This window comes from Lissotriton vulgaris, unplaced genomic scaffold (assembly GCF_964263255.1).
Source record: "Lissotriton vulgaris unplaced genomic scaffold, aLisVul1.2 SCAFFOLD_5105, whole genome shotgun sequence".
Lineage (NCBI taxonomy): Eukaryota > Metazoa > Chordata > Amphibia > Caudata > Salamandridae > Lissotriton > Lissotriton vulgaris.
In genome coordinates, this window is record NW_028250508.1 from 20,439 (window position 1) to 92,527 (window position 72,089).

At 45.0% G+C, this 72,089-nt stretch overlaps 1 protein-coding gene across 2 annotated transcripts; it reads left to right on the forward strand.

Moving 5' to 3' along the window:
• Nucleotides 1-11,008: 11,008 nt before the first annotated feature.
• On the forward strand, nt 11,009-59,522 carry LOC147663250 (keratin, type II cytoskeletal 8-like). 2 transcript variants are annotated; one of them, XR_015305364.1, is made up of 9 exons: nt 11,009-11,213; nt 20,130-20,190; nt 32,616-32,711; nt 34,847-35,011; nt 39,746-39,871; nt 44,928-45,148; nt 46,060-46,115; nt 56,771-58,596; nt 58,820-59,522. XR_015305364.1 is itself a non-coding variant. In XM_086950585.1 (8 exons), the coding sequence occupies exons 1-8, from the start codon at nt 11,098-11,100 to the stop codon at nt 56,962-56,964; spliced, it is 1,035 nt and encodes a 344-aa protein (XP_086806711.1). In that variant the 5' UTR covers nt 11,009-11,097; the 3' UTR covers nt 56,965-59,522. The 2 variants fall into 2 exon arrangements, 1 of the variants encoding a protein (XP_086806711.1); XM_086950585.1 differs by having other exon boundaries at nt 56,771-59,522.
• Nucleotides 59,523-72,089: the final 12,567 nt, after the last annotated feature.

The window sequence follows — 72,089 nt, forward strand, 5'->3', positions numbered from 1 at the left end:
TTCTGTTTTTAGCAGTCATCTACTCCTGTGATCTGCCCGCTTCCCGGTGGCAGAGCTGTGATTTCTGGGTCAGCGGTCTACTTGTTAACAGGAGACTTCTGTAATTCCATAGTTGTGTAATGGCTCTGTGCTGGGTAGTTATGTAATCGACGGAGCCCCGATGTAGGCCAAGTAGGTTTGAGTTGCGGGCCTCGAGCTGTGATGAATGTGTGACTAAAAGCCGGACCCCCTCCCGGGACTCATGAAGTTTCTCTCTAACAGACCAGAGTACGAAACTAGATGAAATCATCCTCTTTCATAGTGCGTCACTTGGCTGGTTACACATACTTTGTACACCACCTTTTAATTCACCCTGTACACCACCTTTTAATTCACCCTTCACATAAGGTCCTGATGAAAGCCAGATTTAATGAAAGGCCTGGCTGAAACATGTTGACCACACAGGATGTCGGAGCTCATAGTCACCTCCACACACATCCGTTGCCTTGCTTTTAACACTTCCAAGGGCCCATTATTAAAATTACCCTTGAGGACACTGGGATCCTTAGAACAGTTTTTAAACCTACACTCTTAACACCATCAATACACACTCACTTAACAAAATCCGCTCTGCTGTAAGCAGACGTCGCAGCACACCCAAGGCACAGTTGTTACCCTGGTTGGGGCCCGATGATGAAGCATGCCACCAACTAGGTTGGTGGGGGAGGGCCTTCATAAAAAACAAATATGTTTTCCTTATTTCTGAAACACAGACTTTGAACTTCTAACCAATAGCTAGCTCTTTTTGATTTCCACATAGTTTATGTGAAGTCCAGCTGGCTGGTGGGTGGAAACTCATTACGTACACAAAAAAGACATTCCGTAGAGCAGAGAAGAGCACAGTAGAGCAGAGCAGAGTATTGTAGAGTAGGGTAGGATAGGGTAGAGTAGAGTAGCTTACAGTACACGAGCAGAGTAGAGCAAAGTAGAGTAGAGTAGAGCAGAGCAGAGCAGAATAGAGTAGAGTAGACAAGAGTAGAGTAGAGTAGAGTAGAGTAGAGTAGAGTAGAGTAGAGTAGAGTAGAGTAGAGTAGAGTAGGATAGGGTAGAGTAGCGCACAGTAGAGTAGACCAGAGCAGAGTAGAGTAGAGTAGGGTAGGATAGGGTAGAGTAGAGTAGCACACAGCAGAGTAGAGTGGAGTAGAGTAGAGTAGAGCAAGGCAGAATAGAGTAGAGTAGAGTAGGATAGGATAGGATAGGATAGGGTAGAGTAGAGTAGAGTAGAGTAGAGCTAGGCAGGGTAGAGTAGAGTAGGATAGGATAGGATAGAGTAGAGTAGAGTAGAGTAGAGCTAGGCAGGGTAGAGTAGAGTAGGATAGGATAGGATAGAGTAGAGTAGAGTAGAGTAGAGCTAGGCAGGGCAGGGTAGAGTAGAGTAGAGCAGAGCAGTTTAGAAAAGGGTAGAGCAGAGCACAGTAGAGTAGAGCAGAGTGGAGTAGAGTAGAGCAGAGTGGAGTAGAGTAGAGTAGAGTAGAGTAGAGTAGAGTAGAGTAGAGTAGAGTAGAGTAGAGTAGAGTAGAGTAGAGTAGAGTAGAGTAGAGTAGAGTAGAGTAGAGTGGAGTGGAGTGGAGTGGAGTAGAGTAGGATAGGGTAGAGTAGCGCACAGTAGAGTAGACCAGAGCAGAGTAGAGTAGAGTAGGGTAGGATAGGGTGGAGTAGAGTGGAGTAGAGTAGAGTGGAGTAGGGTAGGGTGGAGTAGAGTAGAGTAGAGCAGAGTAGATGGCCTCTCTGTTAGTGTGTGCGGACATAGAGGTAGACATTGGCACACTGACATATGTATGTTCTATTCCGGTTTATATAACACAATCCAAGCTACAAAGCACTGCACAAGGCAGGCAATAGAAAGCAATGGGCAGTCATCGTTGTGAAGGGGGTTCTGCTGAGGGAACAGGTGCAATCACTACTTCTCCCACCTCATAGCGTGCATTGCAGAATGTAGGACAAGGTGCTGTTGGCGACATACTGTCACATCAGAAGTAGGCCCTGTTATGGACAGTAGGGTGCTAAGGGTCAGGCCACAACAGTCTGTGGGGAAAACACACTTGTATATATTAAGGTGCTTTTCTGTAGGGTTTGTGAAACCTGGCAAATAACCCCATACTTCTCTGCAGAAATGCTCTCCATTGGACGGACCACAGCTGCGTTCACTTTATCTACAATAAGACCATAACCCACAACCATCCTCAACCTACTCTGCGAAGAAACTGGAACAAAATCACCATCGACCAGATCTACTCAGCGCTTCTTCAAAACCCCCCTGCCCACCCCTCAAACCCCGACCAAGCAGCCATTAACCTCACCCAATGGCTATCCAACAGCGCCGACATCCTAGCACCGCTGAAAAAACGTCAAACCAAACCAGGCAGCAAAAACGCCTCCTGGTTCAACGATGATCTTAAGAAATCGAAGAAACTGTGTCGCTCCCTCGAGCAGGCCTGGAAAAAAGACCCAAACACCAGCACCAGGGACGCCTTCAAAAACGCCACCCGCATACACCACCAACTAATCCGGTCTGCCAAGAAAGCCGCTTTCAAAGACCGACTAGATAACAACGCCCACAACAGCAAGGAATTATTCAACATCGTCAAAGAATTTACCAACCCTTCAGCCAACTCCAACGACATCACCCCCTCTCAAGCCCTCTGCAACTCCCTAGCCTCATTCTTCCACAACAAAATCGCAGACATCCACAACAGCTTCGACAACCGACCCGGAGACCAACCCACCCAACCTTCTGCAGGACCTTCACCCCCCTCAAACATCCTTAATGACTGGAACACAATCTCCACTGAGGACACCATCCCCCTGATGAACTCCATCCACTCAGGATCCCCCACAGACCCATGCCCTCACCACATCTTCAACAAAGCAGACTCCATCATAGCACCACACCTCCGAGACGTCATCAACTGCTCCCTCAACTCCGCCACCTTCCCGGAAAGCTGGAAACACGCAGAACTCAGCGCCCTTCTGAAAAAACCCACAGCTGACCCCACCGAACTCAAAAACTACCGCCCCATCTCGCTCCTTCCATTCCCGGCCAAAGTCATCGAGAAAGCTGTCAACAACCAGCTCGCCGCCTTCCTCGAAACCAACAAATCCCTCGACTCCTCACAGTCCGGCTTCCGAGCCAAACACAGCACTGAGACCGCCCTCATCGCAGCCACAGACGACATTCGAACTCTACTGGACAATGGAGACACAGTCGCCCTCATCCTCCTCGACCTCTCCGCAGCCTTCGACACAGTCTGTCATAACACCCTTCTACAGCGCCTCAAACATCGGAATCCAAGGAAATGCACTGGAATGGATCACCTCGTTCCTCACCGGAAGAACCCAGAGAGTCCGCCTCCCACCATTCAAGTCTGAGGCCACTGAAGTCATCTGCGGTGTTCCGCAAGGATCTTCACTCAGTCCCACCCTCTTCAACGTATACATGAGCCCCCTCGCGGCCATCGCACGCCAACACAACCTCAACATCATCTCCTACGCTGATGACTCTCAACTGATCCTATCACTCACCAGAGACCCTAACACTGCCAAAACCAACCTACATGAAGGAATGAAAGAAGTAGCCGAGTGGATGAAGCACAGCCGTCTGAAACTGAACTCAGACAAAACAGAAGTCCTTATCTTAGGTACCTCCCCCTCCGCCTGGGATGACTCTTGGTGGCCAGAGGCCCTTGGAAAAGCACCCATCCCGACGGACCACGCACGGAACCTGGGCGTCATCCTGGACTCCTCACTCTCTATGAACAGACAAGTCAACGCCGTTTCATCATCTTGCTTCAACATTCTTCGCATGCTCAAAAAAACATTTCGCTGGATCCCCACCGAAACTAGAAAAACAGTCACCCACGCACTGGTCACGAGCCGCCTGGACTACGGAAACACCCTATACGCCAGTACCACCGCAAAACTCCAGAAAAAACTTCAACGCATCCAGAACGCTTTAGCCAGACTCATACTAGATATCCCGCGTAAAGACCACATCTCTGGTCACCTGAAAAACCTCCACTGGCTCCCCGTCAATAAGAGGATCACTTTCCGCCTCCTAACTCACGCACACAAAGCACTTTACGAACTGGGACCCGAATGCCTCAACGCACGACTTCCCTTCTACACCCCCTCTCGCCAGCTACGATCCTCCAACCAAGCCCTTGCTACTGTACCCCGCATCAACAAAACCACCATGGGAGGTAGATCCTTCTCCTACCTGGCAGCTAAAACCTGGAACTCACTTCCTACTCACCTTCGCCTCACTCAGAACCACCTAGCATTCAGAAAGCAACTTAAAACTTGGATATTTGACAAGTAATTCCCCACCCTTCTTCAAGCGCCTTGAGACCCTCTGGGTATGTAGCGCGCTATATAAATAGTTTGACTTGATTTGACTTGACTAGGTGTATGTCACACACCACTGACAAAGAAATAAGTATTAACGTCTGCGTACACGTGTGCGACAGTTACTTGCGTAAATGCAAGTTTAGGGTGAAGGTCTAGATGAATTGAGGTATAGGGGTTATGGGTTTAGCGTTCAAGGCCAATTCGTTATAGGGGACATGCCTGTAGTATTAGTATTTTGCACCTTACGTTGTGCACGTATATCAACCGGTCCAAGGGTTTCTGAGAGTCCTACCTTGCAGCATCCAATGAAAACCTAGCATGATGATGTGCACGTGCGTGTGTCGTGATGCTGTGAGGGCCCAAATGGTAGACTCCACTTGGAACGTGGGTAAAAAGTCAGCAACGAAAGGAGCACGAGGGAAGAATGGAGGAGTTTGGGGTAGGGAGAGAATGAGAAAAAGCAAAAAGAGCAGGAATGGTGGAAGGCATGGACGAGATAAAAGCGCACCGGGCATATGGGGTGGGTATTTAAGCAGAAAACGAGGAAGAAAGCAAGAAAATAGATGCACTCTTATGAAGTGTTGATTGATAATGAAGTAGTTCTCTGAATGTGAACAACAGTAGGATAGAAGTCATCCAATGAAAACGAGGGTAGAGAAGCCTTCCTCCAGGGACCGACAAACAAAAGAAGAGGAAAGAAAGCCATGGAATAGCAAACAAGCACATGAGTGACAAGAAAGTTAACCAATCTTGAGAAGTGGGCCAGCTCTAAACTCACTGTAAGTTTCTGATGCGGTACACAAGAGGTATTTCATTAGCAGAGACCTAAAAGTTGTCTGAAGGAAAGGCAGAACAATGCACCATTTGAGAATCTGGATAAGACAGAGACTATGGGGCAGATTTACAAGAAAGTGACACATCTGTAGAGATATATCACTTTCCCTTCGCCACCATGGATGCGCCATATTTCCAATACAGTGAACCATGGTGCAAGGATTGACAGATGCTTCAGAGATTCTGACACATCTGTTGGGGCAAAAGTCACGCATTGCTTGAGCCATGTCACAAGCACGACGAAACTCCAGCAATGCATTTTGGGGCCTATTCCCACTACACTGTGTCACTCCTTCTGCCTGCTTCAAGCAGGCGTAAGGTTTTGATGTAGTGGCATCCTAGAAGCAGTGGCGTCACTAGGGTTGGTGTCACCCGGTGCGGGCAACTCATGGTGTCACCCCCTCACGACATACCGCATGGACCTCCTCCGCTCCGAGTCCGCCAGTGGACACAACAGATGGCAAATAACGGGAACATACAGAATCCTTAGTAACGTAATTTAGTTCCTATATTTACAAAGGCCATAGAAGAAAAATGTAATTCAACAAGGTCGGAGGTAAAAGATGGTAAGAAGTTAAGAACTAAGAATAAAAGCTGCGAGGATGGACAATAAGGCAGCAGGATGAAGACCGGCCAGCAAAGCAGGCATATTTCAGCCAAAGCAATTCACTACATAGTATACGTATGAAGAGAACTGTGAAGTGAACCACCTGCAAGTGACGAGTTCAATGAAAGGCCTGCTCCCTGCCTTGAGCAATGAATCATGCATGTTTTGTGATGCATTTTATTCAGCTTGAATAAAATGGAGCTAATCCGTTTTGCATTTGAATAGTAATGTTTGATGTAGCTCTAGTAAGTTGGAGGTAAGTATTTCCTAATCTGCTGACATGGTCTGGTGTCAATTGTTGTATTGCTGGACTGTTCTAGTGTTTGATTGTTGTGTTGTGTCAATTTTTTAGTATGCATCTACTAGAGGAGGTCATCTTTGTGTTTAGAGATCGTCTCAACTTTTTCTTGTAAAGTTTCCAGAGGATGCAGTACTGAGTACAGCTTAAGCGCATTTGACGTCCTGACACTTGGTCATGTTGGTTTGGCCAGCTAGAGTGACTGGGTGCTGGGACTGTTGGAGTATTAGGCTGCACATTGTGGGTCCATATGTGGTGCAGTGTGGTGTCTTTGTAGCGATGGAAGATGGAGAAGGTGTGAGAGTTTGTTGCGCTGTGTAGCTTAGTGAGGCGGATGTTTGGGGACATTGTGTAAGAATGTAGTTGTGTTGACTGGTTTTGTGTTCGAGTCTGGTCAAGGACATTTTTTAGCGGAGGTGATATATGGTTAAACTTTCCATTTATGTTTTGGGCATTGAGTGTGTAGACTCAGGGATGACAGGGAAATCATTTGTCGAAGGAAGCCAGTCGATTCTGTACCCTGGCTGTCGTGTGACTGGGTGTCTGTGACTACATATTCTCCATGCATAACTGATGTAGGCATTATTACCAATATGCAGACAAGTGGCGGTAGCGCAGCATGTCACAAGACTGTGTAAGCTAATCATGTTGAAGATTGAGTGATTGTTGTTGATTGTTCATATTCTTTATATACAAAGGAATAGACCTTCTTTGGTTGGTTCTTTGTAAGAAAAGGAAGTGCGTATTATCCTATGTGTCCCCATTTAGTGTATGTCTGACCTGGTGTTTGGAATTCTGATGGTAAAGGATCTAATAAAATGTTGGTGTATGGTATGATGTGGAGTGGTAACTAGAAGATAGGGGCACTTTGAGGGAGGAATAGGCCTGACGTACTTGCTTGTGCTGTAAGAGCCAGAATGGAATTGCCACTAGATGGGAGTCTGCCTAAACATGAATTGAATTTGGCAAGTGCTACGGAGGTCTTAAGCAGACAAGATGCATTATATTTGTGTGTGATCATTGAGAAAGGCTTTGCACTTGTTTTCCCATCATGGAAAAGCCTCGCTGCGATTGATAATCAGCCAAGAAGTTGCTGGTATTGGTGAAGCATCAGCACCAAATCAAGCTGAACTTGGTTGGTTGCTATGGCCGGCGCCGGCCGTGTCCAACTGCAAGCACATGCACGCTCGGGTCAGGACTAGCCTAGGAGGCTGGAAGGGCGGGCAGGACAGGGCCTTAATTTAACCATTACTGCAGTCCTCAGGCCTATCGTAACTGCCCAAGGAAGAAAGCTCTAGGTGCACCAGACCCCGAGAGGGGCATGTTTTCGTTTGTGCGCCCGCTGCGCACCACAGAGTAGACCAGGCTGTAAAAATCCATGGGACACACAGATGACCGTTGACGTTTTTTTCTTTTGCATTAGTGTGCCACTGCACTGCCACATTCATTCCTAACCTAGTTCATTCATTATATTTAATTTATACAGGATTATGATATTTCTCTCTCACCGACTGCCTGCCTCCGCAGTCCTGACCCAAGAAGTCAGTCCCAAATTTGATGGGGAGAGGGAGACGACGGCGCTCGCAAATCGCGATATCCAAGATGATGGTGGTGTGTCTGTGATCATGTATAAATTAAATATAATGAATGAACTAAGTTAGAAATTAATGTGGCAGTGCAGTGGCACACTAATGCAAAAGAAAAAAACGACACGAAAACATGACGTGGCGGCTGCAGTGCACACACTCACTGCACTGACTGCAGTAGTAGCAGACGCAGTATTTTAATTTGTAAGCAGCAACTGCGCACCATGGTGGCGTGCGCTAGATGCGGCTTGCACACACTATAGTATAAATTAAAAAAAGCAGCACTAGCACTGGCAGCAGGTGAGGACGAGGCTGAGCCGAGACTCAGGCTGCACACCAGTGTGCAGTGCAGAGTGAGAGCGAGCGAGCCAGGCCAGCCAGCGCGAAACTAACCAGATTGGTGTCACCCCAGATGGGGTGACACCCGGTGCGGTCCGCACCCCCCGCACCCCCCTAGTGACGCCGCTGCCTAGAAGTAATGCAGTAAAATGTTGTAGATTTCACCATGTCACTTTTATGAGGCTTTCCTGCGTGGGAATGCCCAGCCTGCATACATTATACCATACAGAGGTAAAATGTGACGCAGGGCTTTACAATGTGACGCCGCCGCTGCGTCACAAAAGCGGCACACAAGTGTTGCAAGGGGCTTGTAAATATGCCCAATACTGTCTTATTACCGTTAATAAATGTGAGCTTCGATATGTAGAATACCTGCGGGATGCAGTTGTGTGTACAAATATAGAGGCATCTAAACAAACATTATGTTCAGTACCTAGCACAGACACACAATTCCGGTGTGTCACACATTGTGGGATATTGGTATACTGGAGCAGAGAAGCAACAAAGAATGCATTTTTTTCACATATCAGGCAAAATGGATTATTGGTTTTGAGACAAAAACTCCATTAGATCTGAAAGTAGAGGAAGTATTTCACACCAGTCTTTGTGATTACTCCAGTAGATGACTTTTAAATGTTATTACTTAGAAAAGATATTACAGTTATTTTGTCAACTTTACAGAAAAGTTACCCAGGGGATCTAAAACTGTCATATGGAGGCAATCTGGGTACATTCTACGACAATTGAACTGTTTAAGCTTTACCAATTGTTTGATAACTGTATAAAGTTGTGATCCTACTTTTTATAATATGTGCACATTTTTCCCAAGTGGAGTTGGTTTTGAAGGCATGCATTTTACATGGGCATGATTTCACTGCTTAATTCACTTGGAAAATACCAATGTAATATATTGTGATTTATTTATTTACTTAATTTATTGGGTAGAGTTATTTTGATGAAGTGTTTAATTTTTTACTTTGCTTTGCCAGTGTACCATGGAGGCACCAGAAGCATTTTCTGAAAGAAGTACAAAATTATCCGGTATGCGCTTGAGAGTGACTGTCGGCATGGATGCCAATTGTGTCTCTTGCTGGAATGGAACTGATGTGTGCAACCTGGACACTCAGATCCCAAGCGCATCCGTCCTCGTGGCATCCCATGGCTCCGTTCAGTCTTTGGATAAATTAAGTAGAATTATTCCCACTTGTGGCTGGGCACACTGCTTTCGCTTCTTTCAGATTGCTGTAACTCCCACTAGGTGCCTACAGACACTCCAGGCAGCCAGACTGTCACTGCGGCATCCTTGGAGTGGATGCAAACAAGGAGGAGTCAACCGAGGGACAGGAAAGTAAAATGGCCGCTCAAGTGGACCACAACCATGAACTCAACAAGTTCAATGTGTGTTTACAGAGCGGCCATCAAAATAAAGACATCAGCAGCGATCAGTAAAACCTGCAACTTCGGTTTTGGCAGATTGGAGACCTGGGGCTGTATTGCACATAGAACGCACTTTCCCTGTTTGAGCCACGGCGCACCTTTAAACAGGCATCCTGGATGCAAACAGGGACAATGCACCCTGTTATGATTAATGCGCTGCCCTCAGGGTACCAGTCAGCTCGACATGTTGGTGCTAGCGTATTCAATTGCAATACGGACCAGCTGCTGTAAAGTTGGTCTGTGTTTCACCAGGAGGACGGCAACCCACCTACACTTTGAAGAGGGGAGAAAGAGCCCCTTGCAGGCGGGTGCAGTGAGTGACTGCACACCCTAGCAGGGGGATGTCTGTGGGGGGTGGTCCATGGGACCCTTTGTAACCCGCAGAGGTCTGCCATCAGGGGGTGAACTGACAGAGTGCCACAATAGCGTGCATGTTTGCCTCTGTGCCTGTGATACAGGATAGAGGCAAAGATTAAGGAACGCCCATGGAAGAGGGCGTTGGCGCTACATGTGCTATCAGTATTATAGAAGGGGATGCACAAGTGGCTCCTTCAGTAATACCAAAGTGCCCCAGCGGTGTACAGAAGGTGCATGTGCCTTTGCACCACAACGGTTACTTTCTATTAAACGGCCTCAGGAGAAGCAAAAAATATAAAACTAAGATGCCAAATTTTTCCTTGTAATGTTCCAAGTGGAAATCCACGATTGCAATTCAGAAAACAGCTCCAGACCCTTCTCTTCTTGAAGTACCCCATCACAGTGTAACATGGTTCACTCTTCCCCAACACATTTAATTCATTTCCCCTACCAGGGGCGGCTCTAGGCTCATGGTGGCCCTGGGCAGGGAGCGTAGGTAGGGGGCCCCGGAAGTGGGGGTCCGGGCAGGACGGAACTCCTGCCACCCCCCACCCCTTTCCCTCTCCCCTCAACCCCCCGGAGCTCCGGGAGGTGTTTTGAAGTGGAACAGAGCCGGAGGCCGCCAAATCCCTGCCAGGGGCCGCCATGCAAATATGTATCCATCCTCAGAGGATTATTATATTAAGGATATATATTGGCGTGGTGGCCACCGGGGTTTGGTAGCCCTGTGCCGGTGCACAGCTTGCACATGCCAAAGGCCGCCCCTGCCCCTTCCCTCGTCCACCCAGGAGTCCCTGCCCTCCTTCTCCACTTCCCCATTGCATCCCCTTTCTACCTCTTCCTTCCTGTGCTTCAAAAGTCCACGGCTACTAGCACAGTACCAGCATCACAATCCCTTCTATCAGTTTGGCCTACATCAGGCAGGGATGTTGATGTGAGTGATGCAAAGGACATAGGCATGGAAGGGGAGTGCCAATGGCATCCAGTGGTCACCTTTTCCGCCCTGTATGTGTTTGTTCTATGCTATATGGTAGTTTCTCTGATAGGTGGCTACTCATCCCATCAAATTCAATTTATATATGATTGGAGCCAGTAAGTTGTTATTGATTTATTGAGGAGGTGTGTTTTTGAATTTTTTTGAATTTTGTTCTACTTTTTAGGTGCGTGATCTCGAGCGTCAGAATAAAATCCTAGAAGCTCAGTTGAGTCTACTGAAGGACCGGGACTCCTACAAGGGGAACATTGACCAGATCATGTACGTGTCCAGCAATAACCTGAAGCAACAGATCGACATGCTGCTGCACGAGAAGGAGAAGCTGGAGACGGAGCTCGCCAACATGGAGGCCCTCCTCAAAGACCTGAAGAACAGGTGTGTGGACCAGCATCTCCTGCCTTCATCCCCCTCCCATCTCTGAATGCACGCCACCAATCATGCAAAGAGCCTGCCACAAACAGACATTGCAACACAGCCCCACACCACCAACCCATGCAGTGGGATTGGTCCATCATATGGCAAAAATGCTCAATCTTCAGAATCAATGCTGTCTCTACTGTAAATGTAACCCATCATAAGATTAATGGCGCCATAACAGCAGCCAGAGATACTGGCCCCAAAAAGAATTAAAGTTCAAGGCTAGAAACAAGAGTTCTGCAGAACTTCAAGGTTTGGCTACAGTGCCTTCTGTCAAATGCTAAGGAAATCTTTGCAAACTTCACTAAACTTTCACTGTTTCATTTTTGAAGTGTTGGAGAAAAAGGCTGCAAAAACACATTGCAGGGGACGTTTTTTTTTAACAGAATAAGTGAAATAGCCAAACGAGATGTTTCCCTAGTTACACTGAATATAATCTTACAGACTGATTTTTCCTGTAGAAATGGAAAACTTTCACTGCTGGCATAATTTAAAAAGTACAATTTCCAGAAATACCAAAATAATTAATTTCCCTACCAATTACACTAGTGGAACTATATCTCAAACTCCCACTACACTCTATCCCATAGCCACAGAAATGTTACAATAGTACTGGGGGTAGGCGGAACTCACAGACTTTCATGAAAATACTGCAACATTCCGCAGAGGTCTGCGTGCAGAATCGACATGGCACGCTGATTTTTAAATAGGGGAGCTTGTTCCGCACTGAAAAATCTGCATAAATGGCACCCTGCGGCATTCCAGAGAGCGATGCTTCTTTGTTGCAGCCTGAGTAAATTTTCTGCTCGAGCTGCAGCTTTCTCACCACGAACGGTCGCGACTGCTAACGTTGAGAAAATCTCTCTGGGTGCCGTCCCAGTGCCCAAAAATGGCGGTAGTGGACGCCAATTCGCACTCGCGCTCACCTACTTAACATTGGCGAGCCACGCAAGAGAAAAAACTCGGCCCCAAAAATGGCGGTAGTGGACGCCAATTCGCACTCGCGCTCACCTACTTAACATTGGCGAGCCACGCAGGAGAAAAAACTCGGCCCCAAAAATGGCGTTAGTGTACGCCAATTCGCACTCGCGCTCACCTACTTAACATTGGCGAGCCACGCAGGAGAAAAAACTCGGCCCCAAAAATGGCGTTAGTGTACCCAATTCGCACTCGCGCTCACCTACTTAACATTGGTGAGCCACGCAGGAGAAAAAACTCGGCCACACGCCAGTTAGCAAAGTTTTGCAGGAACTCTGCATTACAATCATATCGCAGAGTGTCAAAACTCCACAAACACTGACCATGGAGCAGAATTTATCTCCCTCCCATTATAATACACTATCCCATCACAAACAGGGCATAACATTACCATGATATAAATTAAGAATGAAGTTCATTCACATCATGGTACGTCGGCAGAAACTTACCCAAAATGGAGACACTAGAGAAAATAAAAAAACTTTGAAAAGATGGTTGCACCAGTGCATGTTGGGAAAACAGTGCGCAGATCTTTTCACTCCCTCTGGCCCCTCTACACCTGCCTGTGGTCACATGAAATGCACCTGTGTAAGTCAGGATATGGAGAACTCTGGCAGGATCAGAAGCAGCCACAAGGTAACATGGACGAAACAACAAAATGTAGGAGGTATAAACAAAAAGCAAGGTGTCCTCCTGGCTTACGCTTATAGCAAACATTAATCAGATCGCAGGATTCACACCATGTGAAGTGATTGTCACAAGGTCTAGTCCTGCTGGCCATTGGAAGGGGGGAACAGTTTTATGCGTCAGGAATCCTGAAGCACCTACAAGGGATCAATGTTTACATGAGGCAGTTTTCAATTCAATTCAAAATAGCTTTATTCGATTTTTGCACAAAAAATATTAAAGCACAATTTAATACAACATAAAAATTTAGTTCAAAACTCAGGTATAAAAAGTAAAGAAGATAAATTACAAGGGTGTTTATGCTGATCGAGGGTAACTATCGGAAATAAATCAGTTCATAGACGCTCTGCACCTTACTACAAATTTCAAGAAACTGGCAGCTGCGGTAATCGTGAGTTCATCCTCAAGCATGTATAGTTTGAGTAAGGCTGGCCTGCATTGTCTTAGGCCCCATAACTTCAGAAGTGGGAGTAGATGTTTCTTTCTTCCCCAATCATAAAATTTACAGAACAAAACAACTTGTATGTTGGACTGCTTAGAAACGTAGTCTCAGGGACACACCACCAGGTCGGCAGACCAATCATTTATGGTGGCGAATGTTAACAAATGGTATAAGCAGTCCGTCCTCATCCTTGTTAACAGCATTCTCGTGTAGGCCGAAAGAGTCGGGGAGAGATAGAGGGGAATGCCTGCGTCATGGAGTAAAAGGTTATGGTGGACAATCGTTGGTTTTTTTCCTTCGAGGTAGGAACGCCTGTCCTCGAGCAGGCCTAGACAACGGGCCTTGAGATCCTTTTTCGAGATTGTTAGACACGAAGTAGGATTATCATACAGATCAACTAGACCCAGTGAAGTTAGAAATTTCTTGACATAGACAAGCCAGGGTATTTTCCTTGAGTCTGTTAGAGCCATACAGTCCTTAATCACATCTCGATTGAGGACTGTCTTTTCCGAGGACCATATTTTGTGCCATAGCAGAATTGGTGTGGTCTTGATTATGTCAGAAATGTGTACCCGGGCAAGCTCATTGTGGCAGACTGTAGTAGAGATGGAACGAGGGACAGCCAGCAGATATCTCAAGAATGCGTTCTCGCTGGTTTGTATCTCTCGGCAGTCCGCCATGCCCCAGATTCCAGCACCGTATATTGCTGTGGAAACGCATTTGGCTGCATAAATGTTCAGCAAGATCCCAACCGGTTTCCCACCTAATTTTGTTGCAAATTTCTTTAGGGCTCCAATTTGTCTGATGAAAGCCAGATTGCGAGTGTGAATGGCTGCGTTCCATGTCCCTTTCTTGTTAAAATATACACCCAGGTAGCTAAAGGTTTTCGTAAGGCTTATCTTTGTTGCATTTATGAAAGTGTTACATGAAATGTTCTTTTTGTTGCTGCAGCACATAGTGAAAGTTTTACTCACGTTGATCTTAAGGCCTCTCGAGCCCATAAATGTGGAAAAGGCTGACAACGCTTTTTGTAAGCCTAGTTGAGTCCTGGACATAATGACAGCATCGTCTACAAAGGTCATATATATATTGCTCTTCTTCGCCATTAGATATTTGTCAGTAATCAGGGCTAAATTAAGACATTGCTCCACTGTCGCAAGGCCAGAAACAAAACCATATTGAAATTTAGACAAAACGTCATTTTCCTGGGCCCATGCTTGTAGTTGATTCAACAAGACTCTCCCAGCCACCTTCATCATGGAATCCAGTAAAGAAATCGGTCTATAGCATTTTGGGTCCATTCTTTCACCTTTTTTAAAGATAGGTATTATTATTGCTTCTTGCCATGTTACAGGGAAACCTTCGAGAGCATAAGAATTAAGAACGTTTGTGATAATTGGTGCCCAGAGTTGAATGTTGTCTTTGAATAAATCAATGGGAATTCCGTCCGGACCTTGTGCTTTAGCATTCGAACTTTCAAGTATGGCCAATTCCACCTCTGGATAGTTAAAATGGGTGAGAAGCGGAAAAGACTCTGTCTGGCTTCTAAACGAGTCATTTCCCTCCACTGGCAGTATTCCAAGGTTGAGTGGTTAAATCTGCTCATCTAGTTTATACAGTTCGGTAAAATAGTTTGTCCAGGCTTCCTCGATGATGACGATTTCTATGAGGTCAGGCGTCCTATCCTGAAAAAAGGGGGCGTTGACCTCCCTCCAAAAGGCCGTATTGTCCCTTAGGGTGCTTGCTTTTATCAATGCCTCCCAGGCGGCATCTTTCAGTTCCCTTTTCCTGTTTTTGATTGCCTGCCTGTAAGCAGCACATGCAGATCTAATTTCCAGTAAGTTTTTAGGAGATTTTTTAAGTATGTCCTTTAGAATGTTATGTGTTTTTGAACATTCATGGTTAAACCAGCCTGGGCTCTTGGTCACAGTACTTTCTTTATGTTTTCTGGTTAGATTTTTCCTAATTTGTATTGCAATTTGATCAAAGGCAGATATGATTGCTCGTGGATTAGGAGGGTGTTCAAGACAAGTCTGAAAGAGATCAGGGTCAGACATTCTCAGTTTTTCCAGGAACTTAATTGTGTCAACTTTAGCCCATTTTATGGTGTAGCCATTTCTGGATGATAAAGATATGGAATGTGAATAAAGATTTTCTATTATGCCCCCGGATTTATTCCCGCTGTAGGGAGTGTATATTTTGGCACTAATCGGATAGTGATCGCTCATAACTAAATCTTCTCTCCTAGCTTCTAGGGCATCACCATGGTGACTGTTGGACATCAAAATGAAGTCTATTGTCGGGAATGACCCCCTTCCGTGAAATGTAGGTAAAAAGTCAGTCGAGTGCACAGTTAGATCATTGAAGAAGCCCAAATCCCACTCATGTAATAGGTTGTTCAATTGATTCCCAACAGTTGTGTGCTCGAAGTGGGTAATATAGTCGCCATTAGGGGCTCTTAAATCACAGACCCTTGTTCCGCTGTATGGACATAGATGACAATTAAAGTCTCCTAGAATCACTATACGACTATCCGATCTGACCCCTCCCACTCCCTTCTTTAAAAGTTTAAACAAATGCTCTATAAATTGGAGTTGGTCATCCCTCGATACATTGTTATATAGGTTGATAATGAGGGAACTAACAACCTCTTTCCCAGTCAGTCGAAAAGCCTGTAGGGAGAGACCAATTTTGTTGGTGCTGGGATCAGATGAAGAGAGGTCTACACTTTCTAGAGAGATATTGAACCTATTTGAGACATATAGACAAAGTCCTCCCGAAGGTCTGCCTTTACTGGACTGAATGGCTGGAGTAAAGTGTGTGCTAAAGCCATCTAAATTGGTAGATGTCAGATCCCAACATTCCAGCAGCGCTATTATGTCAAAGGGGTTTATAAAATTCAGGAAGATTGGGTCGCTTGCTTTTTTTGAGAGTCCAGCGATGTTCCAAGTTAAGAGGGACATGTTTTGATTAGAATCAGGATTGTTCGATGGAAAGTTGGACTGTGTTGGACCAGGGACTGAGTTCGGAGGGAGGGCTGAAGTTCCATCAGATAGAACATTTGTGCACCCAGAAATAAGCATGTTAGGAAGGCCCACAGTGGTGGATTCCGTAGAAGGTTCACTGCCTTGACTTTGGGATAACCCTGGGCTTGCAGATGGCAGAGGAATTTTTGGCTCGTGCTTAGGAGATGTTTGGTTACGTGATGGTCAATCCACCATTTCTAGGGCTGAAAAGTGATTGCTGGTCGGTGCCCCTCTCCAACCCTCTGTATATGGTTGCTCTCTTCTAGGATTCCATGGGTAAGGTTCCCATTCCCGTCTTCTACTGCGTGTATCTACTTGGGACCAGCTCCACCCAGGGGATTGATTCCAGCTAAAAGGGTGATCTTGTTCATAAGGAAACCTTGGAGGGTAAAAGAAGGACAGACGATTAGCATCTATGCCTCCCTTTTTCTCCAAGGTTGTCCAAGAACATATATATCTTACTGTATCTGGATCATTAAAGTTAATGATGATACAGTCCCCCTGTGTTCTTTTTCTTGTGTCCCCAATCCAAGGGACCCTACGTACCATGGAGAATCTACTGTTACAGTTTGATGGAAGGGGTCTATTGATGTTAAGCCATTGCATTACTTTGTTCGTTAAAGACCAGGTACATTCTCTCATGTTTTCCTCTAATTCTGGGACCCCCGTGAGGATCACAGTATAGGGGCTTGTCTCTGGGGGGAGGTGGATAGGCCTCTTAGGTCTTGCTGGTTTTTTGGTGATATCTCCACCCTGCTGAAGATCTAGGGTTTTGGGGGGGAAAGACTTGGGTTTGGTTTTTTGAAGGTCAGCGGGTATTCCCGTCTTCCCCTGTACTTGCTGAGTAGTACCCTTGGTCTCTTTTGGATTCGCTTGCAAGTTGGTAGGAGTTGTGGGAGTTTTAGAAGTTAATGATGGAACTGCAGATTTCTGTGTGGTAGCTGCCTTGGTGATGTTTACATTAGTGGAAGCTGGAGGAGCTAAAGTACTGCTAATAGGTTTTTGGTGACTTGAGAGGTTAATAAGCCTAGCAATTTGTTTCTCGATGTTGATTAAGGATCGTTCAATTGGTATTAATTGGGTCTTTATGAGATCCTTAATAGTGGCTAACAATTGCGCATTTAGTTCAAAGTTGTTTTTATGACTAGCAGAGGACCCCCTCTCAACAGCGTCCGTAAATGCAGCTGCTGCAGAGAGTTCATCCATATTTACAGGTAGGTAATTTAAGGAATTGTTTTTTGGAGAGGCACGGGGAGATTTTCTAGATCTTTTATGCTTTGGAGGGCAGTGTTGTTTATTTTTATCTGTTGGCCTGGCGCCATTTTGTTTAGGGATTTCTCCCTCCCTTATCCCCTTATCTGTTATAATCGTGGGATCTACTAAGGTTTGCGGATCTACTAAGGTTTGCGGAACCATTTGAGTGGGGCTTATCACCATGATCGGTGTTTTCTCCAGGTCTTCCATGGTATCTTCGCCCAAAGAGAGACATGTAGCAGATAGGTCAACACTCATTGGAATGGTATGTATATCTACACGAGCTTCATGCAATAATGGGGCATTTGTACCTGTCTGAATAGGTGTTGTAGCTAGAGCCAGAAGGCCCATTGAAGATCTTCCCGCCGCAGCAAGGTCCTGCGAAACGCGTCTTTCTAGAAGTACAATCCCCTGGTTGATTGCATCATTAGCTTTGGTGATAAATTGGTCAATTGGATCGGTGACCTGGCCCAAGCCCTGAGCCGTCTTGCTCCTACTACCCCTTGTGGACATGATATCGCTGTAGTAGCACGTTAACAGGCGCAGATAAAAATATTATCTGAAGAACAGCTACCAGGATGTAAAAGGGATATCGAAGAACAAAATGTAAAAGGATAGGCCCAGTCCAGACTTGCACAGGCTTGAACGGGCTTAAACAGGCCCGCCCTTGGCCCGGGCTTCGCCCCGGGCTACGACCCGCGCGCGTCCCGCGATGCGTGTTAGTGGACTTACTTAAGTTCCTGTTAGGTAAGAGGGGGCGTGGCACTGGGAGGGGGCGCGGCTCACGCGGGAAGAGGACACAGCTGTTGGTGTAGAGTGCTGGTCCTCGCAGTCCCGGGGCCGCGCCTCTCGCCTCCTCTGCGGCCTCGCTGGTGGTTACCTCCTCACGCCGGAGACAGAAAGGGCAGGAACATTGAAAGTCTACTCCTGTAGCAACGGGCAAAGTTCATACAGTGAAATCCTCAGAACGAGCGGCACCCGCGAAGCGGGGGCCGCGAGAGGTGAAGAGCGCTTTGGTGGGGGCGTGGCACTGGGAGGGGGCGCGGCTCACGCGGGAAGAGGACACAGCTGTAGGTGTAGAGTGCTGGTCCTCGCAGTCCCGGGGCCGCGCCTCTCGCCTCCTCTGCGGCCTCGCTGGTGGTTACCTCCTCACGCCGGAGACAGAAAGGGCAGGAACACTGAAAGGCTACTCCTGTAGCAACGGGCAAGGTTCACACAGTGAAATCCTCAGAACGAGCGGCACCCCTGAGGCAGTTACTTTGGTGGTCCACCAAAAATGATGTTCTAGATGTGTGCAGTTTAGCATGAAGCACATATATCTAAAGACAGTTCACATATTTCCTCCCTTTACTTTTAGTAAAATTTGAATTGGGACATTTTATATTTATAGATATAGTTTGCCTGAAAAGGCCCCTGAAAGGTTACATCTGGCACAAGCTGCTCTCTCAGTGAGGAAAATTGGCCGCATTTTTCACACCGCCGCTGTGTCACAAAAGTGTGACATCGGCAGCGCAATACTGTTGCAAGGGGCTTGAAAATCCGCCCCGAAAAGAGGAAGCTGACCCTGCCTGCAGCATGGAGACACATGATCAGCTCATAACAGCAAACCGCGGCACAGAAGGATTGAATACCTGTTCCAAGACCTAATTTAAAAATTATGTGAGGAAGGACAGAGGGGCCTGTGGTCGCTGAGATCTGTTGTTTGCCTGCTGTGGAACTTGATACATGTGATAGATCCTGTGCCAGAGAAAGCTGGCAGGTGGGAGAGCAACTAATTGGCAGCTAATTGGAATGTTGAGAGCTCCATTGAAAACAATAGAGTGCCCCGGGCTTCTAATGGCTGGTAGAAGCCCGGAGCATCAAAATTCCAATACTATAAAAGGCTTTGCAGAGCTCGAGGGTATTTCAACCTCCTCGTGCTCCATGAGACAAATTACAGCATTCTGCCCTCTAGGAGTGGAATGTTCTAACTGCCTTAGACCCCTCCGTAGCAAGCTCTACCGGCCATTAAAGGGCTGCTCCCTTGTTGGCCTAAGTGGGCCATAAATGGCTGGTAGACCCCTCTACAGCAGGCTCTATGGCTATAGTGGGTTACTGAGAAGACCTAGGAGGCACGTACTAGGTTGTGTTGAAGACACAGCAACTGACAGACAGACAGACATGAGCTCTGCTGGCCGAAACAGGGATGTTAGGAAGCCACAGGTCCCTTAGCTGGAGCTTCCGTTTTGGCTTCAGAACAACAGTGAAAGGGGTCGGTCTATTCTGACGATTACATACTCCCCCCCCCCCCCAACTCTGCCCTTCCTGCTGCAATCCTCTCTTCTGCCTCCTGATGTCCTTTTGTGCTCTCCTATTCTGTAGCATCAAGCGATATGCCATGAACAACGACAATGAGCAGTCAGACTCTAGTGAAAGATTATATTTCAGGTCCTTTGCATCTGCTCTAAATGTCAAAGAGATTCAAACACCCTCTTCTGTCCCCGACAGGTATGAAGATGAAATCAACCGGCGCAACCAGCTGGAGAATGACTTTGTTCTAACCAAAAAGGTAGGTCAAGTTAATAATTCTACTCTCACTCATCAGAAAAGCTTGTGTCTTTCTTTCTCCCTCTATAAATAAATGTATTCCCTTTCTACATACAGCATGTTTATTATAACCATTGTATTTCTTTACTCTTTTATAATCTCTATGTTAGCTGAGGTATATTATACTTATTATAATGCTGTTCTTTTTCTCCTGGTTTTCAAAAATCTCAAACTTAAAGAAAATCTTGGGTCGTTGTGGCCAATAGTCTTCTATTTCTAGAGAGCTGTGGAGGGCAGGTTCTAGTCAGTTCAGTTCAGTAAATATTTATTTCGAAGAATAAAAATTCCTCATAAAAGCACATTACATAAAATTTCATTACATTTCATTCCTGAACTTTTCATGTTAAAAACAACAATAGAGAAGAGAGGATATGATTCACGGGGCAGGTATCATTTTACAACACTAATTAATTTCTTGTATTCCTCAATCTTACTGCTACTTTAAAAAAACTTAAAATGGCACATAGGGTGTGGGGATCAGTGGCTTTCTGTAAAAACAACAATGCAGTTCTTGCTTGGCGGAATTTCTGTTTCTTTAAAATGTCTACCAAAAACAATCGTCTGGGGTTACTATAAAATGAACATAAAAGTACAAAATGAAGGGTGTCCTGCGGACACCTATTGTCGCAGCCGCAGGCACCCTTCTGCTCAATTGATACGGTGAAACCAGCAGGGTAAGCTAAATATTTGGTAACCAATTGAGCCTAAAATGGCACATTAAAAACCGATCATTTTGGCTATACATAAGAAACAGATATTAATCCATTCCCCCTCCATTTCTTACAAGGTCATAGGCTGCTAGTGATTTCTTTGCCAAGCCACAACTTCTTCTGTCAGCGACAAATTTTTCTAAAAGCAATTTTTTTACCTTCATTTTACAACTATTTACAATCAAGGAGGGATCATTAAAAAGCTGGCCCTGGTCAATACTTGTTAAAGAGTCTTTCACATATTTCAACCAGGGGATTTGTAGGGCCTTGTCTCTTTGTAAGCAGTCTGTAATTATTTCCCTGGTCAGAGCTGCCTCCGGGTTAGTCCAAGTTCTCATCCATGCCATAACTGGCCTTAGTTTAACAATATGAGAAATATATGGCATCCCCAATTCATCATGGGCAATTTCAGCAGGGATGGCTTTCGGGACTTTTTAGATTCTCCGAAAGAATTTATCTTCATGCTGTTGAAGTTGCTTACAGTCCCTAAAGCCCCATATCTCAGCACCATACAGGGCCTTAGCTGTACTGATTGAGGCATATAATGCCATTATCTGTTCTGGGCACCAGCGTCCCAATCTACGGGCAAAGCTCAAAATAGCCCCATTTGAGGACACAAGCTTGGTGCAATGGGCCTCAAGCAGGTGATTAAATAGCATGTCCCCGTCCATTAGCAGCCCTAAGTAGGGGAAGGTCTTTACTTTGCCCAGAGTCTGTGACCCAATTTTGAACACGCTCTTGTTAGTAGGTTTTTTACCGGCCACCATGACAAAGGATTTTGTTAGGTTGACAGACAAGTCCAAGTCCCCCATGAACTTAACGAATCCGTCCACCAGAAGTTGCAAAGCCCTTGGGGTCCTGGCCAGCAGGACCGCGTCATCCGCGTACAATAGTACTGGGACATGACACGGTCCTACTTTGGGGGAATCAACTTCTAGGGCGATGAGGGCACTCTCTAGGGCATTAATGTAAAGGGAGAAAAGAAAAGGGGCTAATATGCACCCTTGTCTTACTCCCCCTAAACATAAAACTTGATCAGTTCGTCCCCCCTCTGGACTGAAACGAACCTTGGCCGTGGTGTTCCAGTGCAGCTCTTTCAGGATATTGATCAGCCCCTCTTCTATCCCTAGGTTATGCATCATGGTCCATAGTTTAGACCTATTGACATTGTCAAAGGCCGCGGCTAGGTCCATGAATGTCATATAGACCGTGCCGCTACCTGCTTTCGTGTACTTGGCTGTCAAAAGAGACAAATATAGGCACTGGTCACTTGTCGATCTATCCTCCCTAAACCTGTATTGTATTTCTGCCAAGATATGATGTTCCGCCGTCCACTCCATAAACCTGTTCAAAATCACTCGCCCCATAATTTTAGCAGAAACATCAATGAGCGAGATCGGCCTATAGCACTTAGGGTCATCCCTGGACCCTTTTTTAAATATGGGTACAATCAGTGCCGTGGACCAAGAGCGTGGTAGGCCATATTTGATGGCTGCATTTAGCACCCTTGCTAAAATTGGTGCCCATAGATCTATATTACTTCTATACAGATCCGGTGGGGTACCATCCGGACCAGGGGCCTTGTTTGGGGTCAACCCACTAATTGCATTTGTTATCTCCCCTAGCGAGAAGGTTATTTTATCACTCCGCGTACCCTGCCATTCGCCCTCCTGAATTGCTAGGTGTGATTTGTTGTATAACCCTTGGAAGTGGTTGACCCATTCCTCTGGGAGGATGTTATTACAAATCACCGGGGCAGAATTCTCGTTAAAACAGGGCCGATTTACAATTTTCCAGAATTCTGCAAAATCCCTGTTTTCTCCCGCCTCTCTCAGATCTGCCCACACTTCTGCTTGAAGCAGCTTCTTCCGCTCTTTTACTTTGGTTCTGTATTTTAATCTACAAGTGGCCACGTCTGTCTTATTCCTTGGTTTAACTTTAAGACAGGCTTTTCGATCCCTTAATGCTCTGGAGCAGCTCTCATCGAACCAGCGTGGGTTCTTCTGCTCTTTCCTCAGGCCTTTGACTTCCAGCATTTTATCCACTATGCTTGTAAGGGTTATGAAGAATTCCGTTAATTCTAGACCTTCTTTTAGGGGGTCCAGACAGTCTCCTATCTATTTTCTTCCATTTTGGACAAGAGATTTATAAAACTCTTGAGAGTCTACCCTTGCCCACTTAAGTCGCCTTCCCTGATCTGTTGTTTGGAGGCTAATTTCCCCCCCCTTTGGGTTTGCCCGCCCCACAGGTGTGTCTTATTTCCAGAACGAGAGGGTTATGGTCACTAAAGGGGCTCCATTTAGTTTTAGCCATCACAATTCTATTTTTGGCAAAGGAGGATATTAGTATGTAGTCTATTATGGTAGAACTCCCTCTGAAGGTTGGTACGTATGTCCCCTCTACCTCTGGGGTTATTAGGTCCATCGTATGTGCTAATGAGTGGGCTTCTATCATTGCGTTTAATTGTGTGACCTCCTGATTATGTTCCCAATGAGGCCCCTCATTAAAGGGGCAAGCGTCCCAATATGGATGGTCCTGAAGCAGAAATGGGCAGAGGTGGCAATTAAAGTCGCCCAGTACTATTGACATTGGAACCCCCCCCCCCCCATCTTTAGCTCAGCCTCATGTGTAAGGTTTTCGTCTAATTCACTGAGAGCGCCATTTTTTCCATCTATGGGTCCAGGATTATAAAAGTTGAAAAACTGCACCCTCAACGCTCTACTCTGGAATATAGCGGATTGCAGGGTGAATGATGTCCAGGATGGTACAGTCCATTTACCTTCTAATGTTAGATCGACATAGAGCGCCAACCCTCCTCTTGCTCTACCCGGCCTGTATTTTTGTGCGGGCACAAAAAAGCACTTATAGCCCTCTATTTGGTATGAAGCCGCACTGACTGCCCATGTCTCCTGAAATGCCAGGATATGAAATCCCTGGATCTCATTCCTCCATTCAGGGTTATCAAATTTACCTGCTAAACCCACTACATTCTAGTCAGACCTCCCCCAGCACTTGTCTCTGGTGCTAGGAATCAGGACTGATACGGGTGAGACCAGACTACGGGTGGGACCAGACTCTTGTTTTCCTGACCGTGGCATCCGAAACCACCTCAGCGCAGTGTGACAAGGATCCTGGCTTGGAAGTTGTCTAGTACTAAGAAGGACTCGATGGTATAGGTTTAAAGGTAGCACAGGTCTTCTAGATGTTAACCCCTTCTCTGTGGGGCGTTTTCACCTGCTGTGCGGAGGGGAAGGGGGACCTCGCGCGGCGCCGCTGTGCTTGCGACGAGCTCGGCTCGTCGTAAGGCACAGTGGAGCTGCACTCATGACGAGCAGAGCTCGTCACGACCACACCCGTTTTGGAACGTTCAGCACAGCAGGGAAATTATCCCCGCGTGTGAACGTTCCAACGGTCAAGACGAGCTCAGCTCGTCATGAGTGCAGCTCAACCGTGCCTCATGAAGAGCTGAGCTCGTCACGAGCACACAACGGGTAAATAATATGAACATCTCTAGATACTAAAACACCAGCATGTGTGAGAATAGTAATAAGGAGTGTGGGGGGAAGAGCAGAACTCTGGGGACTCCACACTGCTGACTAGTGAATGATGATATGAGTGAATGAAGGACAGATAGATGCCAACTAAGCAATCATCACAAAATATTGCCAGTGAGTTCTCAGTTAGCCCTGGCAGTGCCAGGTGGGGGGTGAGATGCAGCCAAAGTGGTCAACCAATGCCGAGAACCATGGTCAGAATACTGTCCTGGTCATTCTACAGATGCAGATCCCCCAAAATACATATGATGCTGAGATAGAGCTCTCGTTGAGCCTGAAGCCAGCCTGAGGATCATCCACCTAACTGACAAATTCCACAAATGATTGCAAGTGTGATGGCACCACCTCCTCTAACAGTTTTCTCATGTAACGACCATTTGAAATTGGCCTGAAAATGTCAATATATCTTTGAGGTCAAAGAAGGTGGGTGCACTTTGCATAGATTCTCATCACAATAAAGTTGCACACAGCAATTCACAGAAGCTTCCAACAGGGGGCGGAAGAGGCAGGTGCTTCAAGCTCCCTCTTGGATGCGAGAGTGCCCCCTCTCTCCTCTCGTGTCCCTTTTAATTCCCCGATACCTGTTTTTAGGCCAGACAAGAGGTAAAAGTAAAGTAACAAGCATGCAAACAAAAGCGGATCCCCTGGAACTCCTGATTTGATCACAAGCCTCATAACATCATGACTCGAGCGATGTACCAAAGAGAGGAGCCCAGCATGTCACCTGATTCCTTCCTCGCTCTGCATTGGTCTACAGCCCCGGTCACGCGGATGGTAAAAAGGAAGGAACGCACCTGCGGAATCTGTGTGTCATATAACATCTTTTGCAAAGTAGTGACATCATTAGAACGAAAATATTTGGATTTTTTTTCAGCAATTGTTAAGTTAAAAATAGGTTCAGCTGAGAATGGACACAAAATAACTTGATCAATGCAAAGTGAAACCTCCGAACATACATTTGAATAAAGAGCAAACACACACAGAAAATCGATAATGCTACATTACTTACCGGTAATCCTCATTACTCCTGGTCCCGTTGTCCTCGGCCCATTCATTACTAATGGAGATTACTATCTCCTGACAGAAAATAAAAACAAGAGGAATGCTGGGATATACCTACTGCCCCTCCCCCCGGGAGTATAAAGGTAGGACCTACCCAGCAGACCTCCTGTACTAACAAGCCCAGACAGGAAGGCCGGCCGCCCGGGAGGGAGGGAGGGGCGTATGAATGGGCCGAGGACAACGGGACCAGGAGTAATGAGGATTACCGGTAAGTAATGTAGCATTACCCCCAGGTCCCTTATGTCCTCGGCCCATTCATTACTAATGGAGAAATACCAAAGCAGTAAAAAGCCGGCCTTCCCAACCCAACAGAAGTCAACCCAGGAAACCACACCAAGGCAGCAACCGCAGAAGGAAAAAGGAAGAACCGGGGAAACCCCAGGCAGAGCCCCCGACAAGAGGGACCCCACCAGACCAGCAGACACCCAACAAGAGCAAGGGCGCACAGCCAGACGACCAGACCGGCCACCACAGAGGCCAACCAGCCCACCGCAGGACACCCGACAGCCAACCAGCGACAGGGTGAACATAGACACCCAAGACACCACCGGCAAGGGGACAACAGCAGAAGAGAGGCCAAACGAAGAGAAAGGCCACGAACCACCAGGCCAAAAAGCCAGAAACGGGCAGGAGAAGACAACCCACGCCAGAACCGGCAGGAGACAAGTGGGCTAGAGGAACCAAAGGCCCAACCAAGAAAAACAGCGGAAGCCCACCAGCACCCGACCCGAAAGGCGAGACCGAGCCCAAGGCCAGGGAAAGAGAGAAACCCCAGACACCAGGGAACGAAGAGCAAACCCGAGGAAGCCAAGCCACCAGGCCCGTAAGACGAGGACACAAGGCAAAGGGAACCCGCACCTCCAGGAAACCCGAGCAGGAATAACCAACAAGGGAAACCCACCGGGACAAGAGACCCGGAAAAAGAGGAAAGGGAACCGAAGGAACCCCAGGAACCCCAAAACAGAACTCCAGCCAAAGCGGAGGAAACGGGAGCAGTAAACAACAGCCCGAAGAAGGCAAACCTGAACACCAAAGCAGGAGAGCAACCGGACGGGCCAAGGACCCGGAGGACCCAAGACAACAGCAAGGGAACCACGAAGGACACAACAACCACAGCCAAGCCAAGCCAAACCAAAAAAAAGGCCAGGCACAAAGACCCCAAACAGCCCAAGCAAAGGGCCGGGGCAGAAACCCAGAGGCCAGAGAGACAGAGGCAAAACCACCCCAGAGGACCTCACAGAAGCAACCGCAGCCAGGGAGGAAAGCACAAGCAAACCACAACCCACAGCCCGGCAAGACCCAAGGCAGGGCCAGCACAGGGGACGAACCCCGCACGGCGAAAGCCGCAACCAGGGACACAGGCAGGAATCTCAAGCCGAAGCCAAAGCAACCCGCAGAACCAACCCAAAACAAGGGAAGGACAAAGAGGGCAAGACCCCAACAGAGCACAGGCCCGAGAGCCAACAGCCCCGCCGAAGCCCCAACGAACCCCAGAAGAGGCAAGAAGGGCAAACAAGAAGGCAACAGGGTGACGGCCAGAAACAAGAACCAGACCGGAACACACCACAACCATAAGCAACCGGAACCCCACGACGCAGGGACCAGACACCCCACAGGCAAACAGGGCACCCGCAAAGAAGCGCCAAGCCACCCATGAAACTCCCAGAAGACACTCCACCCGGCAGTCCAGAACCGCAGAAAGAGCACAACCAGGCAACCCAGAGCAGGACGCACAAACAGAAGGCAGACCAGCCCAGAACAGGAGCCAACAGGGAGGAAGCCCAAGGCAACAGGCCACCACAGAAAGCCACGGCCGAAAGCCAAGCAGAAGCAAACGCAGGCCACAGCAACCAGCGCAGCGCGCCTCCCACACGGCCAAGCAACGGGGAGACGCGCAGAGCGACCCCGAAGAAACGGGGAGACGGTGCCCCCGCCCCAAAGGGCCGAGAACCCGGAACACCGGCCAGGAGGAAGCCATGCCACCCAGCAAGCCCGGCAGGCCGGGAGGCAGACCCAGCAGACATCCAGTGAGAGAAGAATCCACAGGCCCAGGAGAGGCAACAACAATGGCCACCCCGCACCACCACCAAAACCAGAAGAGGCAGTGGAGAAACCCACAGGAAGAAGCCAAACGCACCCCACCGCTCCCGGCGGCCAGGCAGAAAAAACCACCAGGCCAGACCAAGCGACCGAGGAGACAGCGGAGCGCGGGGACCACACACCAACCCCGAGACAAGGAGGCAGGACAGGACCCCGCAGCCGCCAGGAGACCCCAGGCAGCCAATACAGCCGACACAGGAGGGGATGCCAGGAAACAGCCAGCAAAGGGAAGGCCACAGCACCAGAAGGACCAAGCAGGCCCCCACAACGTACCACGCCCGACAACAGGAGCAGGCCTGGAGGAGCAGAACCGCCGCACCCAAGGCAGCCAAAAAGCCACCCAAGCAGAGGCAGAGGGGAGAGAGCACCCCAAAGAACCAACGGCACCCACGAGAGGAACCAGGCGCAGCCAAGGCAAAGGAGGGACAGGACCAGGAACCCGGAAGGGCAGGATCCCCAAGCAGGGCAGAGGCCACAACAGCCAGCCAGCAGAGGAGGCAAGACCACCGAGGAAGTACAGGACGGCAGGCCAACCGGTACGAGGGGAGCCCACAGGACCCACCGTGCAGCGGCCCAAGAAGCAGGAACAACGACCCAGCACCAGACGGGGCAGAGAGCCGGATCAGAAGGCAACCCAAACAGGCCGCCGAAAAGAAGAGACACCGGCACCAGAGCACCAGAGGGCAAGGCTCAAACCAGCAGGCAGGGAAACCCCAACCACACAGGGAACCCACGAGCAAGCAAAGGCAGGAGCAGGAAAAAGAACCAGCCACCACAGAGGCGACCGGAACCCCAGCCCGAAACAGAAAGGGCAAACACCCCCAGAGCGCCAAGATCAGGGGAACCCTCGAAGAAGAGAACCAAGGGAACAAACCCACGGAACGACCACCACCGGAGAACCAGGGCAGCCGAAGGCAGCGCGGACCCCGAAACAGCAGCAGCAGGAAACCCCCAAAAGGGAAGAAACCGCAAACCCCGAAGGGAAGAGGTCCACAGAGCCACCCGACAGGAGGCATGAACCAAGGGCGACAGCACCAAGATGGGAGGGGCAGCCGACAGAACACAACCACCCCCAACACCGAGGAACCCTGCCAAGGCGGAAGAAACCGCGAGAGGCGAGAGCCGCCCAGAAATACCGGAGGAAGAGCGCCCCCGCCGAGACAAGAACCAGGACCACCCACCGCCAAGGCGTCCGCTCAAGTTGAAAGGGCGCGACAGGCAGAGTCATAGGGACAGAGCAGCCCCACCACAGAGGCAGGCAGCACACCCCCTCCCCCCCCCCAGACCCGGGCCCAAGAGAGAGAGGGGCAGAGCAGCGGCCAAGCTGAAAAGCAACCAGCAAACAGCCGAGGCCAAACAAACCCCGTCGCACACCCCCACCTTAGACCCACCAAGAGGAGGCGACCAGAGTGGGCGCAGGGCAGCATGGAAAGACCCACACACAAACGCAGCCCCGGGAACAGGTCCAGCAGCCAAGAGGGGGCATGCAAAGGAATAGACCCCCCCCGCAATAGCAGAACCCCAAGTCCAAGCACAACAACAACAGCGCAACGGACAACGAAAACCAACAGCAGAACCAGGCGAGGCACGGAACACCCAACCCCGGCCCGGCCAGGCCCAGCGTAAGAACTGCAACCGAACGTGCCACAGGAGCCCACATGCAACACACAAACACAGGATGTGGAGCCCAATGCCGAGGACCGAACACGAGACACCAGCATCAAGACGGCAGCATCAGAAGGAACGCCCCAAGCACTGGCACCACCTGGAACAGCACAGGAACAGGAAACCTTCACCCTAGCACCCTCAGGGGGAAGGCAGGGCACAGCAGCCGGAGAACGAGCATAACGCACCCAGGCAGGCCACAGCGGCAGCCTCGCACCTGCACACCAAACACCGCACACAGCATCCCGAGCGTTGGGTGTGGGGGAGGGAATCACGGAGCTGAGGCCAGAGCCGAGCCCACAGTAGAGGCTCACGGTATCCGGGTTCAGGAGTCAACCATAGAAACCGCCCCGAACCCCACCAGCACCCTTCCTGGCCCCGGAAGAAAAGTAGAAAATGGGTTACACCTCCGATGGGACACAAACCCACAAACCCTGGCACAGGAGGATCACAGTTCCGTGGGATATCGAGCCCAAGACCTGCCGAGGCGGGGAATCTAACCCAGGACCCGGGACAGACCTCGGCACCAGGGTCCGCCGCCCCAACCTCAGGGCTACACCTCTCCACATCGACATCCGAGGCATGCAAAGGAAACGCTCCAGGAATCCAACGCCCCGCAACAAACAGCGGACAGAGTCATAAAATGTACAAAACACCGCAAAAGCGGGACTCACCCAGAGCGGGGGCCCGAGTAGCACCATCAAGGCCCCCACACACCCACAGCCGGATCCGGGAACCGAAAGTCAGCGCAGCGCGTCTCCCACCCGGCCAGGCTCGGGGAGACGCTCCCAGCGACCCGGAAGGAACCGGGAGGCGGCGCACCAGCCGCAAAGGGCCGGTAAACCGGAACAGCGGCCGTGGAGAAGTCAATCCCCCCCAGCAAGCCCGGCAGGCCGGGGGGGAGACACAACAGGAACCTCACCCCTGCCCGAGAAGCCAGGCAGCCGGGCAGGAGGAGCCACAGGAGGACCGAACGCCACTCAAGCCCAGCAGGAGCAGGTGCAGTCCCCCCACACCAACAGCATCCATCAGCCATTTCTGTCGAAGACAGAAAAAAAGAACAGGAGGTCTGCTGGGTAGGTCCTACCTTTATACTCCCGGGGGGAGGGGCAGTAGGTATATCCCAGCATTCCTCTTGTTTTTATTTTCTGTCAGGAGATAGTAATCTCCATTAGTAATGAATGGGCCGAGGACATAAGGGACCTGGGGGTAATGGTAGTCTTACTGGTATTTGAAACTATTATGGGCACAGGTAAATGTCAGACTACATTAATTGTTACAGTGTTGGCTCCACTTTGCCCAAGTCTTTTTCACAAGGCTATCCGTGTAGATCATTGAAAGTACGTTTGGCGGGAGGGCTGGGAACACATTCACTGTTAGGTCATTGTCCCGGGGGTAAAATTAAGTTAATTTATTTTCACTTCAAAGACTGTCAGGAAGCCGGGGCCGGTTGGATCAGTGTGAGAAATGTCACACAGCAGGTAGGGAGGATGGTCCCTCCCTACAGGGTTAGTTACAGCGGTGAACTTAAAAGAAAACTTAATGAAACAAGGCAGTAGGAATCAGAGAGGATGTGACCATCAGGAGATGAAAGGGCGGTCACCAGCACCCCGTGTGGTTGTTGGGGGAATGGGCTGCCATGGTAAAACAGGATCTAAATGTAATGCAATTATATTATTTTTGCGCACCTGTTTGTGGCGCCCCTGGCTAGTTCTGATGGCGCACCGGGGTGCCGCGGCGCACACATTGGGAACCACTGGTCTAGCAGATTAGTACTTTCGAAGGATTTGGACAGTTGATGGTTAACCGCCGTTTCCATTACTTTGCCAAACAGGTAGGAGAGAGATTGGTCTATAATTGGCAAGTTGTTTGTGGTCAGCTGATGGCTTTTTCAAGATAGGTCTGACAATAGATTCCTTCCAGTGTGAGGGTACAGTGGATTGTGAAAAGTGACAGATTCAGGATGTACGTTAAGTTGGAGACGAGTACTGGGCTAATTTTAGATAGGGTCTGGGAGGATACGGGATCCGTTGCCGAGCCGGATTTCATCCTACTTAGTATGGCGGAGATTTCTTCCTCTGTTAGTTTTCTAAATTCTTTGAGAGAGTTGGTGCTCCGGGGGAGGGATTCAACCAGTCTTTGTGAGGTATTTGTATATTGGCGGAAAAGTTTGTGAATAGAATATCATTTATCTGGTTGACAAAGAAAGCTGAGAGGGAGTCCACCCACTCCTGCGAGGCAATATGTGTTTGCAGTTTAGGCGGTTTATATTCTAAAAAGTTCTACAATGATTAAGATTCCTGCAGTCCTGCCGATACACACAATTGCATGGCAGACACAGTATCACAGGTCTTCTTTCACACTGTTTAAATCCTGCCCAGACCTTGGACTATGCTAATTGGGTACTCAAATTAATACTAAGATTAAAGTTAACAAAAGGATTACAACTATGGTTAAAGTTGCAACTAGAATTCGGAATATTTTAGGTTTATGTTAAGCACTTTAATTCTTTAATCTTTTGTTTCTGAGATTCTTTGATTCCAAGTGTAATGTTTTAGCTCATTATGTATCGGGTTGGGTCAAATGCCCCACATCTATCTAGCCAGCAGATTATCAGAAGATGTGCTATCCAAAGGAAGTTGTTCCACTGCCTTTTATAGGTAATAATTTCATGAGAATGTAAGCAAAAATAATGTAGGTGTCTCTGCTTGGGGGCGCCAGGGTATGGTAGGACTCCTGAAAAGTCTGGAATATTCCTTATCAATGGCAGTGAAGACGCCCTTTGAAGATTATCAATTGCAGCTTCTATTTGAATTGGAGGAGACAAGGCATGAGTTTGATTTGCGGGCGGATATCATTCCAGAGCCTGAATCCTCGGTGCATAGGGTTGTCTTCTGTTCCTTTCCCCTTTGCATCTCATAATTTCCATTTTGGCCATGTTGAAGGTCTGTTTTTGCGTTGGCCTCCTGAGATGAAATTTGATTGAGCGAGGTAGATGGTGCGTTGGTTGCCACTCTATTGTAGGAGTCACAGCACTTCTTGAAGGTCATGCAGGCATGTTGTAGATGCCTCTGTACCTTGTAGTTGGGTCATACTTACTTCTTCAGAACTTTGAATCTGACGGTAGTGGGCACAAAGCTCTTCAGGGAAGCCAGGTGAGTGCCAGGGATGTTTGCTAGCAAGGTGGTGCCAAGATAGAGGATAGAAAGGAACAAGGGATGTCGTGTTTTCTAAAGTCCACCAAGAAAGGAGAACAGAAGTGTAACGCCTTCCTACAATCTCATTTTGTTGTTCAGGATCTTGACGACACTTACCTGCACAAAGTGGACATGGAGTCGAAGCTCGACAGCACGAGTGATGAGATCGAATACCTGAAGCAGCTCTTCCAAGAGGTCAGTAGCAAAAGGGATTGCTGTTTCATGTTGGTCATTTGTACATTGTGTAAACCATGAATCCCTGTATAACATGATTTCTGAGATTCATGTCAGTGGGAGACACCCAAAGGCTTGGCTCCTGCCATCTGTTTTACAATCAGCATTTTTTTTTTGATAATCAAATTTATTGAATTTTTATCAAACCACAAATTCATATTGGCATCAAAATCAAGCATATTATCATAATGTACATCCACATATAAAGTGACAAAGACTGGCAAATCAATTTGCAGATTAAAATCATACATCGATACTTATCCTGAAATACAGATGACACGTATCCACTCCTCAAGACAACAGTTTGAACCATTTGCCCCATGCAATCAGCATTTTTAAAGGAGATAAGCCTCAAAGATGTCTGATGGGGTTTCTCTGCTTGGATGCGCATCTAAAGAGGTTTCATTTTGGTGAAACAGACGTTGATAGACATGGTCTGCGGCATGGCAAGAAATGATGATTTGTAATCGAATTTAACTAAATTAGAGCATCAAGAAGACAAGGGTTTCACTGTTTGGAGCTCGCCTCTCTCAGGGAATGGACCATAAAACACTGTCTACCTGCACGTACAACATATGGTCAGAAAAAGTATGATTCGCTCACATACTTCCAGATTCACTTGGAAAATAAGTGTAGCACAATTGTAGGTTTCAAAGGTTGTAAAGCAATTGGCTTTGATAATTTGGTAAATTATAGGGATAGGCGTACACATACATCTGTGAGGATTTCTGACTTTAAGATTCAGAAACAGAGAAACTCCCCTTTAATCCCTCTTTGTAATTTACTGAGAGACTGAGCCTGTCTTGTCAATGAATAGGTTGTAACAATAATTCTGGGAGCTTAGAGTTCTATCTCACTTTAAAATGAATCTTCTTGATCTCAGAGATTGTAAAATCATTTTACCATTGAGTGTTTATTTCGAAATGTGCATCTTCTTTACTTAAAAAAAAACATTCTGAAGATAAGGGCATATCATAGTGTAACCAGCAGCTGATTACAGGAAGATCTTAAAAGAATGTAAACGTTATGCGACTGCTCTTCAGTCGAGTGGTGATGAAAATTGTCAAATGTCTGAAGACATTCTAAATCTGTGCAGTTCACTGATGGAATTTACTTCACTGCCCTGTGCCTCTGATGGAGAAAGTTCCAACCTCGGATTCTGCAGGAGATTGTTTAAACCCTCTGAAAATCAGAGTGCTTTTCATTCCCAAACAGCTCTCAATCAAGGCTCAAATCTCAAATGTGGGTGAAAGATATCCATGAGTATTTGAAAGATATCCCTGAGTATTTGAAAGATATCCCTGAGTATTTGAAAGATATCACTGAGTATTTGAATGATATCCCTGAGTATCTGAAAGATATCACTGAGTATTTGAAAGATATCCCTGAGTATTTGAAAGATATCCCTGAGTATTTGAAAGATATCCCTGAGTATTTGAAAGATATCCCTGAGTATTTGAAAGATATCCCTGAGTATTTGAAAGATATCCCTGAGTATTTGAAAGTATTTCTTTGTGTTCAGTTCATTTAGTCTTTATTTCGAATAAAATTCATAAAAGACAGCAGACATAAAAACATTTTCAACAGTTTCAACATCATACAATGGAACCCCAGAGACAAAAGGGAATTTACCTTCTGACAAAGTACATACATTATTTAAAATTAAGTTAATTTAAAAGGGGTTACAATTTCTTTGCGCGAATCAGCCACATCCACTTATTTAAAATTAAGTTAATTTAAAAGGGGTTACAATTCTTTGCGCGAATCAGACACATCCATTTCTTTGTGAATTCATGGATCAATAGCTGTAGGAGTTATTTCTGATGGCTTGTGTTCACTCTAGTTGTGTGGTTTCAACTTCTCTGCAGATTATCAATCTTCCTTTAAGAAGGGCCTAGGTTGTGGAAGTCCTAACATAATCACACTACAGGATCTCTAGAGAGAAAAGAAGAGACACTCCAGGCTATGTCCGGGTTCAGTGTTGCGCGTCCATGCTTAGTGCAGCGCGTCCAGAGCACATGTCCATTTTAAGATCACAGTTGGTCTACTCTCATCTGATCTCTTGCACTTTGCTCTGTTCTCTTTCTCCTCCATAGGAAATTCAAGAGCTCCAGTCTCAGATCCACAACACCGAGATCACGGTGGAGGTGGACAACAACCGCGAGCTGGAGATGAAGCACATCATGACGGACGTGAAGATCCAGTATCAGGCCATGGCCGACCGGAGCCAGCAGGAGGCTGAGCATTGGTACAAAAGCAAGGTGTGTGTTATTGGCATACACCAACTAGAATTTTGCAAATTAATTGTTAGAATCCTGCAGAAATAGAAGCAATTGTCATTGTGCAACTACAGGGCATTGCAAAGTTTTGAAGTAATTTAACAACTGAACAAAGCTAGAGCCCTCAGTTGTGAGTAAGCAACCAATTTGCTAGTATCAGAAAGGTGCAGATTGAGTCAAATGATGCTGACTCAGCATCGAACAGGGAGAGCCTAAAACCCTTATTACAGATTGAGTCAAATGGTGCTGACTCAGCATCTAACAGGTAGAGCCTAAAACCCTTATTATAATTAACCTACCTTTCTCCTCCTTAAACTTTTTTCTTATTAGGCTATTTCCCTGTTACCCTTTCTCTCTGTGCCTTCGGCCTTTTACTCCAAAACTTCTCCTTCATCATATTTTCCCAGGTTTTCTCTCCCTCTTTCCCTCTGTTGTTCACAGTACCCTTTCTATGTTGTTCTATGACTTTAGATGGCATTCTCTGCTCGTTCATTATCTCTTCCTATCACTCTTTTCCTCTGAGTCTGTTTCCTTAACTCGTTTCTCTCCCTAACCTCCTAGACCTTTTTCTCCTTCGTCTACATTATTTCCTTGTGTACTGCCTACATTTCATCTTCTTTCTCCTGTTGAATCAAATTTTCAGTGAGTTACAGTCACTCGGTTTTCAAAGTTTTCATATTCTTTTCAAATCACTTAGGGGCAGATTTATGTTAACTGACGCATCCCCAGGGATGCGCCAGTTAATGTGCGCCACAGTGCGCCACAGCTCCGCCACCCATGGGGCGCCGCATTTACAATGCGGCGCACCATGGGGCAAAAACGGCACAGATGCGTGACGCATCTGTGCCGTTAAGGTGGCGCATTGCTGGAGTTGTGTCGCAAGCGCGACGCAGCTCCAGCAAGGCTCGGGGGTGCCCCATCTTAACAATGCTGCGTCAAGACCTACGCCTGCTTCAAGCAGGCGCAGGCTTTTGACGCAGCATTGGCCTAAAAGTGACTGAGTGAAATGTTATAGATTTCACTCACCCACTTTTGCGAGGCGCACCTGCCCCGGAACGCCCACCCTGCGCCGGAACGCCCACAAGCGGCACAGGGCTTTACAACGTGACGCATCTGCCTAGATGCGTCACGTTGTAAATCGTTCGTAGGGATGCGCCACATTTACGCCGCCTTGCGTGACGCAACAGCGGCGTAAACGTGGCGCAAGGGCCTCATAAATCTGCCCCTACATTACTTCACCAATGCCAACAATAGTAGTCCTTTGCACGACATAAGAACACATCATTATTTCTTTAAACCCTACTCACCAAGAAGGAGAACCCCAGTCAATGTTAAAATTTGATGACTCTCTAACACCCCCCCCCCCCCCCCGAGATCAGTCCCACCCATTCTTTCATGCACTGAAAGCTCCAAACACCTCTTACGCCCTGAAGCTCGGGTAACCGCAACCAATTCCACTTATTCAGTAGTCTCCCAGCTCATATCCTTCCGCCTCTAAGGCCCACTCCATGAACTTAACATTGCTTGCACTGTGATTCCAGTATTTGCAACCAAACATGGGCCTGGTGCACTTTGCGAGTTTGCAGTCACAAAGCCTGCGATTCACAAAATTGTAGGGTCTGCAACAGCGAAATGGCTGTTAGCAGTACTTTAAATTGGGCGGTACTCACCGGTCCTGAGTACTCGGCACTTCTAAATTTTCTACCCGTCAGTACCGGCACTTTTCTGTATTTAGGGAGAGTACCGGTACCCTGATTGTTGGCACGGCACGCTCGGGTTCGGTATCTCCTCCAACGCAGGACAGATGCCGCTCTGCTTCGGGGTCTCACAATTGCACTGAGCCTCCTCTGAAGTAGACTTTTGAAGGGACGCTACTAAAGTCCAGAGGCGCCCTTTTGAATTTCCCCACACTGCAGGGGTTTGAGCGTGCTTGGATCATACTGTGATTAACAGTGCAGGGTCTAGGCAGAAACTGCACTATTAATTAGATGTTCAACGACCATTCAGGTGCAAGTGCTTTAACCCCTTCCCCTCCTCCACCCGGCCCCAGCCCAAACCTGCATGAAATGGCCTGGGCTACGGCTGTGGTCAGTAATCCAGTCCTATTTAGGGTTTTGCACTGGCCTTACTAAAGTGAGCGAGCGGCAGTGCAGCACAATCCTACACCTTCCCCAAAGCCGGTTTTCTTTTCATTTTTGTTTTCTTCAGCTCATGAGCTGCTTCCCTTTGTGTGCCCCTCCCGCACTAATGGCTGCATTTGCATCACAGGGAGGGTGGGGTCCATGGGTGTGAAGGTAGCCCCGCCCAAGGAGCAATGAATGGGAGGGAACGCTGCAGCACCTCCGGAACGAGCTCCTGTGACAACTGGCAGGGGGTCTGGTTGGGGGGAAACCGAGATGAGCAGTGGGTCTGGTTTGGGGGAAAACGAGGTGAGCATAGAAGGAAGGGGGAGGAGGAATGCACAAAAGTGAGGTGACAGGTAAAGTTAGGGTCGACACTTTTTCAGATTAAAAATACCAGATATTTGTTCAGTTCTGAAATCGGGGCTTAGAAATAGCATTTTTACACAAATGTGTGTAAAATTGAAACTCTGCTGTATTTCTTGTTAACGTATATATTTATATACAAGGAAATGTTAACATATCATCCTGTTTGGCTTTCATTTTGTGTAATGAGTTTACCTGTTTTGTTTACTTAAACACATTTCCCGTGTTTTAATATGCGCTGCAACTGGTATAGAAGTCATTATGTACATCATGTCTTGCCCTTAGCCCCGCCCCTAACCCCGCCCACTTGCCACACCTCTAGCTAATTTTAATAAGTACCTGCACTTATTTTTTCCCATTTAAAGCACTGGCTGTTAGTTATTTATAAAACCCATTTTGCTTTTCAGGAAACAGCTACCTAATCACAAAATAGGTTTAAGACCCAAGGGGCGTATTTGGGGCATCCCTTCCAAATAGTGATATTTTTTTTATGCATCAATGCTTTGAGGCTGAAATCCGGTCTCAAAACATTTACATTTTACTGACATACCACCCATTGGGAAATAGTAAAGGTTTCCTTAGGGAACCTGCCCCATTTGTAATTGTGAAAGCCCGTTAATGTAAAGGAAAAACATGTTGCAATTTTTAAAGAAAGTTGACTGTATTTAAAATGCGTTCACAAACAAGGGGGTCTGCTGACCTCAGGGGGCCACCATCCCTGTGATGGCATCCAATCATAGTGAATTGCAATTTGTGACTGACCTCAGGAATATTGATGTGGTAGGCCGGATTACAAACCACTACAATTCTGAATTTTGTAAATAGACCTGTCAATATCAATCAATCAATCAGTGAAACTTATAAAGCGCGCTACATACCCGTAGGGTCTCAAGGCGCTGTCAATACATAGGAAGGTTTGCAAAATTTCTTTCCATTTGCAAAAAGTCGATGTACAATTTGCAAAAACATCTTGAGAATAAAAGTTTGTACATCAGGCCCATATTCCTAAAATTTACAATGTTTTGCCCTTCATTTTTTGACTCATCCAGTCGGGCCTGCATTAGAAGAAATATTTTACTTAATCTTCGACTGTCACACTGTGCAGTACATCACTTTATCCCAGAGTTTTGCCTAGAGTAGAATCTGTGGACTTGCCAGCGTACTCTAAAGAGCACAAACTGTTTATATTCAACAACCCTTAGGAAAGCATCAGCATAAGGTGTAATTTAGGGTTGGGTATTAACAGGAAATCCCCAAATTTCAGGAGGAAGTGCTGAATAAGAAGGAACGCTCACTGGTGGAATTCTACCATAGTACCCTTTAGTGGAAGAAATTCAGATTCAGCACTTCCTCCTGGAATGTAAGGACTTTGCGTTACCACCACATATAAATCAAGCCCATGGGTCACAGTCGAAAGAGACACCCTTTAAATGTAACTTTGTGGACCAAAGACACACATCTGTCAAAGATCTTCAAAGGTTCGGTGATTCAAAGACAATTTGCCAATGTGATGTCTTTGACCTTCTTTCAGGTTCTCAACATTAAAGTTGTTTGGAAGCGCGAAGCTGCCCACCAGCCCATGTCAGTGACTTACGGACAGAATTTGGGGATCCTTAGGGCTCACCCCATTTAGAGGTGGGGATGCTGCAGACTGACAGCCGGTGTGGTCTTCTCCTGCCATGCACTGAGTAATCATTGGCTGAGGCCCTTCTGCCAGTGGATGGAATTTCGTTAGGAATGATATACCAATGTGCACTCCCACTTTAGAAAGGGTTGGCAGTCAGTCTCAGGGTGTGTAAAGTTACGCCTCCACCACCCGGCAGCCTAAGCGAACCGCCCACTGGAATCTAAACAACCCCATTCGTTCTGAGCTAATCCCACTCTGCATTGTGGGGCTTGTAATTTCATCTTTACAAGTATAAGTGCAGGTCTACATGCTGTTGTCTGGAAAACAAGCACTATGTTAATTGCAAACAAAATATTTCACAAAAATGCACCGACTCTCATTAACTCTCAAGATTAAATAATGCCGCGATAAAAAAGGGACTTTTGAGGACATTTTTATTGTCTGTCTCTTTCTCAAATATGCCATCTTCCCCTACATTCAGAGACCAATGTGGGAAAGAATGTACCAGAGGCCTCCAGTGGATTTCTTCCAGATAGACACATTCGGTTCAGTACTATATACAGACACATCATTACAAAATATTCTTGCCTCTGTGTTTTCCAGCTTGATGACTTGGCCAACCAGACGAAAAGGCACAACGATGACCTTAAAAATGTCAAGAATGAGATTTCAGACCTCACCCGTCAAATGCAGCGGGTGAACGGAGACATTGAAGTCTTGAAAAATCAGGTAAGGACAAGAGGTGGTGACAAGAGTGAAGGAGAGGGGAGGTCTCTTGCAGGTTGGACACAGTGGAGGGCATCTAACCAGTGGGGTTCAGGAGATAGTTAAGGGACACAGATGTCCTGATGATGTCATATTCAAGGAGACACATTGTGAGATGACAGGAGTTGACGGGTAGACATTCATTTAGGATGGTAGAGGGTGGAAGGGTGGAGACACACTGAGTATACGAGATAGAAGGAGGGCAGAAATGCAATGCTGATGGTGATAGGGGAGTAGAAGAGTGGCAGAGATACATTGGGGCTAGTGGAGGAGAAGAGGGGTAGAAATATGTTGGGGATAGGGAAACAGACCAAGGGTAGCGATGCATGTATTTAATTTGTTTTGTGATGTGCCAGCATATTGGTTTATTACCAGTTTATATTAACAGTACATTGAGTATGAAAGCGGAGGTGGGGAGAGAGAAGAAGGCAAGTGATTGCTACTGCAATGTGTCATTTCTTTAGCACATCTCTAGTACTAGTGAGGCCTTGTGGCGCTGTAGTCCTGTCTGATTAGTTGCTGCTGAATCGAGCATGCCGTAGCCCTGTCTGATTGGGTGCAGCTGAAGGGAGCATGCCTTAGCCCTGCCTGATTGGGTAAAGCTGTAGCAAGCATGCCTTAGCCCTGCCTGATTGGGCACAGCTGAAGCAAGCATGCCTTAGCCCTGCCTGATTGGGTACAGCTGAAGCGAGCATGCCTTAGCCCTGCCTGATTGGGTACAGCTGAAGCGAGCATGCCCTAACCCTGCCAGATTGGGTCAGCTGAAGCCAGCATGCCGCAGCCCTGTCTGATTGGGTACAGCTGAAGCCAGTATGCCTTAGCCCTGCCTGATTGGGTACAGCTGAAGCGAGCATGCCCTAACCCTGCCTGATTGGGTCAGCTGAAGCCAGCATGCCACAGCCCTGTCTGATTGGGTACAGCTGAAGTGAGCATGCCCTAGTACTGCCTGATTGGGTACAGCTGAAGCACAGTTGGGCACTTTGCCATCATGTGCCGGTTTTAAATAGGCATCATCTCATCGCATTATAAAATTGAGGCTCTGTCAAATTCATTCTTATAACATCGTTAGCAAAGAGGGGATTGTTAGTTTAGAGACACAATGCCTAGAGTATTTGTTCACAAGCTCTAGCCCCTATGCATATAGAATGAGGAGGGCAATTAAAACCTCTCCTTCCAAGGGGAGGGTGGTTAGGCCGTAGAGTCCTTTATCCACTGTCTGTATACGATGACATCCCCTTTCATAGTCTCTGGACTTGCTACAAGCTAACTGTTTTAGGTTTATGCGTTGTGCTGCTGGTAGTGGCTCTTATATTGCATCATAGAGCACTATTGTTAAAATAAACGTGTTGAACTATATCAGTGACTTTGTCTATTCTTATTGGGGACAAGTACGAGTGAGTGAGTAAAAGGGTACATCTTGCTACCGCGATTCCTGAGAGAGTCGGGATCGTTGTGTTCTGAGTTGTCTAATCATTTGTAGCTTCGTGATTATGTAGGAGAACGAATGAGACACTATAGCTAGTCGGTTCTGGTATTTTGGGTACTGAGGCGGTAGGAAGGCTAAGCCCCTCCACACCGAGGTCCTGTTTTCCTGTGCATAGTTCTGTGTATGTGCAAAATCCCCTCAACAGTAGCTGTGACCATAACTAAAAGTTGTTGCACAGTACTCAATTAGTCAGAGTGGAAAGTCTACAGAAAGAATACTTGTTAAAAAACTTAAACTACCACAGTATACGCCCCTGCTACCTGTAAGAGCAGTGCTGGTATTACTCCAAAGCATAACACACCACTAAACCATAAAACAATATACAGGCGAGCACTCCAACAATTTGATTAAATAACACGGTTTGAGGACAAATAACCAGAAAAGTCAGTCGGTAAGTCCAAGGTAATGTGATCTATATTCGTTGTGTATTGTGTTTATACGCTGCCAACCAAGTACATGATCATCAGCCAACAATGATGAGAACTATGAAAGATAAAATACCCGTAACAGCCTCCATTGATGCAGTGCAAATTGACTTTTGACTGGCTCAAGTGCTCATGATCCTATGTCAGTGCCCTCAAATGCCTCCATATAACCAAGAATTTCTATGTTTATAACCCCTAAACTCTGATTTTGGAAATCAATAACACCTGAAATATTTTTGATATGTCCTGATGTCTCCCTGCCTGCAGAACATGTTGATCTCCTAGAAGCCAGTGGCGGCTGCCACAACAGGAAGGTGGGGGTGGCAGAGGGGGAGCGGTGGCGGAGGAAGAGAAAATAATAATTCTTAAAACATACCTTTCCCGCAGCCTTTGTCGGCCACCTCGGAGCTCTCCCAGCAGTCTTTGGGAAGGCAGAGGCTGCTCAGTCAATCCTGTCACTGCTCTCCTGCTGGGACAGCAGCACCAGGTCTGGTCTGAACAGCCTGCTCTGCCGCTCTGACACTGCTGTGTAGCCTGCAGCTTTTCTTCAACCCAGCTGTTGGAGAAATTGAAGTGTGCATGTATGTTTGGCCGACCTAAGTCGGCCAGCCAGGCATACGTGTGCACTTCTAAGTGCCCACCACCTGCCTGTCATGACCCTGCCCCGCCTTGCCCTGCACCGATGTCAGAGCCAAAGAAAAATAAAATTATAATGTTTCATTATCATATTATTGTTCTGTCACTGACTCATACGAGTGGGGCGATGATCCTCTGCCATTACGGAGGAGCCGCCCCTGCTTGAAGCTAACTGTATTCCTGAAAATGCTGCTGGTATCTTGGGTGTAGGTTGTATGGGCAAGGTGAGGAAAACGGTAGGTGGCCGAGTTATTGTAGTGGCGGCCATCTTACATAAGGGCCCTAAGCTTTCATCACACCGCTGAACACATCATACTTCTGCACTCATGCAAGGTCATACACCTGCAGGTGGAGACGTATGATTTTTTCTGAATAATGCCCAAAGTGTTTTACATGTACCCCTTTAAAGCACCAATCTACTAAAATCAGGGTTAACATGAAGAACGACTTTCACATCTGCCATAACAAACAAAGGATTCTTAAATAAGGGTCCCTGTTTTCCGTTTTCATAGATTTTTACAGATAAATACAGACAGAAAACAATGTGTTTTCTATCTGCATTTATTTTTAAAAGTAGACAAATACTGAAAATTGTGCTGTTTTTAAGTGAATCTCTGTGCTGTCTTTCATGAATTATATCCCAACAGCTGAACAGATGGACAGCATGGGAAATTAAAAAACAGGATGAAATTTCTTTAAATAACGGCATGTGTCAATATACATTTGTGGTATAATGTTGGTGCTTACCAGTGGATGTATTGTTATGTAATATTTGGCAGCTTAAATAGCTAAAACACGACAGACATCAAAGTGTGGGTGCGCATCTATCAGTTAAATAAATATGGAAATGTACAGTGTTACAACTTCGTTTATACGCGAAGCACAAAATAACTATGGATACATATAGAAAAATAGGCCCAAAAATAAATATGGATAAATACAGATGGAAATATTAAAAAGAAAATACCATAAAAACGGGAGCCCTATTCCTAATGAAGTTAGTTTGCCCCTTACTTTGCTATCAGACAAGCAACTGGAAAAAGTATCTGCTTCATTTGGTTTGATTTTGTGCCCCATTCCGAGTCCTGTGTAAATCTTGAATCAGGGTTCCAGTTTACGCTTAATTTACAGTGTAAAATAGCAAAATCCCAATGGGTAAGTTACTCATCAATGATCCACATACATTCAATGAATCTCAAAATGTCATTCATTCCATTCGCTCACCAGGAATACACTATAAACCTATTACAATATGTACCTCAAAGACCAATGAACTCAATTATTATGTAATTTATTTTATTACAGGTTCGTTTAAAATCTCACATTAAAAGCTGAAGTACAGCTGTACAAATTGATAAAAACAGTGCAAAATATTGATAATCACAAAAAAATACAAAAGCATAGGTTAAACATACATGAAGAGAGTATTACACCAGACCTATACACTTGCAGCCTGATTCATCAAGGTACCGTTTTGCGAGTCTCTAATAGAGAATCATAAGGAATCGCTATTAGAGACTCGCAAAACGGTATTCATGTAGGAATCGCAAAATAAAATGCGATTCCTACAAATTCCTTATTTTCGAATAGCAAATTGCTAATCGCAAATAAGGAAAAACTCCCCATTCATTCCTATGGGCCAAAAGGCCCATAGGAATGTATGAGGAGTATTCCTTATTTGCGATTAGCAATTTGCTAATCGCAAATAAGATAGCGATTTGAAGGGTGCCAGGGGTGTCCAAAGGACACCCTGTAGCACCCCTTAAATGCACATTCGAACAGGTGTTGCACACACACATGTCCAAAAGACATGTGTGTGTGTAACATGCAAAAGAAAAAAATGCACTAAAGTGCTTTTTACTCTTTTTTCGCAATTTACCACCAAGTCAGACTTGGTGGTAAATTGCGACCAAATATTGCGATTTCGCATTTTCTAATTGGTCGATGAATTGGATTTAAGGCATCTCTATTAGAGATTCCTTAAATCCAATTCCTCGCAAATATGCGATTTCGGTAATAGCGATTTTTGCATTTGGATGATGAATCCCAAATGCAAAAATCGCACTCGCAAAGGGCCAGATTCTGAGAATCTGGCCCTTTGCGAGCGCAAATCAGCTTGATGAATCAGGCTGTTGGTCTTAGAAAGCTACACATCCCCTATTCCGCTATATGATAAATACATTACTTGACAACATTTGTATATTTTTTGCCATTCAAGTAGTGCGAGGCAAGGGGGTTGTGTATTAGTTAGTGTGCGTCTGTATTTATCATATCTTATATTTCATATCATATCATAAATATCATGTCCACTGTATTGCGAGTGCCATTGGATATAATACACTTGTAAAATGGCGGAGGTGATATCCGTCACATTTGTGATGGAGTAATCCATTCGCCGGGGTGGAATGCCGACATTGCCAAGCAAAATAAAGCAATGTGCATGATTAAAGTATTCTCTTCTCTCCATTCCCAGCGAACCAACCTGGAGAACGCCATTGGAACGGCAGAGGAACAAGGTGATCAGGCGATCCGTAACGCCAAGAATAACATCCAGGAGCTGGAGGAGGCGCTCAAGAGAGCCAAGCAGGACATGGCCGGCAAAGTGCGCGAGTACCAGGACCTGATGAACACCAAGCTGGCCTTGGACATAGAGATTGCCACCTACCGGAAACTGCTGGAAGGGGAAGAGACCCGGTGAGTGGGTTTGCCAAGAAATAACCACCACAGTGTTAAACACACCAGGAGGACATGTTTTACCCATGTATGTAGGAGGCATGACGTTGCCCCTCAATGTCTATTCCTATGTATTCCTCAGGCAAACACATCTGTGTCCACTAACAGTAGGTGTTGTGCAAACGTACCCCTTGATTGTTTTTTTAATATGAAAGACATTCACAACAAACATATTTCGCGGAATGAGAAGTGTTATTTTTATATATAACGAAATATTGTACCCATGCAGTCTCAGAACGAGGAAATGGAACGCGAATCTGAGTTATTACGAGGGTCGAGATCAGCTGATGCATTCAGTCAATTGCTCCGTCTTGTTCAGTGGCATGGCCTGACCCTGTATCGCCTCTCTGCTTAGGTATAGGGTCTGCTTTAGTCCTTTACCTGAACATTTACCTCCTAGGTGGGCAATTTCTGGCAGATCGGATTGCCCGCTGCAACCCAGAAGGCGAAATCCACTCATGTACCCGGCTGTATTGTTGGTCTGAGGCAAGGGTTTGGCAAGTACCTTGAAGCCGCCTAGTTCAAGGAGCTGAGCCATTCAAGTTCCTTACTGATGTATGTGTTAGCTGTTAAATATTTTGGTATTTCACACTCAAACCACGCTAGTAATGTATGCTCTGATCCTCAGCAACACCACAGAACACAAAACTGATTTCCCCTGTTTTTAGGACAAACCCATGTTTGGTTTTTGTGTATGTTCTATTCTCCTGCTGTAATACCTCATCTGCAATATTGTGTGATGTTTGGAAATTGACCTTCAATGTCTTTCGGCTGCAGTCCTGGAAATCCAGACTGCATGCCCTCCACTCAACTTGGCCTCTGACCTATGGAAAAGTCCTCACTTATTTCTGTTCCTCTTGTTTCTTCCCCAGTTTGAATGGTCCAAATCCAGTGCAAACCCAGATGTACAGCGCCATCGACAGGCTGGGTGAGTCTCTTCCTCTCTGCTGTGGTGCTGAATGTTGGGTTTGGCTGCAGGTGGTGCTAGAAATGTTGTGGGTCATAGAGCATCCATGGTACTGAGTGGATCAAAAATGGCAGCAACCTCTAGTTTGTGTGTGCTTATCCTCTTTCAAAAATTGTTATTTAGGTCATAGTACATAGAACCAATTAACATATTACAGCAACATAATACAAAATGAAGTAATAAATATAAATAAAGCTAAAAAACCTCCCTCTCTTCTAGTATATGGGTAGCCCACTCCACAGTTAAGACATATTGTCTTATTAATTGATGTTTCATATTTGTTTGTTGATGTTCAAGTGTAATTGAAGCTCAGTGAGCCAACCAGGCTAATCCACAGTACAGATATGCACTATGGGGCATATGTAGGTAGCCGTTTGCGATTCGCAAACGCAGAAATTCGGCGAATTTCGGCGTTTGCGAATCGCAAACGGCGTTTTGATATGTAGGTGCCACTTAGCAAAATAAGGAATCGCAAAAATTGTGATTCCTTATTTTGCTCATACCATTTAAGGAATCGCAATTTTGTGATTCCTTAAATGCTATGTAGGGGTGCTTTAGAAATTGCGATTTTTGCATAAGGAATCGCAAAATACCACCTACTTCAAGTAGATGGTATTTTGCGATTTCCTTCAAAAATGCATTTTTTTAAAAAATTCAAAGTGCCATGTGGCGCACAGACATGCCCTTAGGGCATGTCTGTGTGCCACATGTACTTACAGGCACATTCCAGGGGTGCAACATGTGTCCTTTGGACACCCTTGCCCCCTTGGAATTGCGATTCTCAAATTGCGATTTTCACACAGAAAATCGCAATCTGAGAATGTATCCCCATTCATTCCTATAGGCCTCTTGGCCCATAGGAATGAATGGGACACTCATTCCTTAATTGCGATTCGCAATTTGCTAATCGCAAATAAGGAATGTTAAAGAATCGCAAAACAATTGCGAATGTTTACCTACATTCCATTTTGCTACTCTTAAATAGCCATTCCTTATAAATTGCTATTTGGGAATCGCAAAATGGAAATTACCTACATATGTCCCTAAATCACATAAAAATGCAAGTTTACCAGACCACATGCAAAGGCTGGGCATCATCTTACTCTTTTAAACAATCATCCGGGTCTCTGCCATGTTAGCACCAGATACCGACATACAACAAAATTGATGGATCATTACTGCTCAATACACCCTCTTTTACTTCTGTCACCACTAACTGCTGCATAAGCAATTTACTCAAATGTATCATGGAGTTTGCTAATGTCACTATACCCAATACCAGATTTAAGTATATGATTTTAGCCAGATTTGGTTCAATTTTATTCAAGTAAATCTCCAGTTTCCAATTTCATCTGAAGTGGCCAAAATGCATCTCTTTAGACACAAATTTGGTCCATTCTGTCTTTTTCGTGCTTTGGTGATAGTCATTGGTTTAAGCGATATTCCACGGTGGCCAATCCTGTCCAAGGTTTCTCTCACACACCCGAAGCATGGTGTCATTAATGGTCCAGGTTGTTGCATTAGATCAATATGTCTCGCTCTTTAATTCTGTTCCTCCGAGAGTTAAGTAGAAGTGCTTCACCAGGAAATATGGCCTTACCTACAATACCAGTGTGCCCATTTCATATTGAAGTGGTACCATAAAAGAGCTTGACCGAAGATGGCTTAGCCAAGGGTGGAAACATTTGTCAATGATACTCGTTGCTGTGAGATTATGCATCCCAGAGTACTGACCCATGCATCCCAGAGTACTGACCCATGCACAGCTTCAGCTTTCGTCTGGTACTTGAGTTAGTTCTCCCTCCAAACTTTTTATTTCTTTTTTTAGTATGTCAAAACTATTTTAAGCTGGGCTTTCCAGTTAGTATTTTCATAAAAAGTAACACCCATATAGTCCTATAAAGTCACTCTCTCTAGTGGATGAGTCTAATCTTTCTCTTTTTCATATTTTAGCACACATTGTGTGTGATTTATAGTTAGCCCATCCTCCTTACCAGAGTTACAGAAACCACATAACAAGTTGTTTATTCCCATAGGGGACTTTGATAAAAGTACATCATCATTGACAGAAACAAGCTTGATGTGAGTGGTCATCTGAAATCATCCATCTTTCTTAATCAACCACCTCATTTATGTGAAGACAAAAGAGAGCTGGGCCTTAAGGCAGCCCTGCTGAACCCCATTTAACACTGGAACATTATCTGTTGTCATACTCTGTGACATCCATCCCCAGGGCCTCATCTCGGGGCATATTATCAAGGGGGTTTATCTCCGCTTTTTTGGCTTTAGAAGCCAAGAAAGCGGAGATAAAATTATCTCCCTATTACCTAGCTGTCGCTAACATCAGTTAGCGACAGCTAGTAGGAGATAGCGACCATCTTGGGCCCCGCTTTGCATGTCAGTGATATTTATCACTAATGACATGCAAAGTGGGCGTGCCAAGATGTTAGCGACTGGAAACAGTCGCTAACATCGCTATCTCCTATTACCAATTTATGGAGATATTCGCGCTAAGCGCGAATATCTCCAAAAGCTAACACCTGCCCAGAGCAGTTCTTAGCCATGTTATCCAATGGTAGGTGGATAACATGGCTAAGAGCATTAGCTCGGTAATGCATGAATATCTCTGACTTGTCAGCGATATTCATGCATTTTGGCCGATTTTTATGGCTTAGGAGATAAACCTTGATAATAGCAAGGTTCCTAAGCGATAAAAATCGCCGCAGCTCGGCGATACAAATATCGCCGCTAAACCAACATAGCGATAATTATCGCTAGTTGTTGGTAATATGCCCTTAACAGCCAGATTCATCATTGTAAAATCGTCTCGCAAAGGGCCAGATTCTGAGAATCTGGCCCTTTGCGAGCGCAATTTTTGCATTTGGGATTCATCACCCCAAATGCAAAAATCGCAAATTACGAAATCGCTAAATTGCGAGGAATTGCATTTAAGGAATCTCTATTTGAGATTCCTTAAATGCAATTCATGAACCATTTTTGAATTGCAAAATCGCTATTTTTGGCCGCTATTTACAGCGAAGTCTGACTTCGTGGTAAATAGCGAAAACTTAGAAAAATGCGCTTTAGTGCATTTTTCTAAGTTGTATGTTACACACACACATGTCCTTTGGACATGTGTGTGCGCAACACCTGTGTACATTTGCATTTCAGGGGTGCCACAGGGTGTCCTTTGGACACCCTGGTACCCTTGAAATCGCATCCTTATTTGCGATTTGCTAATTGCTAATCGCAAATAAGGATTGACTCCCCATTCATTCCTATGGGCCTTTAGGCCCATAGGAATGAATGGGAAATTGCATCCTTATTTGCGATTCGCAATTTGCGAATCGCAAATAAGGAAGCAGTAGAAATCGCAAAAAATATTGCGATTTCTACATGCATCCCGTTTTGCGAGTCTGTAATAGCGATTCCTTAATAATCGCTAATACAGACTCGCAAAAGGGGACTTTGATGAATCTATATGTAAGTTCTTACGTCGTTTCAGTACAAATAATGTTGACAGCTAACAGTAATGGGGCTTTCTCAAGTACCTTGCACAGTTTTCAGCTGGGGTCACTGTTGAAGGCTGCTAAAGGGTAATAAAGGCCACATAAAGTGGCTGGTCGTTCACATAAACATATTATTTCAGCATAAGTCTTAATGCTTGATTCACAGTTTCCATCCTTTGCTAGAAATGTGGCTCTAAATGGGAGCGAATATTTTTTCCTTTCCCCAGTCTTCAAATGGAGTTTAGTTTCCCACCCTCCAAAATGTAATTTGACAGCACGTGAAAATAAGGTCCCCAAAAATGTAGTGTTCTCTTGACAGAAGTCAATCAGCGACCCATCAATCATGGGAGCTTTCCCAGGTTTTTGAGATACATTGGCTGGGTCACTTCTTTTATGGCAAGGGCTACCAGGACCTGAATTCAATAGCATCTATCACCAGAATGGAGGGTGAGCTGACAGCATCCCATGGGTGACAATGTAGCACCCCTAAATGTGAGTATACTTGTTGTATGCGGATAAGCATCTTAGGCTTGTATTTGACGTCTTGGCTTAGTTGTACCACCGCAGTTCATTGGGACGTAATGTTGCCTTTTTATGGTCTTGGAGATGGACTCTCTGTTGGTCAGTTCCCATTACCTCTTTTTTTCTTGAGCATTTCCGTCATTATTTTTTTTAGCTAATACTGTAAACTCTTGGTTCTATTAATCTTTACGTTTAATTTTCCTGAGAGGTTTAGATTCAAAGCCTTGTCATTCTTTATCATATTAGGAAGTAATATTCTTGCTCACCCCTCCACCCCCCCTACAGCGCCTTGAGACCCTCACGGGTGAGTAGCGCGCTTTAAAAAAACCCTGATTGATTGATTGACATTAAGATGTTTTTTGTGTTGTAGACAGAGAGGAACTTTAAAAAAGTGTAGTGCTACAATTCAGATTATTCCAGGTCCCCAAAGCCAAAGGAATGGCTGGTGAGGCAGGAATTAGTAATTTTTAATGTATATTGTATTCATAAACAACCGTTGTTCTGCTAATCTCTAAATGAGATGAGCAGCACCGCCATGTGGCAGACAGTCATAAGTGTGTTGTTGACAATTAAGTTCCTGTGCCGAGCACCGGAAACACCCGGCTCAGATTAAGCACTGCCTAAAAGCTATTGTTTGGTCACAAACTCAGTGAATTTTACAAATCACAGGGTCTGCGTCTCCAAAATGGCTTTGTACATCTGGTCCATTGCTCCAAAAAGAGAGAAGGATGTCCCAAAAAATGTACCGTACCTATCATTTAGCATAATGGGTGCCTGGGAAAGTACCCTTGCTGAAAAGACAAATCTCAAACGCATCTGAGGGCATTTCCTGAGTTTGAATGGTCTCTCCATCACAGTACATCAGTGTGCAGTACTGAGGCTGTGAGCCATACAGGATTCAGTCACCTGTCACTGCTATAAGAGAGCTTCACACAGAGTGAAACATACTGTTGACAGTGGCGTAGGAGGGGGGGTGGGGTAGTGGGTGCGGGCCGCCCCGGGTGTCATCATTGAGGGGGGTGACAAAATGGCAAAAATATGTGTTTTAAACACATAGGGGCAGATTTACAAGCCCCTTGCGCCACTTTTGTGTCACTTTTAACATGGGAAAAGTGACGCAAAAGTGGCGCAAGGGACTTGTAAATCTGCCCCATAGTTTTGGCATTTTGTCAAGCCGGGGTGACAAGAAATGTTCCGCACTGGGTACCACCTGACCTTGCTATGCCGCTGGCTGTTGAATGTTCTTTATATGCAAAGATAACATGTACAGCTGAGCTCTGTACCAGGATAACATGACAGTGAACCAAATAACACGCTAATACTGTGTATCATACGATATTGGCAGCTTGAAAAAGGAGTTTTCCAGTGACCACTCAGGTGTGCTGGTAACCCTTACAGAGAGTAGGTTTACAGTCTTGAAGTGTTATTGTGGCCTTGGACAAAGTATTTCACTGGCCTATGACATCTACAAAACCCCAATCTCTTTCCATGGCCTTAACCCCTCAGTGATATCTCCTCTTGAGCAATCGCAGGATCAGACAGTGGAAATTATTCCAAGGTTGCCCGGTGTATATTGGAGAATGCCTCATACTCAGCGAAAGGGATAACAGTTTGTCCTGCAAATCATAACATACTTAATTCCCAAGGTTCTTTTAAATTAATTTACTATTCATTTGTACACTACTTTCTGGAGGTTTTAAGGTTATCTAACAGTGAAATTGAGTCAATTAATCATTTTGTAAATGGTATGTAAGCTCAGTAAATGCCAAAAATAAATAATAATTTATTTGTCATTTGAATTGCACATATTTATATCTGTGTAACCTTGAAGGAATCCATGAGGAACGTGATGTCTGAAAAATTTTCCAACGCAAAGTGCCAAAGAAGCCTGGAACAGAGAGCACAAATAGAACTATGGAAATAGCTGTCTGTTTGTCTACACACAGCAAAAATAGAATCATCAAGATTATCATTACAATGCCTAATCTTTGTGAATATAGGGCTGGCAATCTCGCATAGAAGTTTCGGTCCTCTTTATAGCATATTACTGGGGCCTTCCTCAGGACAGACATGGGAAATTATCTTATTCAGGCTCCTAGTATCTAAAATCAACAGTGGGCAGTGGGATTTCACACCCAAACTTAATATGGGCAGCACAGCTACTGAGTCCAATCATCACAGAAACTGGCTTACCCAGTCCACAGAAGCAAGAATCCAATCCATATATGAGCTTTAAACTGATTGAGTAGCAAAGTGTCCACTCCTACATTGTGATCTCTACAACTACAAAGTAATGAATACGAACAGAACGGATCACATAGTGTAAAATAGAACATCAATGCATCGGCTCCAGTTCCTACCAAACCTTTCATTAACCATGGCGGGAGCTGGTGCCTGGGTGTCTGAAATAACAAAGATGTTCTCTATAGCCGGTGCTTTAAATGAGCAGGGACTGTCTAGTGACCGGTACTACACGTGATGGGTAAATACAACATTTAGTGGTAGTTCCCTCCCCACACGGACATTTCACCAGCTCAGAGGTGGTGAAGTCCCTCGTGGGCTTTGAGTGAATAATGAAGAATTACTGTTGAAATTGGGAACGGCAACTCTGATTTTCATGGTAATCTCCCATTTCTTAAGGCGCACAATGGGCGCAAGTCAAAATATTGTGGTATTCTTGCATAGCAGAAGCACCGTCCGGGGCCTGGGTTATTGGTCTGTCTACATTCACTAAAGAAAGTCCACAACTATAAACTTTGCCAATGCTTGTTTATGTTGTCCTGCATAGCACTCCTTTGGTATGTTCATGAGCTCTGTGAACGACCCATTTTTGTCCCCTTTGCGATCTGAAAACCAACATGAGAATATTATCTTCTTAAAAGGACCGCCACATTTGATGGTGGTATGTTTGCTGGTTACTCATGAAACCAAAAGTTGAAAACATGTATTTTCCAATTACATTGAAAACAGAGCTACACTTTTACTAAGGAAAATAACAACAAAAAGTTGAAGAAAAATGCTTCAGACTCAAAAGAGAATAAACCAAATAGAATGTATATTTGCCGACTGGCCCTGAATGTTCCCTCTCATAATGATAATTTAAGGATCATGATATTGTCTTCAATTTTCCAAAATGACCACCTTTGCTTTGCCACCGAAATTAAAAAAATAGATTTGGGATCTGCAAGGACTAGACACAGAAAGGCCAGGCATGAATCTAGTTCAAACTCCAGCAGGAATACCCGCTCTCTAGGACCCTGGGCAAATCAAAAGAGCCTCATGAAACAGGCAGGAACCTGGGCTACAGAAGTAGTTAAAGTACTTGATTGTAAAGTGGCCACCATCCAAGTGTTTTTTCGTGTAGCTAAGAGGCGAAAATATATTCCCACATAATAATATAATATCTTCCTTTATTAGAGTTTGAAAAATCGAAAAATTCGATTACTAAAGCATGGGCTTTCATTGACCTGCTATCAGTTGTGATATAAAGCATTAAGACAATATGCTATATCTTAAAATTTTCTTTATTCTGCTCTATAGACAAGCTCTGCTCTGATTAAATTCACGTGTATGGATGTGACCTTCCTCTGCACTTCCCTACTTTATCCATGTAGCAATAGCAGAGTTAAAAATAAGGCGGACGCGCTTTGTGGCCATTTTAAATTATTAAGAGGTCTGGGAGAATTTAAGGTCTGCCGTCACGGATACGTAAGCGCGGACTTAGATGCCCACTGGACTCCCATCGAAGAGAGGCTGAAATATTGATGAGGTGTTTGTTCTCCAAGCTCCATGACTCCTTGCCAAGCTAAGATTGTTTTTATATTTTGAAGAGCTCTGACATTTGAAACTCTCTGGTAGGGACATCAAACATAAAAGCATCGCTAATTTACTAGAGCATTATCTGTGTCTTGAGGCCACGACAAAAGCTAACTGAAATTGAGACCGAAGTCTCCTCATTTTGAATGTAAGTCTAGCAGAACCTTGAACCGTTATAACCCTGCAATGTTTGGATGAAGTGCTCAAACTTAAGAACTTTGTAGAACTTGCGGGACTTTGTCCAGCTTCATTACAGATGAAGATTTCTGCACAAGAAAATATTTTTCTGTGAGAATTTCTCATCAATTTGTTTTAGAAGAATGACCTCCTGCTAAAAGTACTGCTGTGGCAGAGTTTTTATCTTTACATACTAACTTTCAGCGGGTAATTTGCCATGCTGGGCTGTTTAGCCACTTCGTGCAAGATTTAGTGTCTGCAGGTGTAGAGAAAATTGTTCCAAAAACCGTTCTATAGCTACTTACTCACACTCGCCTTTTTGTTCTCCAGCTCGCTATCCACCCCTTTCTGATCCCCCCTCTGTCTAGGGTACGACCTTGGTCCCTTGTTTCTTGGTTCTTGCCTTCCTTAAGGGCTCCCTACTAATGTTGCCACCTCCCTGTGTCCGACCAGCACTTGCAATCTATTTAAGTCCCATAGTCATCAGATTTCCCTATTCATCTTGAAGACTTATTGATGGACATTTTCTGAGCCTTTTGCTTTGTGTCTCTTTGTGAGTGTAGTTGTTGGTATCCCTCTTGTATGAGTAGGCAACACCATTCAGAGGAGACATCAGAAGACTTATTTTCTTGTACTCTCCCCTAGAATACAACATATACAAAGGTTTGCCAATTGGCACAGATCAACGGGCTTGTCTGTACGTTGCCTCAAACAGGCCTGTAAAGTTGTCACAGTCGCAATCATTGCCCCGCTCTGTCGTACATCACATCAGAATTGTAGAGAAAGTAGGGGATCTTACCCTTCCTGGAGGCTGGCACTCAGGGAAGTGAGGCTGGGACAAGGTGGACACATGGATGGAGTTGTGGGTCTTCTGTGAACTTTCCAGAAGAGGAGGAAGGCATTGGAGGAAATCGAAGTGGCGAGTGGGAAATGAGAGGTGCCTCTTGCCCTTAATAGAGCATAAAAGCCACATATTCTCTCACTACTGCTATTACACCCGAAAACAACATAAGACTTAGGTTCTGCACTGGCCGGACAAATGGAGGCTGTGGGGGGCGTTAGTGCAATGGGACCTACCTAAGAGCCCATGCAGAATGTGTGGTAGCACTGACACCCTCTTCCACCACAAAACAGTGCCTGGTTCCATTCCTGGGTGGGAGCTTGTGTTTGGCAAGTCAGTCTGTTAATGTAAAGAAACATGGGGGCAGATTTACAAGCCCCCTGCGCCTCTTTTACGCCGCCGTTGTGTCACTTTTGTGATGCAGCGGCGGTGCAAAAGATGCGCCATGGTGCGGGGTTTTTACAACGTGACGCATCTGGGAGATGCGTCACGTTGTAAAGCCCTGCGCCATAAGGAGGCGTTCCGGCGCAGGGGGTCATTCCTGCGCAGGAACGCCTCCTAAAAGTGGGTGAGTGAAATCTACAAGATTTCACTCGGTCACTTTTGGGCCAATGCTGCGTCAAAACCCTGCGCCTGCTTGAAGCAGGCGTAAGGCTTTACGCAGCATTGAACGGATAGGGCCCCCCAGAGAATTGCTGGAGCTGCGTCGAGCTTGCGACGCAACTCCAGCCATGCGGCGCCTTTACGCCACAGATGCGTCACGCCCCATGGTGCGCCGCTTTGTAAATGTGGCGCACCATGGGTGGCGGAGCTGCGGCGCACAATAACTGGTGCATCCCTGGGGATGCACCAGTTATTGTAAATCTGTTATATTATATTGTAAATCTGCCCCATGGTCTGTAAGTGGAATAATGAACGTGCATGGTTGAGCAGAGCAAGGTTTATTGTTGAGTTGTGCTATCGTAGACATCGAGTCACCAAAATGCCATAGGTAGTGGAAGTGACATCACACATCCTTTGACCTCAATGACATCATGGGAAGTGACATCATATGACCTTTGACCTTGGGTCCCAAGAAGTGATATCACAAGACCTTAATCCTGACAACATCACAATAATTCATGTCACTGAAGCGTAGTGTATACTACAAAGAGAAAATGTATTAACAAATTGGAGGACGACCGATAAAAAATATTTTAAAAACACAAGAGAGGTCAGGCTTAGATGTACTGATTTGTATGCACCATATATTGCACATATACCATGTCATTGGCTCGATTTACTATTTATCATTGCTAATACTTTTTGACTTATGATCACTTTTAATGAACTACCACACTTGCAGACCTCGGAGGTAACTGTTCATATAGTCACAATAATAGAATTTGGCAGCAAGTTTGAATAATATGCACTTTTTTTATTTCTTAACTTTTATATTGTATTCTAAAGAGTGTGCTTGGACTTTTACGTTTATTTATTTTGCTTAACTGAGAGTGTCATCCAGTGGGAGCTGGAAAGACAGTGCTTATCAGAACACTGGTTACCTTCTGTTTTTTGCACTGCTTTTGCCACCTCTGTGGACACGGGTCACTAGGGGCTAGACAATGGTCGCACCTGCAAGCCCTGGCAACTCCTAAATGGTATTCATCCCATTAATGAAACCAGTGATGCTGTTGTGCTCGCTATATTTGACTTTCTTACACTTTCCTCCATCTAATGGAACGTTAAATATATTGTCCTTGCTTTCGCAGCGGGATCACTGCAGGACGCTCCGCCCATCACCCCGACGGCGACCATCAAGGTCTCCTCCAGCTATTCAGCCCCATCCAACACCAATGCGTCTTCGGGCTACTCGGCCCCAATGAAGAAACCCGTCCTGATTAAGACCATCGAGACCATGAATGGCCAGAGGCTCTCCGAGTCCAGCCACTACTCCAAGGACTAGACGCGATGGGCTTCAACGAGTAGGAGCAACTCTAAGGTGGTGCTACGCCAGCCAGGAGGAAGCTTAGGTTTCACCTCCATCACCACCTACAATTGGATCCCAGCTTTTAATTAGATCTATGTGGATGAAGGCTGAGCATCTTATGTGTAGTATGCAGTACAATGAATCTGTAATTTACTCATGAAAGGCTCTTTATCATGCAATGTACATTTTAGTACTTTTTTTTATAAACAAGGTGTCCTCTTTTTTGACTTGAGTTCCAGTGATGAATTCTAGAAGGTTTGTTGCATATTGACTTGGTTTATGTCAATCTCGTATTTCCATAAAACTAATAAAGAAGGCAGTACTTATTCAGTGGTTGTAGCCCCCTCTGACAATGATCCAAACCCATGGCTGCAACAATCAGAAAATCAATCAATTTATAAATAAATCAACACCTGGCTTTCACTGAAGAGTTATATGTTCCTAAATGCTGTGGCCAATATATTGAGAACACATATATGACCAGGCAAGTATGTAATGTTGGTCTATCATTAACTCCACATATATGTATCAATATTTTTGTCCTCAATATGTTGGTTCTGATATTAAGGTATAACACTATTCCCTATTCCATATTCCAAGCCAAAAGCCCTCTCTTTAAAATGTTAGTGACCCTGGTACCATGGAGCCTGTTTAACAGCATGTGGACGTCTCACAAAAGAACTCAGATACTAGCTAACATGTAGGTCAAAGTACACAGGCGAAGTTGTTGCCTCCAGGTATGTTATGTAAAAATTATTTCTAGAGCGCACGTGCACCAATTGGCTTCTTGGCTCTGAAAATATGAGTATCCGAGCCTTGGTGAGTTATTCGTATGCCTGAATAAACAGCCATGTCTTGAGGAGTCTCCTCCATGGCAGCAGGTCTGTGCAGGATCCAAAAGTGGGGGGCCAACACTGCAAACCTACTGCCGCCTAGTCTCTTCTGTTTGTAAGTTTGAATGTATGAAGAAAGAGAGGTACCCCTTAAGCTAGTCAAGGGAAATGGGGTTATTACAACCCAAAGTTTCAAGGTCCCTTGAGTTAATTTCAGAACAGGTTCACATAAACATACCTCCAAATGCAAACAGTACAATCATATGTAACACTAAAAATTAACAGTTTAAAAATCATGTATTATGAATACATAGTGAATAAAAACATAATCTAAAAATACATGAAACAAAACAAGACAATCAATTATGGCCTGCACAAATGAAGCTAAGGACAGAAGAAGTAAAACATAAAAATAGTTAAATACAGGTTGTACATTCGGACTCCATTATGTATCCATCGATATTTTGCTACTACAGCATCTGTACGTCAACATCGAAGTCAGAGTTTTGAATTGTACCAGGAATAGGCGATGATGCATTTCGGTGGGTTCTACTGGTAATAACCACCTTTGTCAAGACTTGCGGTTTATCTGTCACCATAAAGGGGTCAGTAAGATCTCCCCTTATTGCTCAGGCAGCTAAATTTCTAGATATCAAAGTCTGCGTGTATTGTGATCCATTGGTCTGGTAAAAAACGTGAAACTCTGAGTGGCTGGTTCTCTATCCTGTTTAAGTCTGCAAACCGGTATTAGTTGTTCTCTTACAGATTAAAACCAGTGTTCCTTCCCGTGAATTTTGCCAAATTGTGGTTATTAAAAATGCAAGAACCAGATGACCTGCAGCAGTGTCTTAAAAGGATCAGCTCCTCCCATATATCGAGAATACTTATGGGTTAATGCCGTCTCGCTCACTCGCTGTCAGGGTACTTGCAGCTACCTGTTAGGTCTCTGGTAACACCGGCATGTACTGGGGTTCCGTGATGAATGCACGGAACCCCAGTACATGTCATGTGGTTCTTGCATTTTTAATAACCACAATTGATGGAGGGGAACCCAGCTCAGTTGGCCAAAAGTATGAGCTCCAAGGGTTCCAAGTACCGCCTAGCTCTTTCTTTGGACACTTTCTACCAGTACCTCTACTGGAGTAGTCAAGGTATCCTCAATAATGCGCCTACTCCTTGTAACTTTCCTGCTCCACTCATCTCTTTTACCTTCCTTGACATTCTCCCATTTCTCATTCCGATATCATTTGTTTCCATTACAGCCGTACTATAGTAGTTTAATCCACCATGGTTTTGGTTCTACTGTATTTTTATTTTGTCCCTCACGGGCTCCACTAATAAGTCATGTGCTTGGTTATGGCGTTTCTTCATCATTTCGGCCATATTTATTCTTGAGCTCAAGCAAGCGTAAAAGCATGTCACACATAAGGGTTTTGTCTGAGGTTTCAACAGATTGATATTTATCACACTTAATGCTCTACTCCTCTGTTACAGTCAGGTGTAGACCCCTCAAAAATACCTACTATGATCATGCTTTACAGCTTATTAAAGACTATTCAAATATCTTAGGATTTAAAGGTTTTGCTTTACAATTGAAAATGCGCCATTGTGTATAAAGGCAATTGTAAAGCATCCGTTCATGTAAAAATCAATCTACTGTACAAACAAATGAATTTGAAAATATACTTTCATTAATTTTAAGTCTCGGGTGTGTTCTTTAATAGAATAAGGATTTCATATTATTATTTTTTTTAAATCCTTGATTAAATCTATGCTTTTATCAAAATGTGTATGTATCACACAAGAAAGAAGGAAGTTAAAAATAAAAAAAATGAGGGAACTGCAACATTTTTAATTGCAGGTGTAAGAAAAAGAAGAAAAGCAGGCAAGTAGAATGTAATAATGCAAAGAAGAAAAAGAATATGTAAAGACAGAAGGAAGTGAGACAGGAAGGAAGAAATAAAGGGAGGATGATTTTTTCCATCACACATCTGCAAAGGAAGTGACGTCACTTGATTTCCCATCATCCATCTGCAGAGGAAGTGACATCACTGAATTTTACATCATCCAACTGAACAAGAAGTGGCATTTCTGGTTTCTCACCAAAACCATCTTTAAAAGAAGAGGCCAAGCAAGAGGACTTTATTTCCTATTTTCGATGTCACTTCCTATACTATAGGAAGTGACATCACTGGATTTCACATCATCCATTTGCACAGGAAGTGACATCTTTGGTTTCCCACAACAGCACTCTGCGCTCCTACAACATCCCAGGAAAGTTTCAATAGCATCTGCAGCATTGATGCATGACATGCGCATGAAGTTGGCCTGCTGAGAGCATGCCAAAGACAAGCATGTCTACACACAGCCTTCCCAAGTGCCAGGAACACTGGTTCTACCCCTACACACCCACCACTCCCACACCCAGCTCCCCCTTGCTCTCACTCACACAAACTAACCATCTGCTCATGCTCACACAAACCAAAAAACATCTACACAACAGATAACACTTGATACATGCTCCTCAACACCTGCTCACTCACCAAACATGCACGGAGCTATTGTACATACTGCACAGCCCCACTCTGTACCTGCTCTTCCTCATGGAAACATGGCTAAACTCAACCTCTGCACCGGACATCGCAACAGCTCTCCGTGGTGGCTTGAAGATCACCAGGAAAGTCACCACCATTTTTAAAGATGCCAGTAGCTGCACCACTTATACGGACACCCCACTACAACATGGAACAAATCACGTTCAAGTTTACATCACAGGCAACTTGCCCTACAGGAAACCTCATATAGACACCACCAGGACCCTGCACCAATATCACCAGCGAGATCATGGACTTCATCACTCTGCTCATCATCAAAGTCAGCACCTTCATTCTCCATGGAGACCTTCACTTACACCTAGAAGACTCACCAATCCAAACTCAAAGACCCTTCTAGAAAACTCTTCAAATCCTGGCCTCACCCAGCACATTACTGAACCCACCCACACATCCGAAAACATATTGGACCCGATCTTCTCCTCTATTAGCAACGTCACAGTCGACAAGCTAGCAAATATGAGCTGGACAGACCAAGACTTTGTTGGTTTTAGCATGCCATCCCACCAAAGACCTACCACCACTAGAACCACCCAGCGCAGCTAAAAAACATCACAGAAGAGGAGTGGGCATACGCTCTTGGCGCGTACCAGACTGAGCACACCAGCAACGTGACGAAAGTCAACAAAAACCTCAGCAGTTGGATGACCACAAAAGCCAACATCTTGGCTCCCCTCAAGTGCAACCCAATGGCAAGAGCCCGACCACGGGCCAGTTGGTACACAGAGCAACTCAGGCAGAGGAAACGACACTGCAAGCAACTGGATTGCAAATGGAGAACAAGTCAACACATCACAGATAAAGACATCTTCAAATAAGCTCTGAGATGCTACCCCCCCAGATACAGGACACTAAGCTCACATTTCTCGAAGATCGCATTGATGATGGCCTTGCTCATGAAACCATCCACTGACACAGCCATACTTTCCAACTACAGACCCATCTCCCTTCTACCATACCCAGCAAGGGTCTTAGAGAAACTAATCAACCAACTCCCCACCAACCACTCAGAAACCACCAGCTCCTCGACATCACGCAGTCTGGATTCAGGTCCAACCATTGTACAGAAACAGCACTCATCACCGCCACAGATGACATCTGCATGATCCTTGAGAGAGGAGACACAGCAGCCCAAATGTTACAGGACCTTTCTTCAGCATTTGACATGGTCTTTCAACCCCTCCTCATTAGGCACCTGCAGGAGATTGGCATCCAAGGGCCCGCTGTCCACTGGATCAGCTCCTTCTTAATGAATGGAACACAAGCTGTCAGCCTGGCACCTTACTCCTCCATACCACAACCTCATCTGCGGATTGCCTCAAGCCCCACTCTCCTCCATGCATATATGAACCCTCTGGCCAACGTCATGCACACACATCAGCATTGTCTTCTGCACTGATGAGATGCAACTCATGCTCTCCCTCTTGGACAAGACACAGCACAGCTAGTACAGGGCTCGCCTGAGCAGTGCTGGAGTTCCGTCGTACATGCAACACGACTCCAGCACTGCGTCACCTTTACGGCATAAAATGTGTCACGCATCTGTCTATTCTTGTGCCATGTTGCACCGCATTGTAAATGCAGCGCATCCATGGTGGCGCAAGAGGTGTCTGCTGTGACACAAAATAACTGCCGCATCCCTGCTGATATGCAGGGATGCACCAATTATTGTAAATCTGCCCCTAAGTTTCCCCTTCTGCAGGGAAACAACACTTACAACGCAACTTTTACAACGCACTACCTTTACAATGAAACTTTTACAACGCAACATCCATTACAACGCATACCATTACAACGCAACCATTACAACGCATGTCATTACAACGCATACCACTACAACGCATGTAATTACAACGCAGTTATTACAACGCATACCATTACAACGCATACCTACACTATCCAACACTTACCCTACTGTTGCACCCCCTGGAGTTAGAATAGTAATTTTTACCCCTACACTATCCAATACGTATCCTACTGTTGCACCCCCTGGAGTTAGAATAGTAATTTTTACCCCCACACTATCCAACACTTACCCTACTGTTGCACCCCCTGGAGTTAGAATAGTAATTTTTACCCCTACACTATCCAACACTTACCCTACTGTTGCACCCTCCTGGAGTTAGAATAGTAATTTTTACCCCTACACTATCCAATACTTACCATACATGCAATGTAATGGTATGCGTTGTAATGGTATGCGTTGTAAATGTAGTATGCGTTGTAGTGGAATGCGTTGTAAAGGTAGTTTCAAAGTATTCGTTGGAATGGCATGCGTTGTAATGGGATGCATTGTAATGGATGTTGCGGTGTAAAAAATGCGTTGTAAAGGTATGCGTTGTAAAATTATGCGTTGTAACGACATACATCCCCTTCTGCATGACTAAAGTCGCTGACTGGATGAAAGCCAACTGTCAAGTTTATCACTGATAAGACAGAAATAGTGATCTTTGGCAAAATCTCAGCACGTTACTCCAACTGTTGGCTAGTTGAACCTGGACCTATTCCCAGCAACCACACTCGGACTCGCAGCTGCTGACCTGCTCTCGCTATAGGCTGGCGACGAAGGGAGGGAGAGCTTTTTCAGTACTGGTTCCCCAGTTGTGGAACAGTCTGCCTGGAGGGCTGCGCGAGGAAGGAAACCTCCTAAGATTCCGAAAGAGCTTAAAAACGCTATTGTTTAGGAGAAGCCTGAGCATAGCATAACCGGAATGCTGCTCTTTGCTCTGACTTCGTTATGTTGTTGTCCTGTACCATCTTTTCCTGGCGCTTAGAGGCCTGCAGGTGATTAGGCGCGGTATAAAATTAAAATAACAACAATAACAATAACAATAACCAGGAACCTTGGAATAATCATCAATAGTAAACGGTACATGACCGCACAAGTCAATACTGTCCGTGCATCCTGCTTCTACTCCCTGAAGATGCTGAGGAAGATCATCAAATGGCTAAGCTGCAACACCAGAAAAACTGTCACCCATGCCCCAGTCACCAGCTAGTTGGACTACGGGAACACCCTCTACGCTGAGACCACCAAGTGACTCACTAGAAGACTACAAACTATCCAGAACTCATCTTCCCAACTTATCCTCAACCTCTCACACAGAACTAACATGACACCACATCTAAGGGAGCTCTACTAGCTCCCTATACACAAATGTGTACACAAATGTGCTCATTTTTAAGCCTCACACACACATTCAAGGGACTACACAATACATAACTAATGCTCCACCTACATGAACAGTCATATCTCCTTCCACCAACTCCCAGACACCTCTGTTACGCAGGCCTCCATCTCACACACATCTCACACATGCACAGTACAGGACCAGAAGGATGGGCATTCTATTACATTTCTCCTAATGCATAGAACATCCTCCCACTCCACATCAGAGTCTCCTCCTCTCATAAATGTTGCAAGTAGCTAAAGATCAGGCTTTTCAATTAACCAATTTATCACATGCAGGGCTAGGCACACACCTGCTAAGCACCAGGAAAGTGCTCAGGTGATAGAATGCGTCACATCATAAATGCACATACCAAATGACATAAATTAAATAACTCAAAGATAGAAATAATGAAAAAAAAATAACAGTCAAATAAAAAAGAATAAAAGGAGGAAGGGGAGACAGAATGGCAGGAGCAATTCAAGACAAAAGGCAAATAAACAGAAGTTAAATAGGAAAAAGGAAGGAATAGTGGACAGAATTAAACTATAATTAATGAGACTATAGAAGAAAGAGAAATAGAAGGAAGAAGAAATTGAATTAGAGAAAAATAGACAGAATGAAAGACAAAGAAGGAATATATGTAAAATAAAAAGAGTCAAGAAAAATAGAAGGTAGAAAAGAAAGACAAAAAGGAAGGAGAGAATGAATGATGGACAGAAGGAAAGAATGAATGAACAAAAGCAAGCATTTGCAATGCAATAGGACTCGCATTAGTAAAGTTAGAGGTATTAGTATTGTAAATGACACATTTTTTATTTATGTTTTTTGTTTTGAAAATAGCTAAATTATTAACTTTGTCATTTACAATGCCAATAGTGTTGGAAAGCCTTAGGCAAGATGGCGGCGGCATACTAGACCGCTGTGAGACACTCTCCCGTGCCTGAGTCAGCTGAATGGGCTAGTGGAGGGGACTAGAACCTGTATCACCCACAAAGTCATCGAGATAAGCGTGATAATAGCTGGCACAGCAAGGACGAAGCTTCAATTTTTTCTAGCCACGCAAGGGTCTAAAAAGATGAATAATGAGCTGCGCCTGCTCTAAAGCATTCGGAGATTCTTCACCCTTACCTGAGCAGCCACGCTCACGGCTTCAGTATATTGCGTCAGCACTTGGCCTCACGGTGTTAAGGCTCTCTATTCGGATCCACGAACAATCCTGTGCTCCTGGTGTAGACTTTCCCCCAGTGAAGACACCGATGGCTCCAAAAAATGCTGCGGCGGTGACAGCCGCCTCGAAAACCCGTGCAGCCAAGCAAGCGCTCCGAGACCAAAAACTTGCAGCTAGGCGCGCAGGGTCGTTAACAGATGAAGCTGTCGGCTCTGATGGGGGGCAAGCCCAGCTCCAACTCCGCCCAAAGCAACCAAGAGCTACGAGAAACCCTGGCACTCCAGGGCCGGGACCCTCTGTGGTGGACCTGCTTCGTGGAACGCCGGCCGGAGCCGGAGTCGCTCCCTCCCTTTCCAAACTACACGCAACAAGCGGAGCGCTGATTGCAGCTCCGCTAGTAACTCCTACGGCGCTTCCCGGCGTGGATTCGCCAGCAGCGGAGGCTGGATCTGAAGCACTGGCGGCCCTGAGTCCCTCAATAAGCTCCACGCAGTCAGACACTGCCGTAACTTTACCTGACTCGCTATTATCGCCATTGACATTGCCACCGCAGTGTTCAATGGTAATTGCAGAAGTGCCAGAATTGCAAGGGGGTCTCATTGAAGTGTCGGCGGCAGCAGCAGCAATTCCCACAATAACCACCACGCAGCCACAACAGCAAACGCCAGAAGAAATATGTACTTTAGCCGAGCCCACAGCATTTACTGTTAATACAGTGGCCTCTACTAATGGCTTAAACGACGCAAGTGGTGCAACAAACATATCCGCGGATTCCCAGCCTGAAAGCCACTTGTCATTGTTAAATCCGGTCAGCGATGAGGATAAATTAACATCACCCTTTATAACGCAAACTTCTGCTCAATCTCAAGGCATCTCTGCATCAATTGGAGAAGGAAATGTTGAAGAGCCAACACTGCTTGGGCCAGACAACGCAGGTGGAGCTGGAATCGCATCTGACACAGACCTGGAACCTCTTGAATTTTACACTATTTCCGAGGGTCGTGAGGACCCAGGCTGGCATCATGATTTAGACTCTGATTTAGATTCCCTTTCCGACCTGCATACTGGCTCTAGCACCAGCACCCAAGATAGTGATGCGGATGAGCTATTAGGTGAAGCCACAGCCGGAAGACACACAGTGATCAAAAAAAAGAGAAGCCATCATAACCCAGCAGGCCCTTATCGGGATGGCATTCCCGCATCAGCTTCTAGCTCTCATGGACCCTCTTCTTCTTCAAAGGAACAAGACACTACCCTAACTGAGGTAATGGATACGGTGTTGCAGGCAATCGCATCTCACAGAGAACAAACGTCTAAGGATGGTCGGAAAGCCCAACAAGCTCTACAAAAGGTACAAGGGGTGGTACGTAAACTTTCAAAAACAGTGGCAGCATCCAATGCTAGAATGTCGGATATGGAAGATCGAATTGTGGTTATTGAGGCTGAAGCAACTGTGGTGAAAGAGCAGGTCGATGCCCACGACGCTGAGATGACTGATGTAAGATGGAAGCTTGAGCAAATGGAAAATCGAATGCGTCGCAACAATCTCCGAGTCCTGGAAATACCCGAAAAAAGTGAAGGGGATGACATACGCGGCTTTGTGATCCAACTTTTTAAAGACACCTTTCCGGAGTTATCTTCATGGAACTGGGAATTGGAAGTCCAACGTGTTCATAGAACCCCTGCTACACTGCGTTCTGCCAACTCGCAGAGCAAATATCCTAGGGCAATCCTGGTCTATTTTGGTAACTTTTTGCTACGTCAAACCATTGCGGAGAAAGCGAGACCTGAGGCCCATCGGATCCGTGGTGACATTTCATATTTTGTCAGGCCGGACTTCTGCCATACAACTGTGGAGCGGAGATGGCGTCTTCGTCAGTTAATTAAACCATTTTTGGACAAAAAAGCTAAGGTTTATTTGAATAACCCAGCCACACTCAAAGTGCTGTATAATGGTCAGGTAACATTTTTTTCCTCCGAGATCAAAGCGAAGATTTTTTTAGATAGCCTGAACTAATTCTTGAGACATTATGTCTTTCTTTAAAGAATATTAAATGCAACGTCGATTTTCTCTAATGTTTGATTTTCTGGATATATCGCTTTGAATACGACTTGAATATGCTGTATAATCTGGTATAATAATCTGTTATCGTTATAATGAATTCTTTTTCTCCCAGCATTTATGGGGCTCTACGTCTGAGTCAGTGGGTACTGTGTAGTTCTAGGGGGTACTGTGTAGTTCTAGGATGATTATTCTTTTATAATTTCGCATATTTCCTTTATTTTTTTTGCATACCCTTCCATTAGTCTACACACGAGTAATTTGAAGTATTTAGAATTAAAGTTCATGCACGGTCACAGGGTGTCTCTCCATCACTCTAGACTCTAGTGAGAGTCTACATGCCTCAAAGGGTGGAGTGTGGGGGGGGGGGGTCATAAACTATGCTGTATAGGGAGCAAAAGCTGCAGAAAAGTTAAAACAAAGCAAAACCGTACTATGCATCTAAAGGAGAATGGTGGCCCTAAGCATATTGGGCTAGCTTTTCAAGTTAATACATGGGGAGAGTAAGCCTATCTACCTGGAATGTGGCAGGCCTCAACCATAAAGACAAAAGGGCTCAGTTATTTCAATTAACACAACAAAACCCTGTTGATATTTTATGTCTCCAAGAGACACATATTGCATATTCTGATAGGAACTTACTTAAACTACCTGGTTACAATTTAATGGCAGCTACATCCCAAACATCTAAAACTAGAGGGGTAGCCATCTTCGCTAAACCTATAATAGGTCCTCCAATTCGTAAATCAGTTGATAAACATGGTAGATGGGTCATCATTCAGCTTCAATTGGGTATTACTATTTGTGTAATCTATGGCTCAAATTTAGACGACCCTGCTATTTTTCACGAGCTCGAAATTGAACTGGCCTCTTGGACTGGTCCTTTGGTTTTTTGTGGAGACTTCAACATTGACATAGGGTTATCTTCTGGGAACTATTTATCTCAAAATTATAAAGGACGTAAACCAAAGGTATACAGTGCATTGGATCAGATGATGAAAAGCCATAACTTAGTTGACGTCTGGGGTTTACTCCGTGGGCCTAATGTTGATGGCTATACATATTTTTCTTTCCCCCACAACAAATATGTTAGAATTGACTATATTATGTCAAGTATAAATCAGAAGGATATTATTGAAATAATTAAATCCCCGAAAACCTTATCTGACCACAATGCATAGACTTTTACCTTCGATACGGTTAATTTAACTAAACCAACTACACAATGGACTTTTGATAGGAGATTATTGGTTAATCCAGAATACATAGCTTATATTAAATCATGGACCCAGTCTTTTTTTGAATGTAACCAGTTTAGTGCACCCCGTATTATAGTATGGGACTGTTTTAAAGCGGCACTGAGAGGAGAAACCATTTCATTTGTTGCTAATAAACGCAAGCTCGAAAAACAATCCAATATGGAATTGACGCTACAGTTGTCCAATCTTGAGGCCCTTCATGCCTCCCAGCTAAATCTGTCTCGTAGAGGACAAGTCGATCCTACTTTAGATCCCGGGAAAACCCTAAATAAAATAATGATTTTAAAAAATGAGATTAATAGCACGCTTATTCAAAAAGCCGCGGAAACCTATCAGGCCAATAAGGATAGTCTGTACGAATCAGGGGAAAATGTGGGGAAGCAGTTAGCACTACGCACTCGACAAAAGCAATCACGTAGTAATATTAAAAAGATAGAATTTGAAGGAAATGAGTATACTACCCCCAAAGATATTGTTAAAGTATTTCAAAAGTACTATCAAAAACTTTATAGTAGCGATATCTCACACCCTGTTAATGAAGTTACATCATTTCTAAATACTTGGCTCCCAGACCACACTTATCATAAAAGTATCAACGAAGAAAGTAAGATTTACCTGGATAGAGAGATCACTATCACTGAGGTGGAGATTGCATTAGCCGAGATGACTAATGGTAAGGCGGCCGGACCGGATAAAATTCCATTGGATCTGTATAAAATCCTTGGGAATCAGATAACTCCTTTTCTATTCGATTTGTTTCTTGGAGTTCATTACCACACAATTCCCCCTGAGTCTTGGAAACAAACAAATATAATCATTTTCCATAAGAAGGGTAAACCACCTCACCTGCCTTCTTCATATAGGCCCATATCTTTGATTAACTCCGACTCAAAGTTGTACGCTAAAATTTTTGCAAATCGTCTAAGCGGGGTCATCGAACGGCTTGTATCCCCGTGGCAACACGGTTTTATACCCGGCAAAGGCACTACAGATCACACCCGTAGAGCCATAACCCTACTTGACATCATGGGTGCCACGGGGGGCGAAATGTCGATGATCTTCCTTGATGCCGAAAAGGCATTCGACCGAGTATCATGGCAGTTTCTCTGGAACATCTTGGAAAGTAAAAACATTGGAAATAATTTTATCAATGCCATTAAAGCCATTTATACTAACCCCACGGCAAAAATTTGTGTAGCAGGTAATGAGTCGGAAGTTATCACGATCCAGAGAGGTACAAGGCAGGGTTGCCCGTGCTCCCCGGTCCTATTTGCACTCTATATAGATCCCCTTATTCAAAAATTATTAATGTCAACATCCATACAACCAGTATTCACAGGGTCCTTTTCCACCAAAGTTATGGCATATGCGGACGACATTACTGTAATAACCACTAAACCATCTGAGGCAGTTCATGAAATCGAGTTAATTACTCGAGATTTCGGGAAATACTCAGGGTACTCTTTGAATAGGGATAAGACTATGGTATTATCCACTAGTAATACCCAATATGAAAGCACACTTAGGGTTAAGCAGGCCACTTATCTTGGTGTAGCGCTCTCGGCAGATATAAGTAAGATTAGCGATATTAATTATCTCCCCCTTATTGATAAAATTAAAAGCGATTTAAGAAGGGTAGACAGTCTACACCTCTCTATCATAGGTAGGTCCAATTACGTTAAAATGAATATATTCCCTCGTGTTTTATATTTTTTCAGAGCAATCCCTCTTTTACCTGGGGAGCACCTTATGAAGACCCTAGATTCCCTCATAGCAAAATTTATGTGGAGCTATGGAAAAATAAGGCGGGCCCTCCCCCTGCTAGCACTTCCTCAAAGTAGAGGCGGCTTAGCCCTACCAAATTTAAGATTATATTTTTGGGCATCATTATTACAACACATGGATCCTCTTTTGACCGCAAAACCAGGTGGCCCAACTTTTATAACTCCATATATACCATCGATATATGAGCTCAGTCTAGGTAAAAAACATAAGGGACTTTTTCTAAGACAGGTTGAAGCATCCTATTATAAAAAAATTAAATTAAAGACTGTTTTAGATGCTCGCTCAGTCTGGAAAGCTATTGGTAAACATCTACGCCTCCCCACATATACGAAATACACACCGTTATGGCATTGCAAAATTTTTCCTAGTATCCTTAATGACAGCAGATTCAAGAGGTGGGAGCTCCTTGGTATTAAAACAATTGGAGACTTTTTTGTTAATAATCTCCCATTTTCTTTTGAGCTCTTTCAAGTGAGATATAATGTCCCCGCGAGTGACTTCTTAAAATTTTATCAAATATCAGTTAGTATCTATAATACCAACCCTAAAATTCTACTAGATAATATCCCAATTTTTGATATTATAGGTAAAAAATCTACTAGAATTGGGGTTCTATATCAGCTACTTTTAGCCAACACTCCCGATGATTTAGAGCGCACGGAACAATCTTGGGCCGTAAAATTATCTAACCCAAATGTAGATTTAGATCTCTCATTAGCCCTCTCAACTAGATATTTTATAGCTTCTAACTTAAAGGCACAATATTATAGAATCATCTATAATTTATATTACACTCCGGCTAAACTGTTTGCGTGGGGGCTTAGAACTGATGATAACTGTCCTAGATGCAAACAACCACTCGCAAATCTCCTACACATGTTTGTTGAATGCCCTACACTCGTAACTATAAAAACTATGATGTTGGAATTCTGGACCCAAATTTTTGGGCATCGCATTAATGATTCCGTAACATTGCTCCTATTGGGTCATGATGACTCTTTGAAACACAATAGAGAAGAACAGGCTGTATTGTTTCTGGGATATGCCGTGTTACGGATAATTCTTGCAGCTAGGTGGAAAGATACAGAGCCTCCTACCTTTAATATGTGGCTTAGTCGTTTTATAGCTATCTATAAACAAGAAATCTCAATATATGCCACAAGAGGTAGGAAAATGAGAGCAATAGGAAAACAGATATGGGAACCTATTACCAGGTGGTATAATGAAGCAAGGAGTAATCCGTTATAGGGTCTCTGGATTGATTGTTTCCAGTCTTGATGTTATCCTCTCTTTCTTTTCCATTTTCTGTCTCGTTTCTTTCTCTTTTTATATTATTATTCATTTGTATTTCAGTGTTCCTTCTCTTAATCGTCATTTCTCTCCCAGAGGTAGAATTTTGATTATTTATATTTGTGTATGTACCTTGTAATCCATGTATACCGTATCACTCCATATTGTTTATTCTGTATATTCATGTTTTGTGTTCTGAATTTGCCAATAAAAAAAAAAAAAAAAAAAAAAATACAATGCCAATAGTGTTAACTTTTGCAAACGTGACACCTATAGCATTTGTAATGCAATATGTGTTGTATTTACATGACTTAGATGTATTAATATTAAAAATAACAATGGGTTGTATTTTTTTCAATATTTAATACTTAAATAAAAGTTATTGTAATTTATAATGGCAATAGCTTAAACTTTTGCAAATAACTTTTTGGAAGATTATGTTTAGTGTATTTTATTGTGATGAAAATACAAGAACAGAAGTTAAATATTAACATTTTTTTGTGACATTTGTAATAAAGTTTGAAACATTGAGAGAACATATTTGAATCAGTTGTTGTTGAATGGTTGCACAGATTGATGCTGTGGTGGCTCTGAATGATGTTGTGGTGGCGACGAGTGATGCTGTAGCGTTCAGTGATGCTCTGGTAGCGCATAGTGATGTTGTGATGCCCCTGAGTGATGCTGTGGTGATGCGATGGATAGGGAGGGCGATAGATAGATAGAGGGAGGGCGAAAGATAGATAGAGGGAGGGCGAGAGATAGAGGCAGGGTGAGAGATAGAGGCAGGGCAGGAGGGCGAGGGATGGAGTGTGGGCGGGGATGGAGTGTGGGCGAGGGATGGAGTGTGGGCGAGGGATGGAGTGTGGGCCGGGGGAGGGATGGAGTGTGGTGCGGGGGAGGGATGGAGTGTGGGGCAGGG

Coding starts and splice junctions, on each gene's coding strand:
- LOC147663250 (XM_086950585.1), top strand. CDS start 11,098: ATGTACGTGTCCAGCAATAACCTGAAGCAACAGATCGACATGCTGCTG. Junction 11,214..20,129: donor CTCAAAGACCTGAAGAACAG/GTGTGTGGACCA, acceptor TGTCCCCGACAG/GTATGAAGATGAAATCAACC. Junction 45,149..46,059: donor CTGGAAGGGGAAGAGACCCG/GTGAGTGGGTTT, acceptor TTTCTTCCCCAG/TTTGAATGGTCCAAATCCAG.